The sequence below is a fragment of the Trichosurus vulpecula genome, chromosome 1, assembly GCF_011100635.1.
Source record: "Trichosurus vulpecula isolate mTriVul1 chromosome 1, mTriVul1.pri, whole genome shotgun sequence".
Lineage (NCBI taxonomy): Eukaryota > Metazoa > Chordata > Mammalia > Diprotodontia > Phalangeridae > Trichosurus > Trichosurus vulpecula.
Window position 1 is genome coordinate 514,943,294 of NC_050573.1, and position 72,089 is coordinate 515,015,382.

Genomic DNA, 72,089 nt, shown 5'->3' on the forward strand with positions numbered 1-72,089 from the left:
TTCTGCTACAAACCTTCCATTTAAGTTTAGGTCTGGCCAACAAGCATTGCACAAAGACTGGACTAATGATCCACATGTGCCTAAGAATTCTTTAAACAAAGTCAGATAAATTACTTTCTCAAAGTAAAATTATTCCTCTCTGAAAGAGAAATGAGCACTTACACGTGGCCAGAGGCCCTTGAATTGAATATGGCTGCAATGCATTATTTTGCATTTACAATGCATTTACATTTGCATTTACATTACAATTTGCATTTACAATGATGAATTGTAAAGGGAAACAAAGTGAACATCAACGGCAAAATGGTCTGGTACAGAGAATTTGTAGGTAAGAATCAGGAGGACTGGAATCCTATTCCTGTATTTCCATCAACCAGCTGTGATACCTCAGGCAAATGACTTTGCTATCACTAAACTTCAGTTATCTTACCTGTCAAAAGGGTAATAAATTATGAGTGAGGTAGCAGAGATATATAAAGGATCTTTGATTTTACCAGTGTTGAGAATTCCCTTAAGCAAAATCAGAACATTACCATGCTATGACTTAGTAGTTAAGTCCTGAGGAGTGGTTGAATCACACAGAGGTTTAGTGACATACACACATGGCTAGCAAGTGTCAGAAGCAAGATTTAAAACTAGGTCTTGGGAATTTCCAGGATCTAAGATGGCAGAGGAAGCAGTAAGTCACTCTTACTCTCCCTTACTGATCTTGAAAAACTCAGAAAGTACCACTCCCGGAAAAATTCTGGAACAGTGGAGCCAGAAGAAAGATGGAGTGCAGCAGTTTTTTCGCTCACAAGGCTAGGGAGATTAACAAAAAAGGTCCCTCTTGCTGTGGTTGAAGGGGACCAATACAGAAGGGTAGGTTTCCCAGTAAGCCAGCAGTAAGCCCTACCTCAGTGACCTAGCAGGAGATTCTGAGCCCCAGGGTGGTGGCACGGGTAAGCACCAACACTAGAACCTTGTGTGCCTTCACACAGACAGGGGTACTGACAGACACCAGTGTGAAGGACTATCACTTGCGCAGTGGACAGATGTCCACCAGCAGCTGACTCTACCCATGCCCTAGTGCAGCCCCCAGTGAGGAGCAGACCTCCAATGGCCAGACTACTCCCACCTCCACACTCACCTGTGAGCTTCAGTGTAACGTGGGGGAGATGTAGTAAAACTACACCTGGCATTGGCACACACCTGGCATTGGCACACATCAGCCACTACCACCAGCTCCAGCTCAGCACCAGGTAAGCTACAGCCTTTATAGTCTCCAGCTGCCAGGAGGGAAGAAGTAGGAAAGAAAAAGGAAAGAAAAGGTAGAGAGCTGATAGAAGGGAGGGAAGATAGAGGAAAAGAGAGAAGGGAGAAGTAAAAGCATAAATTTGGAAGGGGGGAAATAGAATGGAGAGAAAGACACAGGTAGTAATCATAACTATAAATGTGAATGGGATGAACTCTCCCATAAAATGGAAGCAGAATGCATTAAAAACCATAATCCTACAATATGTTGTTTACAAGAAACACATTTGAAATGGGGATACACAGGGTAAAGGTAAAAGGCTGGAGTGGCATACTTCAGCTGAAGTAAAAAAAAAAAAGCAGGGGTAGTAATCCTCATCTCAGACAAAGCAAAAGTAAAAATAGATCTTATTAAAAGAGATAAGAAAGGAAACTACATCCTGCTAAATAGCACCATAGACAATGAAGTAATATCATTACTAAACATATATGCACCAGGTGATACCACATTAATCAAAATGATATCCTCATGTCCAGATTCTTTGAGGAGAATTTAAGGGAGTTACAGGAAGAAATACATGGCAAAAGTGTACTAGTAGGAAACCTCAACCTTCCCCTCTCTGAACTAGATAAATCTAACCACAAAATAAACAGGAAAGATGGAGGTGAATAGAATTTTAGAAAAGTTAGATATGGCAGACCTCTGGAAAAAATTGGAGATGGAAAGGAATATGCCTTTTTCTCAGTGGTACATGGCACATAGACAAAAATTGACCATATACTAGGGCACAAAATCCTCAAAATCCAATGCAGAAGGGCAGAAATAGTCAATGCATCCTTTTCAGATCATGATGCAATAAAATTACATGTAATAAAGACTAAAAATTGTAAACTAAATAATATAATTTTGAAGAATGAGTAGGTCAAACAACAAATCACAGCAACAATCAATAACTTCATCCAAGAGAATGAGACAACATACCAAATCTTATGAAAGGCAGCAAAAGCAGTTCTTAGGGGAAGTTTAATATCTCTTGAGTGTTTACATGAATAAAATAGAAAAAGAGGAGATCAATGAATTGAGTATGCAACTAAAAAACAACTAGAAAAAAAACAAAATCCCCCAATTAAATACTACATGAGAAATACTGAAAACCAATGGAGAGATTAATAAAATTGAAATTAAGAAAACAATTGTACTAATAAAACTGAGAACTGGTTTTACAAAAAAACCCAATAAAATAGACAAACCTTTGGTTAATTTGATTTAAAAAAAGAAAGAAGAAAACCGCATTACCTGTATCAAAAATGAAAAGGTTAAATTCACCACCAATGAAGAGAAAATTAAAACAGTAATCAAGAACTATTTTGCCAAACTGTATGCCAGCAAAGTTGATAATCTTAGTGAAATGGATGAATATTTACAAAAATATAAATTGCCCAGATTAACAGAAGAGAAAGAAAAATATTTAAATAACCGCATCTCAGAAAAAGAAATTGAACAAGCCGTCAATGAACTCCCTACAGAAAAAATCTCCAGATTCAGATGGATTTACAAGTGAATCATATCAAACATTTAAGGAACAATTAATTCCAATACTACATAGACTATTTGGGAAAATAGGCAAAGAAGGAGTCCTACCAAATTCTTTGTATTATACAAATATGGTACTGATACCTAAACTGGGAAGAGAAAGAAAACTATGGACCAATTTCCCTAATGTACATAGATGCAAAAATTTTAAATAAAATAGTAGCAAAAAGATTACACCAGCTTATCATGACAATAATACACTATGATCATGTAGGATTTATTCCAGGAACGTAAGGCTGGTTCAATATTAGGAAAACTATCAAAATAAGTGATCATATCAACAATAAAACTAACACAGAAACCATATGATTATATCAATAGATGCAGAAAAAGCATTTGACAAAATACAACACCCATTCCTATTAAACACACTAGAGAGCATAGGAATAAATGATAAATAAATAAAATAAGAAGCATCTACCTAAAACCACCAGCAAGCATTATATATAATGGGGATAAGCTAGAAGCATTTCCAATAACATGTGGGGGGTGGTGAAACAAGGATGTCCATTATCACCACTGTTACTCAATATGGTACTTGAAACGATAGCTTTAGCAATAAGAGAAGAAAAAGAAATTGAAGGAATTAGAATAAGCAAAGAAGAAACTAAGGTATCATTCTTTGAAGATGATATGGTGATATACTTAGAGAATCCTAGAGAATCAAGTAAAAAACTACTTGAAATAATAAACAACTTTAGAAAAATTTTGGGATATAAAAGAAACCCATATAAGTCATCAGTATTTCTATATATTACTAACTAAACCCAAAAGCAACAGATAGAGAAATTCCATTTAAAGTTACTGTAGCTATTATAAAATATTTGGGAATCTACCAATTACAGAACAATTTTTACACAAATAAAGTCAGATCTAAATAACTGGAAAAACATCAGTTTCTTGTCGATAGACCCAGCTAATGTAATAAAAATGACTGTTCTGCATAAATTAATTTACTTAGTGCCATGCTCATCAAACTACCAAAAAATCATTTTATAGAGCTAGAAAAAATCATAACAAAATTCATCTGGAAGGACAAAAGGTCCAGAATGTAAGGGGAATTAATGAAAAGAAATGCTAGGGAGGGTAGTCTAGCCATACCAGATCTTAAATTGTATTATGAAACAGCAATCATCAAAGCTACTGCCTAAGAAATAGAATGATGGATCAGTGGAATAGATTAGGTACAAAAGACACAGTAGTTAATGACAATAATAATCTACTGTTTGATAAACACAAAGACCCCTGCTTCTGGTAAAAGAATTCACTATTTGACAAAAACTGCTGGGCAAACTGGAAAACAGTATGGCAGAAACTGGGCATAGATCAATGTCTTATACTGTATACCAAAACAAAGTTCAAATGGGTACAGGAGTTAGATATAAAGGCTGAAGCAGAATGCTTTATAATAAGGCTTCTATAAGCAAGTTAGGAGGGTGAGGAAAAGTTTACCTGTTAGATTTATGGAGAATGAAGGAATTTATGACCAAATAAAAGAGAAAATTATGAAATGCAAAATGGATAATTTTGATTTTTTTAAATCAAAAAGTTTTTGCAGAAACAAAGCCAATGCAACAAAGATTAGGAGGGAAGCAGAAAATTGGGAAAGAATTTTTACAACCAGTGTTTCTGATAAAGCCTCATTTCTGAAATATATAGAAAACTGAGTCAACTTTATAAGAATATAAGTCATTCCCCAATGGACAAATGGTCAAAGGATATAAACAGGCAATTTTCAGATGAAGAAATTAAAGCTATCTATAGTCATATGAAAAAATGTTCCAAACCACTATTGATTAGGGAAATGCAAATCAAAACAACTCTTAGGTACCACATCACACCTATCAGATTGGCTATCAGGAAAATTATAAGTGCTGGAGAAGATGTGGGAAAATTGGAACACTAATTCATTGTTGGTTGTACTTTGAGTTGTAAACTGACCCAGTCATTCTGGAGAGCAATTTGTAACTATGCCCAAAGGGCTATAAAAATGTGCATAACTGTTGACCCAGCAATACCACTTCTAGGTCTGTATCCCAAAGAGATCATAAAAATTGGAAAAGGACACACAGGTACAAAAATATTTATAGCAGCTTTTTTTTTGTGGTGGCCAAGAACTGAAAATTGAGGGGATGCCCATCAATTGGAGAATGGCTGAACTAGTTGTGGAATATGAATGTACTGAAATACTATTGTGCTATAAGAAATTATAAGCAGGCAGATTTCAGAAAACCCTGGAATGACTTATATGAACTGATGCTGACTGAAGTGAACAGAAACAGGAGAATATTGTACCCAGTAATAGCTACATTGTATGATGACTGACTTTGATAGACTTAGCTCTTCTCAGCAATGCAAGGACCTAAAACAATTCCAAAAGTTTCATGATGGAAAATGCCATCCATATCCAGAGAAAGAAATATGGAGTCTGAATACAGATCAAAGGACACCATTTGCCCTCTTTGTTTTGTTTTTTCTTTCTCATGGTTTCTCCCATTCATTCTAATTCTTCTGTGCAACATGACTAAAGGGGAAATATGCTTAATTAGAATGTATATGTAGAGCCTGTATCAGATTGCACACCATCTTGGGGAGGGGTTAGAGGAGGGAGGTAGAGAAAATTTAAAATTTATGGAAGTGAATGTTGAAAACTAAAAATGAATAAATTTATTAGTTAAATAAATAAAACTAGGTCTTTCTAATCAGGAGACTCATCCATAATGTCATGATGTCTCTGTGTGAGTAAGGATAATAAGATCAGAGATTCTAGCACTCTCTGAAAAGTTAAGCAGGTTTTAGGAAGATTGCTGTGAGACCCTGGGAAAGTCACTTAACTCTGCTTTCCTCAGCTCCCCTTCTGTGAAGTGAGATGGAGAAGCAAATGGCAAAATACTTCAGTATCTTTGCAAAAAAAACAAACCCAAATGGGTTCGTGAAGTATTGGACTTGACTGAAATGACTGAGCAAGAACAACAACAAGGACAAATGAGAACAGTACAGATGGGTATGCTGGGAAATGTTTATAACTGGCTGTTCAAAAATGGGGACTCATATTTAGTTTTCATCTGCATTTTTAACTTTTTGTTCATCAGTTTCCTAAGTCTACTCAGGCAACAAATTAACATGCTTTGTAAGATTTTATGTTTTTTTCAATATAAATTTATTTTCAGTTTTCAACACTCCCAGAAGATTTTGAATTGCAAATTTCCTTCCCATCTGTCCCCTCCCCCCCACCCCAGGCCAGCGTTCATTTTGATTACCCCTTCCTCCAATCGGCCCCCTCTTCTATTATTCCCCTCCCCCTTTTCTTCTTCCTTTCTATTTTCCTGCAGGGCAAGATAAATTTCTCTACCCATTGCCTGTATATCTTATTTCCCAGTTACAAGTATAAACAAGTCTTAACATTAATTTTTAAAGCCCTGAGTTTCACATTCTCTCCCTTCCTCTCTCTCCACCTACCCTCACTGAGAAAGCAAACAATTCAGTATAGGTTAACTATGTATAGTCATGCAAAACACTTCCATAACAGCTATGTTGTGAAAGACCAATTATATTGCCCTCTATCTTGTCCCACACTCCATTTATTCTATTCTCTCCTTTGACCTGTTCTTCCACAAAAGTGTTTGTTTCTGATTGCTCCTTCCCCCAATCTGCAATCCCTTCTGTTAATGTCCCCTCTCTTATCCCCTTCCCCTCTGCTTTCCAGTAAGGTAAGGTAGATTTCCATACCCAATTGAGTGTCTATGTTATTGCCTCCTTAAACCAAGATTTGATGTTTCTTAAAATGTAAACGCACCTGATGAATATTTAACAACTATCTCTCAAGTGGAACAGCCTCTACTATACCCTTGAAAGACATTACTATTAAATACTCTATTCTAGGGCTGAAGAGCAATACTTCTAGTGCATTATCTTTTAATGAGATTTTTTGTGTTCAAATATGGTGGCTTTTTTCTTGGTCTTTGCTATATATAAAGATATTAAAAAACTGGAGAGGGGTCAGAGTAGTTCAGTGGAAATAACATCTATTGACTTTGGAGTCAAGGGAAATGGGTTCACATCCCTACTGAATGCTGACTATTTGTGTGATCTTGTGTGATTTAATCTGAAGGTCTCAGTTTTTCATCTGGAAAGTAAAGGGGTGTTTATGACTTCCGAGGGGCCTTCCAGCTCTAGTTCTATAAGCTTATGCTCCTAACAGTATGATCCAACTATTAACAAGATGAAATAATGTGTGTGTGATGTTGGAAAAATGAGAAGTAAAAGGAATATGCTTGATGTAAAAAAAAGAAGACTAAGGAGTAACTCCAAGGTTGTCATCTTGTGAGAAAAATGTAGCTAGTGTGTTCTCTACATTTCTGTAGCATTCTGTAATCCTTGGAATGCTATTTAAATGTTAACAATTACTATCATCATTATTATTAATAGATGAAATATTAGATGGAATAAGGAAATTAAATGGAAAGGGAAGCAGAAACTCAAATTGGATTGAAAGGAAAAGCTTTTGAAAGTCAGAGTGACAAAAATGTTGTGGAGTCTTCATCTCCAGGAATTGCAACAATAAACCACCAATTTTTTTCTGGATGGCTTAGGTATTCTCAAGCATGAAAGGCAATGCCCTGGATCAGGGGACATCTCTTGGTCTCTTCGAGGTCTATGCTTCTTAAATAGGCTCAATGACTTCAATTATATTTTATAAATTGAAGTCAAGCCAATAATGACTTGCACAAGGGCAAATGTTATGAAGGTTCCCTTTCATTGAAAAGGGAGAAAATACTAACTAATATGGTGCTCTTACGGGTATAATATAGTCTGAAACTGCCATATGATAATTAGTATTTATTGCCAGAGGGTTTGGGAGTGCACAATGTTCCCTAGCCCAGATGAGAACAGCTAAAGTTCTATCAATGAACAAGGTAAGCTGGACAAGCCAATTGAGGTAAAATAAAGGGGGAGATTCACATCTATGGGGAAAATTATTCATCTAGTTGTGTCTTGAAAATGGACTTTGTGTACAAGTGTGTAGCAATAAAGAAAGTAACTGAAGGAACAGAAAGGAACCAAGTCCTTTACCTCTTCTTTGGCAATGAGCATCTCATTAGTAACATTGGAGAATACTGTAGGCATGGTCCTCCTCCACATTCCAATTTGGCTCCTTCCTTCTTCCCACTCTCCATGAGGTCAAGTATTTTATTGTATTGCTCTTTATCAATCTACATGAAAATATGAGGGGCAGGGGAAGGAAGGATAACAGAAAGGAAAGAAAAACTGCACTTTGAGTGACAATGATTCTTTGAACTTGTGATTAAGAAAAAAAGGAAATGGTTGAATGTTGCAATTATATCTAAATAGCTTTCTTAGCCTGAAAGTTGGCTTTTTTTTAAAAAAAATCTATCTTTGTAAAGTATTACACAAAGTGTAAATTAAGATTAATCTAACACAACATGGGAATGGGCAAAAGTCGGGGGAAGAGGGAAGCATGGGCTGTAGGGTGACCCGTGGAATGAAAGAAACTAGGGGGAAGAATAGTTTATGAGGAAGGAGGAAATAGAAAAAGGTGGTGGAGAAAGGTTTTGATCTGAATTCAGGCAAGCGATTTAGTAAATGAATGTTTGAATTGTATATTGAGGTATAAACCTTCACTGTATTCCATCCACTTCTAGGTCTTGTATCTTCTGTGAATTAGTGAAAAAGTATAAAAAATGCCTATTTTGGTTAAAGGAATTAGTCTGACCTCCATTGGAGGGACACTACAGAGCAAGACTCCTCTTTTCTGTACCAGGCAAGAGGGTATTTGAAAATACCTTCATCACAATTTACTCCTTGAATACAGAGGAATAGAACAGGGCTGAGGGATTTGTTTTTATATAAATAATTAACAATAATAGCATTTATATAAGCACTTTTAGGTTTGCCTAATACTATTCATGTTTTCTCATGTGAACCTCTATGAGGTAGGTGCCCATTTCACAGATGAAGAGGCAGTCTGAGAGCCTTGCCTATGGTCACATAGTTAAGTGCCTGCAGGGGTATTTCAAGTCAGGTCTTCCTGATTCCAGTCTGAGGAAGTTCTGTTCCCTGTCCCAAGTTGGGAAATCCTGACTGTGCACATCTTTTCAATCTGTTTCACTCTGACCTGGGAAAACAAACAATCATTCTCATTTCATTCTGGATCCAGAGAAAGGAAATAGAGACAAAGTCCCTTCTCTCTGTTGATCTTGGTTTTCTGTTGTGTGCATTCCTTTAATTACCAACCTGAGGGCCATGCTGTACTCCTGGGTTCAGAAGATTCCCCAGTGTGTATTTCTTGGCATGCTCTGCACTCCTCTGAACAAACTCATCATAAATAGACTCTTCCAGAAAAAGCCTCGATGCAGCGATGCAGCACTGGCCCTGGTGGAAGAACAGACCATGGTGTGCCATTTCCACAGCATTATCCACTGTAAAGGAAATATCACCAAGCCACAGTTTATCCAAATCCAAATTCAAAAAGTTTATCCAAATTCAAAAAGAACACATTTCCAAAAGATGATTAGATGATTTATATGTGTGTGTATAAACTGTGTGTAAATGTGTACACACACACACACACACACACACACACACACACACATTGTTTTTTGCCAAGAGGAGAGGAAGTATCTTTTAGCCCTTAAAATACAGAGTATATATTCTCTGGCTCTTCTTGGACCTCACTGTCACTGAATATTTGTGGATGGAGACTGCATCAAAACTGGATAGTGGGGAAAACTTGAAATGATTGTACAAGTCTCTTGTGCTCAATTGCACCAAAATACCACTTTGAAAAGACTGGAGTAAATACTCTCTGGTTATGGAAAAAGGGACTATGGAATGAAAGCTAAAGTTTCATTTTTTTCTGTCCTTCACCCTTTTAATCTTGTTCTATAGAAAGAATCTTTCAAAATGCCTCCAAAATGAGTCAATATCCTTCAAATAAAAAGAAAGAAAAACAATACCTGCTTATGAATTGTTGAGATAGTTATATGCACATTTAATAGTTATGTGATTATTTTATAGTTATGTCTCTATGAGAAGACAATATAGTCTTTTCAATATACTAATTTCCCAGAAGCTTAGCATTGGAGTTACGTATATTTTTTTTTAATTTTGCATGCTACAAAGATCAACTTATTTCCTGGCTGATAGGAAAATTTAATCTATTTAGTATTCAGTTTAGGAGACCTCCAATACTACCTTTTGATAAGGTAGAGGGCACTAAATTTTACACTGATAGAATCTAGAAACAGAATCTAGATAGAATCAGAAAACCTGAGTTCAGATCTAGCCTCTGACACTCACTAGTTATTAGTGCTGTAATTAGTGCTGTATAAGTAATTAGGCTGATTACTTAAACTCATTTTCCTCAACTGTAAAATGGGGATAATAATGACACCTACTTCCCAGGGTTGTTGTGACAATCAAATGAGATACTATTTGCAAATCACTTTTCCAAGCTACAGACACACACACACACACACATACACACTAACACACGTATACATTCTTATGTGTATATGTGAGGTTTTATTGTTAATTTTTTTATCATCTTTATTATAACAGTCCAAGTATTCAGTTTCCTTTAACTTGATGGAATATTCTCACCTTCTTAAAATCCTTTTGAAATGACTTCTGGGGGAAAAAGGCTTTTAAAAGCTAGCATATGTTACATTGGTACAGAAAATGCAAGGATAGTATCATCTAAAAATTTATGCAGCTAAAATATCAGGAAGAAGATGGTACAGTACCATGTCAGAGGTCTATGTGTCCCTTACACCTGAGCTTAGCCCTCCTGCTGGTATGATAATATCTAAAAGACAGTGAAGCATAATTCAAGGCTTTTTAGTTTGTTGATTATCGTCCAAAAGTAAAGACAGTGGAGCTTTTGTTTGTTTTATTCTAATACAAACTCAAGTAAAATGTAAGCCCCTGAAAGGGAATACCTGCTTTGGTTTTCATCTTTTGTATTTCTAGAACCTAGCAAAGTGCTTTGCAAACAGAAAGGGCTAAGGAATGTAATTGCTGATTTAAAAAGTCTCATCCAAGGAATCTAGTTAGAAATAATTGAGCACATTGCAGAATATTGGTCAAACATTACTCTGAGATATGATAAATGTAAGAGGCAAAAATCATTAATTATACTAACAGTCAGCATCAGCAAATACAATGCAAGGACTCTTTCCTCCCAATTCCAGTGTAACTCTCTTCAGCTTGCTTTTCCCAGTAGCCTGTTTGATTAGCAGGCCAACCTGAAAGAGAACATAAAGAGGAAGTTGGTTTCCAGGGTGGAAACGTGGTTGGCCCTCCTCCATGGCTCTTGGATTTCTAAGTCCTGGATTTCTCATGATGTTCCCTCGTTTATGTTGCTTGTTTGTCTTTGTATTTGCTCAGACGGGAAATTGGATGAAATGATTTCCAATATCCTTTCCAATTTGAAAGTTGTATGAGTCTATGATTTCCTTTATTTTTTTAGGTTCACTATCTCAATCTCTTCTTTTCACTAACATACTAGCAGGAATGAAAACTGGAAAGAAGCATTTGGAGATGCCTTTTGCTTGCATTCAGATATCTCTATATTTTATCTTGCTGTATAAGAATCTCCCAAATCCATTTCTGTTATAATAACTAATATTTAGCAAGTTGTTTTCCAAACTAACTATTGGCATAAGAACACAAAGATCTCTTAAGATGCCAGTTGGTACCATAATACATAATATATAATTTTAGTAACACATTTCAATTCAATTAACTGGAAAAAATGAGTGAAAGCTTATGAAGCAGTAGTTTTTATTTTTGTATGATTATCATCTATAGTACTGGAAAACCAAAGTGGATGAAAAATGTCTGTTGCCCAGGTTATATCACAGTTGTCAAATACATCTGACCACATGTATAACTTTAGCAATGACTGTAGATGGACCATGAGTTAGATGCAGAATTGAACAGTAGGAAAAAAATAAGGCTGGATTGCAATTGGCAAAATGCACAGTACTTTCAGCAATCCCAAATATTGTACTCCTGAAATAATCTGTTGATTGTCAATATTCTCAGAAGAACTGTAATTACAAATAATAAAAAGGGAGTAGAAAGACATGAGGCATATGTAAGTGGGCTGCAGGACGGAAGTATGAAAGATTAAGCTGAGATCATGCATGATCGGAAAAGTAGGTGGTCAGGTAAGAAGAAAAAGAGACGATAGCTTGAATATCCACTTGGTGTATGAGTATCCAGAAGATACTAAAATTATGAAGGAAAGTCCTCCAGTTCTTTTTGTACATCCTCTATGGGTAAAATGGACAAGAATTGTTTAGAATGAGAAGGCATAGAGGGGTTATAAGGTCTACTAATCAAGGAACTACCAATACCAACAGTGGTCTATGAAAGCATGTAACTTGTTGACTGCTGCCATAAATTAAAACATAACATTCAAATCTCCCTGTGGTTTTTTAAGTTACATTAAAACTAGTTTGTTCTTTTAATTCAACTGTGTTCATATTTACCCTGGTGTGGAGCCCATCTGAATGGTTATTTTTACTTAAAAACTATTAAGATGGACACATTATCATAGTGGATGCAGATGGGAAAAGCATATACTTGCAATCTCTTTTTCTTGACATATGTACTTACATATGGATCTCTCTTCTCTCTCCCTCTCATCTCTCCCTCAGCCTTTCCTACCCAACTCACAGACAATTACAATTTTAAGGCACTTTGAAGTTTATTTAGTCCAACCTTTTTAGTATATGGAGGAGGAAACTGAGACACAGAAGGATTGTGATTTGCTGAAGATGTATAGTTACTTAATGTCAAAGCCTGAACTTGAATCCAAAATTTCTGACTTCAAGGCCTGTGTGATTCTTCACAGGGCTGCTGTAAGAAAAGAGCTTTGTAATCTCTAAATTACCACAGACATGTAAGACCTTATTAACCCTGGCATATGATTCAGCATTGATCCTATGAAATCATGCCCCAAATATATAGTGGTCATTCAGAACTGCCAAGGCTTGATTTGTATTTCCAACACAATATCCAGCATTACATCATAACCCTATATGTAAACACCTAGTTCATGACCATGACCTTGTCTTGCTTGCAATCACAGTCAGTTCTTCTACCTCTGCTTGTGACTCATCAGGGTGAGTGATCTTGGCCATCCTCACCCCGTCAGTTGATGTGTGCTCCTAGAAATCAAGCTTAGTTTGATGCTTATCTATCTATAACAAACACAATAAGGAAGGACAGTCTGATGGGTGTTGGGGCAGAAATAACAGTGCCTCCATCAATGAATGAAGCAGCAGTTATTAAATGCCTACTCTGTGCTAATGTTTCTTCTATATACTATTCAAAAGGAAAGGAGAGAGAGCTCTTGCCTTCAAGGGGGCTTAGATTCTCTCCCTCATTCCAATCAAAGTCAACTGCAAGTCATGTCATCATTTCCCTGATATCAGGGTCCTCTTTGAGAATGAAGGACAAACACAACCTGTGAGTAGCCTCTCCCTCTCCCTCTTCTTTTCCTCTCCCTATCTGTGCTCTGCCAGAAGGAAGGTATATGTCAATGGCTGAAGACTTCCTCCTTAACTTTGGGTTTACTGGCTAGATTTCTTTCTCAAAAATCAAGCCTTAAGCCTAATTCGCTTTGGAGCTCCTAGACTGGACAATAAGTCCCAGCCTTCCTAGCAAAGAGTGAATGTAAATAATAAATAGTAACTGTTTCTCTTTTGGCCAGGAACTCTGAGGGTCTTCTCCTCCTAGTTTGATTTGTTTTTGAGTTTTGATTAAAGGGGCCATCACTTGTTTAACTTCTAAAAGAGGCCTATTCACTGAAGGGGTGTTACCTCACTCAAAGTGAGAATGTGAAAAGTTGTGTTTGTCCTTAGTTCTCAAAGAGGACCATGACATTAGGGAAATGATATGACTCGCAGTTGATTTTGATTTGAGTGAGGGAGGGCTGTGCAAGGTCACCAGCCTCACTTTCTCCTCCAGAGCCATATGGATCCAGTGGCCTGATTTTCACCAAGATGACAGGAGATTGCCCAGGATGCATTGGGAGACCCGGGCCCTTTCAGGCTAAGGTCTTTTCAGGTTCTCAATTTGAGTGAGGTAATGCCCATTCAGAGAACAGGCCTCATTTAGTTAATTAAGGGACCTTAATATCATGGTCCTCTTTGAGAACAAAGGGCAAACACAACACAGAGCATTCTCTCACACCTAGAACAGTGCCCAGCAAATAGAAAGTACTTAATGAATACCGATTGAATTAAACTGAAGACTGTTCTCTCTCTAAATTCCTTCCCTCTTAACCAAGTTTGAAGACATTCGATAAGAAAGTAATTTACATGGAACTCTATCCCAAATGGTTACATAAATTACCCACTGGGAATGCCTTTATATCTAACTTGTCTTACCTCTGTGGACCCTGTGAAGGACACTTTATCTGCATCCATGTGAGAAGAAATGGCTGCTCTAACCATGGATCCATAACCAGGCACAATATTTACTACTCCGGGAGGAAATCCTGGCTAAAGGAGTGAGAACCACAAATTAATTCCAGTGAAAAAGGACCTAAAACTACCTGAATAGAAGAACACCTTGCTTATTATCATCATTATCAAGAAGTTCAGAATCTAATTGCAGAAGATACCAAATAGGAAATCCTCATCTATTAGTTCATTTTCATCATTTGTTTTATCCTTGAAGACTGAAAAATCGTTGAAAAAGAACATTCACATTGACCTCTGGATGGTAGTGGTTTCTGGGGATTTTTGTTTCATGAGGTAAAAGAAGAGGAAGAGAAGGAAAAAAATCACTGTTTCTCCAAGCATTAATTAATTAATTAATTAATTAATTCATTCATTCATCATGACAGAAATCTTTGGTGTATTCTGAAGATATTCCTGATAAAATATTTTGTGTTTCTTCATTTTCCTTTTTCAGGAAGTGATAGATTGGAGATAGTAGTAACCATGCTAGAAAGAAAAGGAAGTCATGAATGACATGTACATATTTCTTCTGTTTATTGATCTATCTATTGCTCCCCTTGATTCCAAGGCCTCATCATGATGTAACATTTAATTCCTATAATCCTTTTAGGTTACAATAGTAAGAATGACCATTGAAGAGTCAGATTAAACTCTTAGAGTTCTTGTGAGAACTGAGAAAAGAATATTCCAATCTTTAAATATGTCACACTATGATGAGGTATTAGAGTAAGACTTTAGAGGAGACTTGAGTTTTGCTATCTGGCTCAAAGTACAAGCTCCAGAAGATCCTACTAAGCTAGAAAAACTTTGAAACCAGACCGGTGATAAAATCTGTACCAACTGTCCAATAATCAGTCTGTTTGGGCCTTGTTGGTTGCAGAGTATCATGTTTTTCAGCTGAAGCAACTCTCAAGACTTTCAAGTAATTTCTGTTGCGGACATGATCTGTGTCAGTGGAGAGAACTAGTACACTGAGAACATAACTTTCTTGAAATATTGAAGAATAAAAAGATGAGGTCACTGTGTGTGGAGGATGGTAACCATCAGAGGTTATTCAAAACCACGTGCAATTTAAATGAACAGAAAGAGTGTATTGGTAACCTAAATATGATGCTCCCTAAATTTTTTAAACAGAAAAATAAGCAACATAAGGAATTAAGATGTATTCCTGAGACACTTAGGTATAGAGAACTTTGTTTCTGACTCCTCTTTATTCTAGGATACACACACACACACACACACACATACACAAACGTATATATATATATTATACTTATACACACATGTATGTGTCTATATTTGTATAACAAATTTGTTTTATTTTCAATTCATGGAAGAAAACCTGCATTTCAATAACACAGTACAATATTGAAGATGATGGTACATGAAAATGCAATTCTATCATGTACGACTTGCTATTCCCTCCAGACATACAACAAAATTATCAGGTAATTTTTTTTCCTTTTTCCTCTCTTCCTCCCATCCTATTGATGGCCACCATTAAGCACGATAGGTGTGTATATATAAAATTATTCTATACATACTTCTATTTATCAGTTCTTTCTCTGAATATAGATAGTGTCTTTTTTCATATATCCCTTATTTTTCATTTGTGTTTTTATAATAGTCAAAATGACTTAGTCACTCAATATTGTTCTTAAAACAATATTGCAGTTACTGCACACGATATTCTCTTGGTTCTGCTCACCTGCTATATCATTTAGTGCAAGTATTTCCATGCTGATATATATTTGTCAAGGATTTTAATGTTTACTCACAAAAGGCAGGGCCGATTGGCCAATTTACAGTTAGGTGAAGTGAAGTAGTGGTGTCATGCAATGCAAAGCAAGGAATTTGGATCACAGGGGCAACCAGCTGGTGCAGTGAGTAGAGTAATGGCCCTGCAGTCAGGAGGACCTGAGTTCAAATGTGGCCTCAGACACTTGACACACTTACTAGCTGTATGACCTTGGGCAAGTCACTTAACCCCAATTGCCCTGACTTCCCCCTCCAAAAAAAGAGAACAATTCCAACACCAATATGTGTAAGGGACTCAAAAGGTGGTATAATCTCCAATATTCTGAAACATATTTGCAAAGATTTCCAGAAAATCAATGGGAAATAACAGAGAATGGCATGTATGTGGAGGTTTTGGCTAGGCAAGGAGCAAGGCAAAATGCCACCCTGGAGTTACAGTATACTGATGATTTAACAGCAAAAGAGTATTCAGGATTCCCAAAATATTCATGCTTTATTTCCTTTACTTTTGGTACAGCCTCCATGTCCTAAATGATTTAAATAATAAAAACAGAAAGCCACAAACATCTTCTTTTCTCTCTTTTCCACCCCCAAAGCCTTTTGGTTTAAATCAGAATTTGACTTCTTTTTACCTTCTTACTATTCAATTTTGCCTCTCGCTAATTTTTTTGACTTTCCTGATTATATTTCCCAAGAACCTAGCAAAGTAATGAACTTATACATAGTTGGTGCTTAATAAATGTTTGTTGCTTTTCAATACTCATTCATTTCACTCCTTTTGTATACTCTATTCCTTCTTGCACTGTGTCAGAATAGAAGCTAGATCCCCTAAAAGCCCCATGTCTGTATAGCACTATTTCCTTACTCTCTCATCATTCCCAGTCTATGTTTCACTGCTGCTGACCTGCCCAATCCCTATCTCATATCTGTGGTTCACCTTGGCTGGGCTTCTTTATTAGTTTTTAGGTAGTTTAAGTGTTGCTAGGGCTATTTTAAATCCTTGGGGAAACTTAAAGATAATTTCTATCAAATCTTCGACTATCAGGCTCATTAAACTGGAGAGTGAAGTCAGTCTGCATGCTGGAAGTAGAGCATGTCTTGAGGACAAGTTTCCTTCATTTGCTCTTTAGAAACAGATTTTACACTAATACTCAGCTGATCTCCCAACCTTTGTGCTCAAACTCTGCCTCTCCTTCAACTAGTAAGTAATTTTAGACAAGTATGTCATTTCAATTTCTTCTTTTCTAAATTCTAGCTGAGCTGAATTACACTGACAATTCTTGTTTTCAGATATCTATTTATCATTCCATAACATCACCTGTATTGCCCATTAAAAAAAAAACAAATTAATTCTTTCCCATCTTCAATCTAAGATTTAAGGCTACAGACTCATTTTTATCCTTTTCTGAGTCAACAACTTTTAGCAAAAGTTTAAATTAATAGTACAAAGCAAGGCTGGAGCAGATGGTTTACTTATATGTTCCTGGAATGTGGAAAGTATAGCAACTAACTACTACTTGATACATGAGCATAGCATCTCATTACAGATTAATAATAAATAATAATGAAAATAATTAATAATAAATAATAATAACCCCCCCAAATGAGACATAACATTAAAAGTAAGCATTGAATGTCTGACCTATGCAAAGGTGTATGTGTGTGTATTAAATTTTACTTTTTAAATAATTCTTGTACTTTAGTGTATTTCATATTGTAGTTTTAAAAAATATTCCTATACCTCTTAATAACATAATTTTGCTGTTTTAAAAGGCATATAATAAATATTAACAAACTTCTGCCATAGAAATTCTTCATTATTAATCACCATTTTACCACAAGTTCTTGTTCAGCATCATTTTATGTCAAGCATTATACAAAGAAGGAAACAATCTCTACTTGTGATAAGCTTACATTCAGGTTAGGGAGACAACAAGTACATATAAAAAAGTATTTGATATAAATGTAAAGTTAATAAACAGAGGAATATAGAATTATAATATGATATATAATGATAAAGATGTATATGAAGGGGACAGCTGGGTGATGCAGTGAGTAGGGCACCAGCCCTGGAGTCAGCAGGACCCGAGTTCAAATCTCAGACACTTGACATACTAGCTGTGTGACCTTGGGTGAGTCACTTAACCCCCATTGCCCTGCCTTTCCCCCCTCCAAAATAAAAAAAAATTGAAAAAAAGATGTTTATAGAGTAATAAAATACAAGATAACTTGGAAGAGAGGGCACAAAATTAGGTAGCCTAGGAAAGGCTTCCTGCAGAAGCTTGAATTGCATTTTAAAAGAAGAAAAGCACTCTGTGAGGAAAAGGTAAGGTGGGAATGCATTACAGAAGAAAGCCATTACCAAAGCATGGAGAGGGGTATGGAGTGTCATGTGTGAGCAATAGAGAAGGCCAGTTTATTTTCAACACTGAGTGTAGAAAGGGGAGTAATGTTCAATGAAATTAGAGATAGGTTGGACCCAGGACTTGAAATGTTTAAGAGATGAGTTTATATTCGATCCTTAATGAACTAGGAAACCATCAGAAGTGGTTGAATAGAAGAATCATATGGTTAGATTTGTACTTAAAGAAAATTGTTTTGGCAGCAGTGGACAGTATGGATTGGAGTGAGAAAATATTTGAGAAAGGTAGACCAATTAGGAGGCTGTTTTCATAATCTTGCCAAGTCAGGGGTCGGGAACCTGTGGCCTCAAGGCCACATGTGGCCCTCTAGATCCTCAAGTTTGGTCCTTTGATTGAATCCAAACTTCAGAGAACAAATCTCCTTAACAAAAGGATTTGTTCTATAAAATGTAGTCTCAATCCAAAGGCCTCACCTTAACCACCATGTAGGCTCAAGGCTGCAATTTCCCCACTCCTGGTCTAAATGAAATCAGCATTCACGTGAGTGGAGAAAAAAATATTGCATATGAAGGTTTTTATAAAAATTGAAATGGCATGATTTGAAAACAGATTGAGTATGTGGGGTGAGGAGTCCAAGACAATGAATATGATGCTGTGGAAGGAGGAAGGTGCATTGAAGTCTGGAAAGGAATAGAGTTTAGTGGTAAAGATGCTAAGTTTAATTTTAAACATTTTAACCATAAGATATCTCTACAATATCCAGTTTGAAATGTCCAATAGATAATTGAGGACATGAAACTGAAGTTCAGGGGATAGATTGTGGCTAGATATGTAAAAAGGAGAATTATCTGTTTAGAGACAGGGGTTTAGCTCATAGAAAATGAAGAAGTTACTAAAAGGAAATATGAAAGGAGAAGAGAAGAAGTATCAGAAAAAAACCCTTAAGGGCCAACCATAGTTAGAAGATGGGCTATGGATAAGTCAGCACAGAGACTGAGAAGAAACAGTCACTAATATGGAAATGTTTTGCATGATTGCACATGAATAAACTATACCAGATTTCTTGCTATCTTGGGGATGGGGGAGGGAAGGGAGGGAAGAAGGGAAATTTGGAACTCGAAATCCAAATGTTTAAAATTGTCTCTACATGTATTGGGAAAAATAAAATGCTATTTACATTTTAAGAAAAGAAGATGGGTAAGAGTCAAAGCAGGAGAGAGTAGTGTCAGAAAAACTTAGAGGGGAGAGAGTATCCAGGAGGAAAGGATGATTAACAATGTGAAACTCAGCAAATGGGTTGAGAAGGATTAGGGCTGAGAAAAGACTATCACATTTGGCAATTAAGAACACTAGCAGTTGAGTGACAAGGGTGGAAAGAAGATTGCAAATGGTTGAGGAGTAAAAGGAGAGGACATGGAGGAAACTAATATAAGTTTTTTTGTTTTGTTTTCAAGAAGTGTGGCTGAGAAAGCCTGAGAAATAAAGGATGATAACTTGAGGGGATGGTAGGGTGTGGTGAAAGGGTATTAAGGATAAGGAAAACCGGAGCCTGTTTAAAGACAAAAATTCCATATTCAAGAAAGAGGGGAGATGACTGTGGAATGCAATGTCCTAAAGATGATGGCAGAGGGAACAGGATCTCATATGCAAGTAGAAGGGTTGGCCTTGGTAAGGAGACTCCCACGTCTATCTGAGAATAAAGCAAAGGAAGAGAGAGTAGCAGAAAGGAGGACGGAGTGGTGGAGAATAATAAAAATAATTCCAGCACCAAGGGCTAATATACATTTTAAAAAAGTGCATCTCAAATTTACTTACCTATTGGGATTGTACGACCTTGAATCTTATCAGCCCAGTTTGCATTGTAGTTTATAACTTTCACAGACAAACCTAAATCTAGCATATAGGCATTGGCAAAAACTTTTCCACCATTCAGTGCTTCCATTGTCTGAAAAAAAGATCAGACCTCAAATTGAGTTTTATACACTATTAAAAGGAATTATTAGATTGATTCTATTTCTTTTTTTAGATTAATTAATTTATTTTTAGTTTTCAACATTCATTTCCACAATATTTTGAGTTGCAAATTTTCTCCCCATCTCTCTTCTTCCCCCCACCCAAAGATGGAATGCACTCTGATTACCCCTTTCCCCAGTCTGCCCTCCTTTCCATCACCCCATCCCTCCTATACTTTTACCCCTTACTTTCTTGTAGGGCAAGATAAATTTCTATACCCCATTGCCTGTGTATCTTATTTGCATCTCAGTTGCAGGTAAAACAATTTTTAACATTTGTTTTTAAAACTTTGAGTTCCAAATTCTCTCCCTTCTTCCCTCCCCACCCAACCTCATTGAGAAGGCAAGCAATTCAATAAAGGTTACACATGTGTCATTATGAAAAACACTTCCATAATAGTCATGTTGTGAAAGACTAACTATATTTCCCTCCATCCTATCCTGCCCCTTATTTATTCAATTTTCTCTTTTGAATTTGTTCCTTTACTAAAGTGGTTGCTTCTGACTTCTCCCTCTCCCAATCTGCCCTCCTTCTATCATCTCCCCCCTTCCCCCCCACCACTTTCCTGTAGGGTAAAATACCCAATAGAGTGTGTGTGTTATTCCCTCCTTAAGCGAAATCTAACGAGAGTAAGGTTCACTCACTCCTTTCACCTGCCCATCTTTTCCCTTCCATTATAAGTTTTTTCTTGCCTCCTTTATTTGAGTTAATTTACCCCATTCTATCTCTCCATTTCTCCTCCCAATATATTCCTCTCTCACCCCTTAATTATATTTTTTAGATATATTCAACTCACCCTGTGCCCTCTGTCTTTATACTTCAACTTCTCTAATACTGAGAAAGTTCTCATGATTTACGAATATCATCTTTCCATGTAGGAATGTAAACAGTTCAGTTTTAATAAGTTCCTAATGATTTCTCTTTCCTGTTTACCTATTCATGCATTTCTTAATTCCTATATTTGAAAGTCAAATTTTCTATTCAGCTCAGGTCTTTTCATCAAGAATGATTGAATGTCCTGTATTTCATTGAATATCCATTTTTCCCCTGAAGTATTATACTCAGTTTTTCTGAGTAGGTGATTCTTGGTTTTAATCCTAGCTCTTTCAACCTCTGGAATATCATATCCCAAGCCCTTCAGTCCCTTAATGTAGAAACTGCTAGATCTTGTGTTATCCTGATTGTGTCTCCGAAGTACTTGAATTGTTTCCTTCTTGCTTGCAATATTTTCTCCTTGACCTGGGAACTCTGGAATTTAGCTACAATATTCCCAGGAGTATTCCTTTTGGGATCTTCTTCAAGAGGTAATTAATAGATTCTTTCAATTTATCTTTTACCCTTAGGGTTCTGGAATATCAGGACAGTTTTGATAATTTCTTGAAAGATGATGTCTAGGCTCTTTTTTTGATCATGGTTTTCAGGTAGTCCAATAATTTTTAAATTATCTCTTCTGGATTTATTTTTCAAGTCAGTGGTTTTTCCAATGAGATATTTCACTTTGTCTTCTATTTTTTTACTCTTTTGGTTCTATTTTATACTTTCTTGATTTCTCATAAAGTATTTAGCTTCCATATGCTCCATTCTACTTTTTAAGGAATTATTTTCTTCAGTGAGTTTTTGGACCTCCTTTCCATTTGGCCAATCCTGCTTTTTAAGGCATTCTTCTCCTCATTAGCTTTTAGGACCTCTTTTGCCACTTGAGTTAGTCTATTTTTTTTTTATTTGTCATCTGTTACTTTATTTTTTAAAATTTATTTAACATATTTAGTTTTCAGCATTGATTTTCACAAGAGTTTGGATTACAAATTTTCTCTTCATTTCTACCCTCCCCCCCCACTCCAAGATGGCATATATTCTGGTTGCCCTGTTCCCCAGTCAGCGCTCCCCTCTGTCACCCCACTCCCCTCCCATCCCCTTTTCCCTTCCTTTCTTGTAGGGCAAGATAAATTTTTACACCCCATTGCCTGTGTATCTTATTTTCTTGTTGCATGCAAAAACATTTTTGTTTGTTTTTGAACATCTGTTTTTAAAACTTTGAGTTCCAAATTCTCTCCCCTCTTCCCTTCCCACCCACCCTCCCTAAGAAGTCAAGCAATTCAACATAGGCCACATGCGTATCATTATGTATAACCCTTTCACAATACTCATGTTGTGAAAGACTAACTATATTTTGCTCCTTCCCAACCCATCCCCCTTTATTGAATTTTCTCCCTTGACCCTGTCCCCTTTCGAAAGTGTTTGTTTTTGACTACCTCCACCCCCATCTGCTCTCCCCTCCATCATCCCCCCCATTTTTTTTATCTTCTTCCCTCCTCTTTCCTGTGGGGTAAGATTCCCAATTGGGTATGTATGGTATTCCCTCCTTAGACCAAATCTGATGAGACCAATGTTCACTCATTCCCCTCTCATCCACCCTCTCCCCTCCTCCCACAGAACTGCTTCCTCTTGCCACCTTTATGGGAGATAATCCATCCCATTCTATCTCTCCTTATCTCCCTCTCTCAGTATGTTCCTCTCTCATCCCTTAATTTGATTTTATTTCTTTTAGATATCTTCCCTTCAACTCAGCCTGTGTCTGCTCTTTCCCTCTCTCTCTCTCTCTCTCTCTCTCTCTCTCTCTCTCTCTCTGTATATATATATATATATATATATACACACACATATATATATATATACATACATACACACATAGATATATACATACATACACATTCACCCATATATATATACATAAGCATATATGTATGCGTATTCCCTTCAGCTACCCTAATACTGAGGTCTCATGAATCATACACATCATCTTTCCATGTAGGAATGTCAACAAAACAGTTCACCTTTAGTAAGTCCCTAGCAGTTTCTTTTTCTTGTTCTTTTTCTTGATTACCTTTTCATGCTTCTCTTGATTCTTGTGTTTGAAAGTCAGATTTTCTATTCAGTTCTGGTCTTTTCACTGAGAAAGCTTGAAAGGCCTCTATTTTATTGAAAATCCATTTGCCTTGGAGCATGATACTCAGTTTTGCTGGGTAGGTGATTCTAGGTTTTAATCCTAGCTCCATTGACCTCCGGAATATCGTATTCCAAGCCCTTCGATCTCTTAATGCAGAGGCTGCCAGATCTTGGGTTATTCTGATTGGGTATCCACAATACTCAAATTGTTTCTTTCTGGCTGCTTGCAGTATTTTCTCCTTGATCTGGGAGCTCTGGAATTTGGCGACAATATTCCTGGGAGATTTCTTTTTGGGATCTATTTGAGGAGGCGATCGATGGATTCTTTCAATTTCTATTTTGCCCTGTGGCTCTAGAATATCAGGGCAGTTCTCCTTGATAATGTCTTGAAAGATGATATGTAGGCTCTTTTTTTTCCAATTGAGAAATTTATTTAAACGGGTCAAATAAAACAGGTGCCTCCTTGTCTCTGTACTTAGAAGAAGCTGTTGGGTCTCTTGGTAGTAAAGTGTGATTTGTGCTGGCTCTGTAGCACTCTGTGGGGCAGAGGGAACTTGATTTTGGAATCATGAAACTGCTTGACTGTGGGCCGGTGGCACTTGCTGGCAGGAATTTCTTCCACTTTCATGATCTGGATAGAGTGAGCCCGGGCACGGTGACGGGCTCCCTTATCTCGGTAGCACTGAGTGACAGCACCAGCGGTGGTCAGGTCCCTGTACTCCCTGTACATGTTGTGGGTCCCACTCCTGGAATCGTAGCGCAGCCAGATGCCAAAATTTTTCACTCTAAGAGGGGACTTTTCAAAGACCTGTCCACAGTATACACTTTCTCCAGAAGACTTCTTCATCTTTTTCAGCTGAGAAACGAAGTACCAGAATCGGGACTTTGCTACAACATGGTTAGGAGCAAAGATCTGCATCCGATAAAGAGGCGGCACTGGACTCTTGGGAGTAGGCAGGCAGCGTCCAACTACCTTATACTCTCTCAGGGTGCCCGAGGCCTTCATGGTGCTGCCGCCTCACTCCCCGCCAACCCGCAAAAAAAAAGCTAGGCTCTTTTTTTGATCATGGCTTTCAGGTAGTCCAATAATTTTTAAATTATCTCTCCTGGATCTATTTTCCAGGTCAGTGGTTTTTCCAATGAGATATTTCACATTATCTTCCATTTTTTCATTCCTTTGGTTCTGTTTTATAATATCTTGATTTCTCATAAAATCACTAGCTTCCACTTGCTCCAATCTAATTTTTAAAGTAGTATTTTCTTCAGTGGTGTTTTGGACCTCCTTTTCCATTTGGCTCATTCTGCCTTTCAAGGCATTGTTCTCCTCATTGGCTTTTTGGAGCTCTTTTGCCATTTGAGTTAGTCTTTTTTTTTAAGGTGTTGTTTTCTTCAGTGTATTTTTCGGTATTTTTTTTGGGTCTCCTTTAGCAAGTCATTGACTTCTTTTTCATGGTTTGTTCGCATCCTTCTCATTTCTCTTCCCAATTTTTCCTCTACTTTTCTAACTTGCTTTTCCAAATCCTTTTTGAGCTCTTCCATGGCCTGGGACCAGTTCATGTTTTTCTTGGAGGCTGTTGGTGTAGGCTCTTGCACTTTATTGACTTATTTAGGCTGTATGTTTCGCTCTTCTATGTCAGCAAAGAAAGAATGCAAAGTCTGAGAGTGAATCTCGGTGCGTTTTCGCTGCCTGGCCATATTCCCAGCCAACTAACTTGACCTTTGAGTTTTTCAGTGGGGTATGACTGCTTGTAGCCTAGAGAGTTCTATGTTCCACATTTGGGGGGGAGGTGCCAGCTCTGCCACACCAGCACTGCTCCTTCCCCAACCCCCAACCCGGACTGGGCTTAGATCTTCAGCAGGCCGTGCACTCCTGCTCTGATCCGCCACTTAATTCCTCCCACCAGGTGGGCCTGGAGCCGGAAGTAACAACAGCTGTAGCTGCTCCACCTCTGCTGCCCCCGGGGCTGGAAGCCGAACCTCGAACTCCTTCTACTCCCGCAGCTTTTCCCACTAACCTTCTCCGCAGTCTTTGGTGTTTGTGGGTTAAGGAGTCTGGTAACTGCTGCAGCTCACTGATTCAGGGCGCTAGGGCCCCCTCCGCCCGGCTTCTGGTCTGGATGGTCCACGCCGTTCAGGCTGGGTTCTGCTCCACTCCGTTCCCAGCTCCCAGGTCCGTGTGGGATAGACCTCACCCAGAGACCATCCAGGCTGTTCTAGGCTGGAGCCCTGCTTCCCTCTGCTGTTTTGTGGGTTCTGCCGTTCTAGAATTGGTTCAGAGCCATTTTTTATAGGTTTTTGGAGGGACTCGGTATGGAGCTCACACTAGTTCCTGCTTACCAGCCACCATCTTGGAGTTAGTCTATTTTTAAGGTGGTTTTTTCTTCAGTATTTTTGGGTCTCCTTTAGCAAGTTGTTGACTCACTTTTCATGATTTTCTTGCATCCCTCTCATTTCTTTTCCCAATTTTCCTCTACTTCTCTTACTTGATTTTCAATATCCCTTTTGAGTGCTTCCATGGCCTGAAACCAATTCATATTTTTCTTGGAGGCTTTTGATGTAGGATCTTTGACTTTGTTGTCTTCTTCTGGTTGTATGTTTTCATCGTCATTGTTATCAAGGTATGATTCTATAGTCTGAGTTTTTTTACACTGTCTGCTCATTTTCCCAGCCAATTACTTGACTTTTGAGCTCTTCATCAATGTATGACTCTACTTCCAGTGTGGAGAGTGCTTTGTCCCAAGCCTCAGGGGTTTTGCACGCTGTTTTCGGAGCTACTTCTAGGCATCTGTAGATTTTCAGTTCTTCTGAGGTGGTATGATCCAAGGAGAGGTGTTACTGCTCTCCTGGCCTGTGAGTGACCTCAAGCACTCCTCTCTGACCTGTAACAGAGAGAAGGATTCCCTCTCCACAGCCACTGCAAGCTCTGCCACACCAGCACTTTTCCTCAGCCCCAAGTGCCATCCAGGACTGTGAACCAGATCCCAGCAGGCCAGAGCAAGAGAATACTGCCTCAGTGCCAGTAAAGAGATTCCTACACTCTCACTCTGATCAAATGCTTGATCCCTCCACTGTCTTTAGGCCTGGATCTCCAGAAACATCTGCTGCTGTTGCTACTGCTACCAACTGTGCTGCCCCAGGGCTGGGCCTGGACCATGCTGTTCTCTCATACAGGTCTGACAGAGTTTTCCCACTGACCTTTTATGATATCTTTGGTGTTTGTGGATTTAGAAGTCTGGAAACACCACAGCTGCCAGTGATTCAGTGCCCTGAGGCCTGCTCTGCCTGGTCTGCTCCAGCCAGGTCTATGCTGGCACAGCCCAGGCTGAGCTGTGCCTTGCTCACAGCATGGCATGAAAGACCTTCCCTTGGACCCTCCAGGCTGTCATGGGCTGGAGAGTTGTCTCACTCCATCATTTTATGAGTTCTGTAGCTCTAGAATTTTTTAGAGTCATTTTTACATGTATTTGGAGGGATTTGGGGGATAGCTCAATCAAGTTCTTGCTTTTACTCCACCATCTTGGCTCTTTACCCCCCACCCCTATTAATTCTATTTCTGGTATAATGAAGGAGTGAGGAGTAGTAGAGAGGCTTGGAATCAGGAAGACCTGGGCTTCACTGTTTCTTCTAATATCTACCAATAGGGTGACTCTGGGAATGCCTCTTAAGCTCTATGTGCTTATGGCAGCACCCCAAGCTCTCTCTCCAAAATAAGCTGTCTTATGTAGGCTATTAGGAGTTGGCAGACCAGGAGCTCCTCCCACTGAAGAAATCACATATATTTGCTGTGATTATTCATGAAAATACATCTTTAGGGGCTTACCTCATGTTCTGAGAGATATACCATTGCTAAAGTATTAATCAGACAATATTTTACCCTTCACAGACTAAAAGGAGAATACATAGAATGGAGCAATATTAGGCAAGGCAGTGGTGGGGGTTGGGCTAGGACCATGTTGTGGGATTGCCCTTAAGGGCAATTGGGGAGCAATAGGAATCATTAAGGAATTATAACGGAAAATGACATGAACAGATCTACCGGTAAGCAAGGTTAATGCATATGTCATATTCTCTCCCCTTCCCACTCAATTCCCAGAAGATTATAAATATAGTAATAAATATAAATAATAAAAAATAAAATAAAAATATAAAATTATACTATAGAAAGGGTCCATGTCTTAATTACAGTATTATTGTGTCTTTTCCCCTACTAAGCACAATGCTTTGAATATCACAAACCTTTGATAGTCAGTGATGCATTAACAAGACCACTTGATAGAATGAATAATTTATATTCTGAAGGCTCAGAATTTTCAAAATGATGGTGTCGGATCCTAGTTAGGCTTGCTTTTTTATATAAAATGTAGTGCTCAGTTCTTTGTTGCAACCCTCTTTTGGAAGGGGTGAATAATACTGATCATATTTATATAACAGTCCTCAGTAAACTAGCTTCTTTCCCATGAATTATTTCCATTGGATAAATGTGAGTCAGGTGGTGGTGCAGTTGTAATAGCAAGTAAAGTGGTACTCTTTGTTGTCTTTTGTTTTAGAGTGTTTCTCAGCACTAAGGCAAAAAAGTACCTTTGAGTCATCCCTTTGTTTCAATCAAGAGTCTTTGAATTGGGAGTCTTTGATTGAATCGGGAGTTTTTGATGACCTGCTTCAGTCACAGGAAGGCTCAGGTCACAATGGGTTTGAGTTACATGGTTGTGACACCCTCTGACCCTGAAGAATTGTATACATACTTTGAGGTTAGCATTTTGCTTGGGGCTCACCCACTGGAAGTGTTGCGTGATTTGACCAGAAGAGACTCTGGGTAGCCATTGGAGCCACCTGGCTTTGAAAAACCGAGATGTTGGTGCTTCTCTCTCTGGTGACTATGTATGTAATGTCTTGGACAGAAATTTAAAAGCCTGTCTGCTGTTTTGTGTTGTTTTGCTCTGTTTACATAATTTCTGCTTGTAATTTCTGTTTGTGATTTCTCTGAAGTTGAGGGTACTGACTTTTCCCCCTGAACTAAGTGAATAATATATATATATATGTTTAATTAAAGTGAGATTGTAAACCCCTTAAAGTTGCTTTCCTTAGAAAAAGAAGATCAAAGAACCTGTGCTGGCAGCCCTCCTGTGCACTGGTGTTATTGGTCTTACACAGCCACAGTAGCGGCAAGTAGCATTGTTGTTACAGTAGTACTTTGATTGCTAGGCCTGAGTTCAAACCTAGAGTCACAAATTTGCTAGCTAAGTGACCCTGGGCAAGTCACGTCACCTCTGACTGCCTTGGTTTCTTCAACTGTAAAATGGGGATAATGATAACACCTGCTTCATAGAGTTGTTGTGAAAGTCAAATGAGACAATATTTGTAACAAATCACTTAGCATAGTACCTGGTATATAGTAGACACTACACAAATGAACATTCTTTTCTTTCCCTTTGATTTAACGTCATTTGATCCTCACAACACTGTTTGGTAGATAAGGGAGATAGTGTTTCTGATACCTATTCTTTTGGTGCAATGTCTTACTTTATATTTGTAATGTCAACACCTTGCATAGCAACATAAAGGTTAAATGCATTATTGTTGGACTGAATAAATTAAAGTCTCATTTTGTCCTGAGGGGAAGAGGGAAGGTTCAGTGAGAATGCTCTCCAAGCAAAATTTATGCATAGCAAAATTTTCTTCATATTTAAACGAGTATCAAGGGACATGTCTTTGAAGATGATTTTCAGTTCCAAATTTCTAGGACTTCCATAAATTTGATATTTGGGGGTCATATTCCCTGAGTAACTGCTAACCTATAAATCACTAAAATATTAAGTGTATCCCAAGAGATGCAATGTGCATATGAATGATATGAGTGTCAAAACAGATACATTATGAATTCCAATATATATGTATGTATATATATATTATGCATATATACATGTATATATATATATATATATATATATATATATATATGTATATATTCACTTATTGTGTTTCCTGATCACCTGTAGGAACAAAAGAATTTCCCAGAGACTTGATAATTACCTGGTGCTGCTTTGGTTAAATAAATATGATAACATACAATTTTTATTATCTCTGAGTAGAAAGAATCCTGGGTTTAGTTAGGACACCAGCACTGAATCCTGCCTTTAATAATTTCTATTGAGGTAGATTTGGACAAATCATTTTTCAGTTATCTTGTCTATAAAGTAAGGAAGCTCAGGACTAGACAATTGCTGACATTATTCCTAGTATTAAAATCTGGTGAAGTTATAAACTTTAGATAGGTAACAATCTCTTTGAGTATCTTTATCCATAACATGTAGATAATTTTTATTAATGTCAACCTCACAAATTTATTGAAAGGAAAGGTAACAATTTGTTAAGATTTTTTCTGAAAACTGGATTAAATGTATATATATATAGATATATATCTGTACCTATGTGTGTATATGTGTATACACATATCCATATATCCACACAATGCATATACACATATACTCACACATATATGTATATGCATTGTATGTATACATATATACATACATACATATTTATATGTAAATTTAATCAAATATTTTATGACTGAAAAGAAAGGAGGGACAAAACTTCTTACCAAGCTAATTCTACCATGCTGTGTAGCTACACTGTAGCTAAGGGGAGTAGTAGTGGTTACCCCAAAATTCAAATACACAAAACCTAACAAAAAGTAGAACCCATAGCCTCAAGCTTCTATACATAATTGTGCAATGCATGGGGAACAATGAAGTTGAACAGAAGAGTTTAATGTGAGGAGGCAGATTTGACTTCATAGATATCAATGAGCCTGAGCTCAAAATGAGGTACACAGCTAAAATATGGTTGTAGAATGGAAACTTTTTCCAAAGAGGAGATGCAAAAGAGGGATAAAGGAATGTTAGTTTAAGAAGAAATGCCTATGTGAGCAAATTCTTGAATGAGAGGAGGAGAGCATATGGAGAACATTTTGATGATGAACAATGGAGGCAGAAACAGAAACAGTACTGTTACAGACAAGGGCTCAAAGAATCAGTTTCACAGAGAAAAGGTATGAAGGATATAGAAGAGCTAGACATTGGTTCTTCTGAACAAGATCTGTGACCTTTCAGTAGGATGAAAGGTCAGTATGTGCCAGCTCCTTAATACGGCAGCCAAAAAGATTTAAAATATTTGAAGGAAAGACACAGAGAAAAGGTACTTAACTTGTTCTTCTGCTTGGTCATAGATCATGAAGCTAGGCATAAATAGCAGAAGTTTCAAAAAAGCAGTTTTAGACTTCATATAAAGTTGTAATCTTCCTTAGAAGATTAAAGATATCCAAGCAGGGAATGGGCTGCCTTGGGAATAGTGGTTTCTCCTTAATGGAGGTCTTCAAGCAAAGGCTAGATGATATTTTTTGGTAAATTGTAGAAGAGTTAAACTATTTGCTCTCCAGATCTACTCCACTTCTATGATTAAGAGATTTATAATCCTTTAAGGGTGCCACATAAATATTGAGTTATTATTTATTTCTCCTACTACTTCTACTACCACCACAACCACTACTACTGCTACTATTGCTACTGTTACTATTACTACCTATAAAAGAAACTGTCAATAAGATTTCTTTCAACAGAGGGAGAGAGGAGAGATACATTCTCAAACAGTATTCCTTATAATCTCTCTCTCTCTTTCCATACATACATACATACATACAAAAAAAAATGTGTGTATAATGTTTATATATGCAAGATATCATCATTGCAAACAAAACCAACTCACAATAAAGAGAACTATTGAGGCCTCTACCAATCCCTGGCTTCATCTGGTGTGTACTTACTGCCAAGAGCAGATGGTCCCTTTCGATTAAATCAGCCAATTTGTTCAGGAGCCATCCTCTCTCTGAAGCATCCATTGTCCGCCATGGGGAACCGATCTGGAAAGCTTCCCTTGTTGCTTTCACTGCCTTGTTCACATCCTCCTAAAAAGTCAAAGAAAGCTAAGATTAGATAACTTGAGTTATCTAACTGTGTCTAATCTAATCAATAAGTTGAGTTATCTCCCAATATAAGTTGGCCATGGAACAACATACAGTGGTAGAATTCATATGATGGTGAAGTATGAACACCATTTAAACAAGAGAGCATTAGAGGAAACTTCTTAGAAAAAGAGCAAACATTATGTCAATTTTCACATTTTCTAGATGTTGATTTACATAATTTCAAATCATAGGATCTCAGAATTTGGTTTGGGAGGGAACTTTTAACATCCTGATTCTATATTTACATGAAAAATTTACTACGGTTCTAAGGTTAATATTGTTGCAAATCTAGATTAGAACTTAAAGTGTATGTAGCCCAACTTCCTTCTTTTACAAGAAAGGAATGTGGGAGTCCAGAAAATTGAAAAGACTTGCCAATATCACACAATGCAACAGCTGGGATTTGAATCCAAGTCTACTGATTTCAAACACGGGTCTCATTTCAAGACATATGCTGTTTATCTCTTACTCAAAACCTTTTTCTTTTTTGATAACTACATGATTTTTAAAAAAATATTTTAGGGGAAAGGATTTTTAGCATTGACTTTTTTTCCCCTACAGACCTATTATTTACATAGAATGGATCATCAGGATTCCCTAAAACACTGGGGCATGGCTCACCATGGCTGCATTCTACAAATTTTGGTATGTGATCTCAATGCTGTCATTATCTTTAATGAAATTATCGATGGTTTCTATGATGTATTCTTTGACCCCCTATTTCTTTAGGATTAGATTATTTTGTTTCCAATTGGTCTATGATTTTGAGGTCATTTATTAAATATAATTTTAATGTATTATCATCTGAAAAGAGTGTATTTAATATTTTTTTTCTTCACTTGTTTGTGAAGTTTTTATAACCTTATACATGGTAGATTTTTGTGAAAGTACAGGTAGGTATAAATGTACAGCTGGGAAAAAAGGGATTCTCCTTTCTATTCCCAGTCAATTTTCTCTAGCTTTTTATCATATCTAATTTTTTTTCTAAAATTAGATTCATCTGCTTAACTTCTTTCTTATTTACTTCATGGTCAAATTATATACTTCTGAAAGGGGAAATTTGAGGTCTTCTATTAGTACAGTTTTGCTGTCTATGTCCTCCTGTAGCTCATTCAAATTTTCTGTAAAGAATTTGGGTGCTATGCCATTGGGTGCATACATATTTAGTAGTGATATGACTTCACCGTCTATGGCATTTTTAATTTTTTTTTTAGAAAAATGTAGTTTCCCCAATTTTCTCTTTTAATTATACCTTCTTTTTTTGCTTTTGAATTGTCTGAGATTGAAATTGCTACTCCTGCCTTTTTTTCCAACCTCAACTGAAATGCAATGGATTCTGCTCCAGCCTTTATTTTAATTGTGTTTATCTTTCTGTTTCAAGTGTGTTTCTTATAACCACCATAGTGTTGGATTCTGGTTTCTAATCCATTCTGCTATCCACTTCAGTTATGTGGGTGAGTTCATCCCATTTGCATTCGTAGGTATAATTATGAACTGTGTATTTCCTTCCATTCAATTTTCTTCTGTTTATCCTTCTCTCCTTTTTTCTTTTCTTTTTTTTGGAGGGGGGAGGGCAGAGCAATTGGGGTTAAGTGATTTGCCCAAGGTCACACAGCTAGTAAGTGTGTCAAGTGTCTGAGGCCGCATTTGAACTCAGGTCCTCCTGACTCGAGGGCCAGTGCTCTACCCACTGCGCCAACTAGGTGCCCCCCCCATCTTTTTTATTACCCTGTTCCTTCTCAAATGTCTGTTTTACTTCTGACCACTGCTTCCTTTAATCTACTTTCCCTCTCTATCTTTTCCCAAACCCTTCTTATTTACCTATTGGTTAAAATAGACTTCTATACCCAACTAAGTTTGTGTGTTCATACAAATATATGTCTATATATTGATATACACATGCATATATATACCATATATAGTGTGTATATACCAAATATAATACCGTATATAGTAGTATATCATCTATATCATGTAGTATAGTAAGATAGCACTATATCCTATATGTATACTATATATAGTACTATAGTTCATATTATACATATCATCTAAATATACATTACATATACTATACTAAATATATGAGGTGTGTATATATGCATGCATATATAGTACTACTCTATCTTATATACTATATCTATATACTATATATCTTATACCTATATACTATATTTATATGTGCTAGAAATACATATATACTAGTGTATGGTTTGTGTGTGTGTGTGTATGTGTGTGTATTCTTCCCTCTTTAAACTGGTTCAGTTGAGAGTGAGGTTTGAGTGTTGCACACTCACTTTCTCTCCATTGTAGAAGTTCTTCCTTGCACAGCTCTTTTATCTGAGAGAATTTTTCTCATTCTTCTCCCTTCCCCCTTCTCCCAGTGAAACCCTCTTTCCCACTCCTTCAATTATTTTTGAGAATCAACTCACACTTGTGCCTTCTGTCTATGTAGATTCCTTCTAATTCCTCTAATAATGCCAACTTCTTAGGATTTACATGAACCACCTTCCCATATGGCAATGTAAATACTTCAGTCTTATTGAATCTTTTATGATTTCTCTGTTAAGTCTTCCTTTTTTAAAAACTCCTTTTGATTCTTGTATTTGAATGTCAGATTTTCCATCCATCTCTGTTTTTTTATGCCAGAAATGTTTGAATGTCCTCTAATTCATTATATGTCCACTTTTTCCCCTGAAGGATGCAATTCAGTTTTGCTAAGGTGGTTATTCAACTTTTAGAGAACTGATGAACTCTGAATACAAACTGGAGTATTATTTTCACAAGTAATTTTTTTTTGCCACATGTCTAGCATGGAAATGTGTTTCACATGATTTCACGTGTGTAAATGATATATTGTTTGCCTTCTCAATTGATGGGTGTAGAGCTGGAGAGGGGGAGATAAATTAATTTAAAAATGTTAAAAGTAAATAAATAACATTTTTTAAACAAGATAATTAGAGAAAGTAAGGTTTCCTAATAACTCTGATGTGAGAAAACTCATCTTATCTCCTTCTTCCACATGACAAATTTTTTCTTCAGTAGCAGGGTTAATGACTGGTAATTTCTTGCCACTCACTGAATTATGCTATTCATTGTTTATAAATATCTATTGGGAAATACATAAGGAAATCAAGGTTAAATACATAGTGAAATAGCCTTGGAAAATTTCCTATAGTGATTAAGCCAAAACACTCAAAACATCTTATTCACATATGTCAGTGGTACCACTTTACCACCCTTCTAAGTCAAATATGCCACAATTCTGCAATTCTCACTTCCCCCTTTAGTTTATTTTGAGCAATAAAAATGTAAACCATAGCATAATCTTTCAAAAGTCATTAAAAATGTAGGCAAGACTTTTAAGTGAATTGAAGTTCCCCAAAATGAATTCACTCAATTCTCATATGTTTTTATAAGATTAGGTTGTGTAGTGTTTAAGTCACATGGATAATTGCATATTATTTTACTTTATTTCATGTTCTTAATAATCATGGGATGCATGGTTCAGTGTTAGAATACTGGGAAGAGGAACGCAAGATAGATATCACCATGCAAACATATACACAAACACATGTAAGCAGGTAGTGGTGGTGGGTAGGGGAGCTGCTCACTCAAAAATAAATTGAAGGATATGTTAGACAAGGGAGAACCATGTGTACTCAATGAGATAATAAGAAAGAAGATCTATACAGTACATATGATAATATATGCCTCTGTTCCTGCGTTCTTGGATTTCCAACTTATTCTGCTGTGTTTAGAAACTTTTGATTCACTTTAGGTTATTAATTTCACTCTACTAAAAATCTTTCCTGCTTATTAATTTATGCTGCTAGAGGCATCCTACCTTAAAGTGCCTCCAAAATGTTTTTAATCTCCACTGAGAGTCAGTCCTTCTATTGATTCTCTGGGCCTCATACTGGCGCTATAAATTTCATCTCTACTCTTGAAACAAGATACTGAGGGAGAGTCTCACCAGTAAAAATTGGTTCCATACTAGATTCCAGGTCCTTTCTTGACCCACATATTCGAAGTCATCATGTAAAGCTTTCATGGATAGGTGGGTAGAGCCAAGATGGCGGCTTGAAAGCAGGGACTTGCGTGAGCTCCCTGCCACGTCCCTCCAAAAACCTATAAAAATGGCTCTGAACAAATTCTAGAACTGCAGAAACCACAAAATAGCAGAGGGAAGCAGGGCTCCAGCCCAGGACAGCCTGGATGGTCACTGGGTGAGGTCTATCATTCACGGAGCTGGGAGAGGAAGGGAGCCCAGCATGGGCTGTGTGAACCAACCAGACCAGGAGCCAGGTAGAACAGGCCCCAGCACCCTGAATCAGTGAGCTGTGGCAGTTACCAGACTTCTCAACCCACAAACACCAAAAACAACAGAGAAGGTTAGTGGGAAAAGCTGCTGGGGACAGAGTGAAAGGAGTTCACAGTTCAGCCATCGCCCCGGGGGCAGTGGAGGAGGTGCACCTACAGAACTACAGCTGCCGTTGCTTCTGGCACCAGGCCCACCTGGTGGGAGGTATTAAGTGGCGAATCAGAGCAGGAGTGCAGAGCCTGCTTAAGATTTGCATCAGGTCCAGGTTGGCCGTTCTTGGGGAAGGAGGAGTGCTGGTGTGGCAGAGCTGGATGTATAGAAATAGCTCTGAAAACAATGGTGCATCCCCTCAAGCTTGGAACAAAGTACTCTTTACAAGCAGTCATACCCTGCTGAAAAACTTGAGGGTCAAGTAAGTTGGCTGGGAACATGGCCAGGCAACGAAAACTCACTCAGATTCAGTCTCAGACTTTGGAATCTTTCTTTGGTGACAAGGAAGACCAAAACATACAGCCAGAAGAAGTCAACAAAATCAAAGAGCCTCCAAGAAAAGCACGAACTAGTCTCAGGCCATGGAAGAGCTCAAAAAGGATTTGGAAAAGCAAGTTAGAGAAGAAGAGGAAAAATTGGGAAGAGAAATGAGAATGATGCAAGAAAACCATGAAAAACAAGTCAAGGACTTGCTAAAGGAGACACAAGAAAATACTGAAAAAAATACTGAAGAAAACAACACCTTAAAAACTAGACTAACTCAAATGGCAAAAGAGCTCCAAAAAGCCAATGAGGAGAAGAATGTCTTGAAAGGCAGAATTAGCCAAATGGAAAAGGAGGTCCAAAAGACCACTGAAGAAAATACTACCTTAAAAATTAGATTGGAGCAAGTGGAAGCTAGTGACTGTATGAGAAATCAAGATATTATAAAACAGAACCAAAGGGATGAAAACGTGGAAGACAATGTGAAATATCTCATTGGAAAAACCACTCACGTGGAAAATAGATCCAGGAGAGATAATTTTAAAATTATTGGACTACCTGAAAGGCATGATCAAAAAAAGAGGCTAGGTATCATCTTTCAAGAAATTATCAAGGAGAACTGCCCTGATATTCTAGAGCCACGGGGTAAAATAGAAATTGAAAGAATCCATCGATCGCCTCCTCAAATAGATCCCAAAAAGAAAACTCCTAGGAATATTGTGGCCCAATTCCAGAGCTCCCAGATCAAGGAGAAAATACTGCAAGCTGCCAGACAGAAACAATTTGAGTATTGTGGAAACACAATCAGACCAACACAAGATATAGCAGCTCTACATTAAGGGATCGAAGGGCCTGGAATATGATATTCTAGAGGTCAGTGGAGCTAGGATTAAAACCAAGAATCACCTACCCAGCCAAACTGAGTATCTTGCTCCAAGGCAAAATATGGACTTTCAAGAAAATAGAGGACTTTCAAGCTTTCTCAGTGAAAAGACTAGAGCTGAATAGAAAATTTGACTTTCAAACACAAGAATCAAGAGAAACATGAAAAGGTAAAGAAGAAAGAGAAATCACAAGGGACTTACTAAATTTGAACTGTTTTGTTTACATTCCTAAATGAAAAGATGATGTGTATGATTCATGACACCTCAGTATTAGGGTAGCTGAAGGGAATATGCATATATAATATATATATATATATAAAAATCTGTGTGTGTACATATATATATATATATGTATATATAGACAGAGGGCACAGGGTTAGTTAAATATGAAGGGATGATATCTAAAAAAAATCAAATTAAGGGATGAGAGATGAATATATTGAGAAAGGGAGAGATTGAATGGGGTTAATTATCTCGCATAAAAGTGGCAAGAAAAAGTAGGAAGGGAAGAGGGAGCAGGTGAGGGGGAATGAGTGAATCTTGCTCTCATCTGATATGACCTGAGGAGGGAATACCATACACACTCAATTGGGTATCTTATCCCACAGGAAAGAAGGAGGGGACAATAGAAGAGAGGACAGATAGGGGGAGGAGGTAATAAAAAATACTTTCAAGAAGGGAGAGGGTCATGGGAGAAAATTCAATAAAGGGGGATAGGTTAGGAAGGAGCAATATAGAGTTAGTCTTTTACAACATGAGTATTGTGTAAGGGTTTTACATAATGATACGCATGTGGCCTATGTTGAATTGCTTGCCTTCTTAGGGAGGGTGGGTGGGGAGGGAAGAGGGGAGTGAATTTGGAACTCAAAGTTTTAAAAACAGATTTTCAAAAGCAAAAACAAAAAAGTTCTTTGCATGCAACTAGGAAATAAGATACACAGGCAATGGGGCATAGAAATTTATCTTGCCCTACAAGAAAGGAAGGGAAAAGGGGATGGGAGAGGAGAGGGGTGACAGAAGGGAGGGCTGCCTAGGGAACGGGGCAACCAGAATGTACACCATCTCGGAGTGGGTGGCAGGGTAGAAATGGGTAGAAAATATGTAATTCAAACTCTTGTGAAAATCAATGCTGAAAACTAAATATATTAAATTAAAAAATAAATTAAAAAAAAAGCTTTCATGGATATAGAGTGATATGCTCTAGGTAGAATCAACTGTTTCTTGGTACCATTAGGGGAATAAGTCATAGTCCAGTCCAATATTCCATTGTACAGCTCCTATATCTGCCTTTGTTTGACCAGAATGGTGCTTTTAAGTGACTGTATTTTGATACCTTTAGCACAGCTTCCTTGCTTTTGGGGTATATCATTTCCTCAGTCCTTCATCAAGCATCTCATGTTGCCTCTAGTCATCCACTTGCAACTGAGGCCAGGAAGGTTGGTTCAATGTAATTTTCATATATATGGTTCATATACCCTCTGGCTTCAATACCTTCTTACTTCCTCATAGTAAATCTCCCTGGGTACCATAGAGTTCACAATTTCTTTAAGAATCAGCACAATTTCTTTTTTATATTGCATTTAGGATAGTGTATATGCATAAACACTAGTCTTTTCTGTTTTGTAATGTATGCTGAAATCATTGTTGTCTAGTACAGACAGTGCAGCTACTGTGCAGCATCCAAGTTGGCACTGGTCAAAATTTAAATCAATTGATTATGAATAGGCAATGCTTAGAATTTTGCTTCATTGATACGGTCTTTGAACTTCTCAGTGACAGTCCACTTCAAAGCAAAGAACTCCCAATTTTGGATGGGGTTCTGAATCTCATTTTCTATGAAACTTCTGCTTTTCAAAGCAATTGGTCTTTTGAACATCACTCTCTTAGTATAGGATAACTCTCACATCTTCCAGGCTGGAATATGTATGGAGAACAGGGCAGTCCTGGTGCATGTAGAATACAAAGGATTTGTTTTTTTTCACATTTGTCTATTCATTAATTTTCCAAAAGCTCTGAATTTCTTATTCTTCTGTTTCTATGTGTCCTAAATTATATATGCACAAAGGAGGTTTAGTGATAGCAGTATAGTTCTTAATGTATGATATTGTTAACTGCCAAATTCTTTAAAAATTGTCTTTTTCCCTCAAAGATTCTGTGAATGTGGCTGAAAGCATTTCTATCTTCCTTGTATCAGTGCTTACACCTAATTGGAATGCTATATGAAGCATGAGCTTGAGAGAAGAGCTAAATGCTGGCATTTATCTATCGACAGTGGTAGATGATCCAAAACTTTAACCAGTCTGTCCTTATGTTCTGTTATTGGCAGAAATTATATGTGTGTGTATACATGTACACATATAAATATATACACACATATGTACATATGCATATTATATACACATATACATGCATACATAAATATATGTATGTAAGAAGTCCTGCCTCTGAGACTTAAACTCATGGTGGTTGATTGTAAGAGTGACGCTCTTTCTACTTCTCCCGGTTTGGGCTGGCAAGGCAATCCCTCAGACAAGTGGAAAACAATCTAGACCTAGAGTCAGGAAGGGCCAACTTGGAATCTGATGACTTTCATTGTTAGCCGTGAAACAGAGGCAAGTCTGTTACCCTCTTCAAGCCTCCGTTTCCTTATTTGTAATGTAATCTATTATAATACCTGTAGTATCTATCATGGAAGTATCTCATGAAAGGTTGTTGTAGGGATTGAAAGAGACAATGCAGGTAACATGGTTTTCAAAGCTTAGAAGGATCTATAAATACTAGCTGTGATTATCATTATGGTTTAACACACCATGGAAGAGAAGAAAAACTTTTAGTAGACCTTTTAGATGCACCAATTTTTTTCAGCAAATCTCACCTTCCATCAGACAGGGCTATTTGTTTTGTCTTCAGTTTGTTTATATTTGTTATGGAGAAGGTTCAAAGTCTGGAGACATAAATTCAGACAGGGGAAAGTACAATTTTCAGACTTTGCAAAGGGAGCACAGTTACTTTATCTCACATCTGATGTTCACCTCTCATCATATCAGCATGCACATATAGAGGTTTTTAATTCAGCTTAATGCATATATCATGGTATTATAGACAGAGCTAGAAGAGACCCTTAGGGGCCATCATGTCCAATGCCCCATGAGGACTATAGTGAAGAAAACACTCTGTAAATTAGTAAGCACTATATTTAATGTGTTATTGTTGTAAATAGGGCTCATTATGATCATTATCACTTCATAGATCATGGATTTAGAGCTAGAAGGAGCTTAAGGGCCATTTGGTACAATGCCTTGTTGTAAGGGGAAGCAGGGTGGGACATTTTGCTGTTTTTTTTTGGAGTGCTTCTCAGCACTAAGTCAATCAGGTGCCTTTGAGTCTTGCCTTTGTTTCAATCAAAAATCTTTGATTGAATTGGGAGTCTTTGATGACCTGCTTAAGTCATGGGAAGGCCTAGATCACATGGGTGTGAGTTGTATGGTTGTGATACCCTCTGACCCTGAAGAAGTCTATATATACTCTGAGGTTAGCATTTTGCTTTGGGGCTCACTCATTGAAAGAGTGGTGGTGTGGAGACTCTGGGTAGCCATTAAGGAGCCCCCAGTTTTGAAAACCCAGATGTTGGGGGGCAGATCCAAGATGGCTGCTTGAAAACAGGGATTTGCTTAAGCTCTACCCCAAACATTTCCAAACACCTGTAAAAATGGCTCTAAACAAATTCTAGAGCTATAGAACCTATGAAATAATAGAAGAAAACAAGTCTCCAGCCCAAGATGGCCTGGACGGTCACTGGGAAGGGTCTATCACACCATACTGAGAGCAGAGTGCAGCCCAGCTTGGGCTGGCCTGAAGAGACCAGACCAAAGTAGACCAGGTGGTGCAGGCCTCAGGGCTTTGAATCACTGAGCTGTGGTAGTTGCCAGACTTCTCAAACCACAAATGCCGAAAACAATGCAGTAGGTCAGTGACAAACTGCTGGATCTGGATGAGAGAAGTGCACAGTCTGGCCCCAGCCTGGGAGTGGCCAGCAGCTGCAGCATCAGGAAACTCAGGCGGCTGCTTCCAGAGCTTCAGAGGCAGCTGCTTCTGGAGCCCCTGGCCCACAAGTTGGGAGGAATCAAGTGGTGGATCAGAGCGGGAGAGGAGAGAGTGCTTTGCTGTGGCAGAGGCAGGGTTTTCTTGCTTTGCCCTGCTTGGATCTGGGTTTTGGTCCCAGTTGGAAGTTCTTGGGGGAGGAAGAGTGCTGGTGTGGCAGAGCTTGCAGTGACTGTGGAGAGGGAGTCTTCCTGGTAGTTACACAGCAGAAAGGAGTGGTTGCTATCACAGACCAGAGTACAGGCCATGAGAGGAGCATCATACCTCCTCAGAATAGAAGAAGCTCTGAAAACAGCAGCACAAAACCCCTGAAGCTTGGGACAAAGAACTCTCCTTACCAAAGCTCAAAAGTCGAGTAATTGGCTGGGAAAATAAGCAAGAATCACAAAAGGACTCAGACTCAGATTACAGAATGTTTTTTGGTGACAAAGAAGATAAAAAAATACAGCTAGAAGAAGTAAAAATGTCAAAGATCCTACATCCACAGCCTCCAAGAAAAATATGAATTGGCCTCAGGCCATGGAAGAGCTCCAAAAGGATTTGAAAAAGCAAATAAGAGAAGTAGAGGAAAAATTGGGAAGAGAAATGAGAGTGATGCAAGAAAATCATGAAAAAAAGTCAATGACTTGATAAAGAAGACCCCCCAAAAATACTGAAAAAAAAACCCAGATGTTGGCGCTTCTCTCTCTGGTAAATGTATGCATTGCTACAGTCAGATAGAATTCTGTCTGTTGACTTGTGTTATTTACTTTGTTTATGCAATTTCTGCTTGTTATTTCTGTTTGTATTTTCTCTGAAGTTCAGGGTGCTGACTTTCCCCCCTGAACTAAATGAATGATGTATGTATGTGTAATTAAAGTGAGATTATAAACCCCTTAAAGTTACTTTCCTTAGAAAAGCAGATCAAAGAACCTTGTGGTAGGAGCCCTTTTGTGTGCTGATGTTGTTGGTTTTGTTGTTGGCTTTATACAACCACAATAGCTGCAAGTAACATTGTTCTTACATTTCCACAGGGCTATTGTGACAAAAACACTTTGTAAACTATTAAGCATAAGTACAAGTGTTGTTAGTGTTTACTGTGTCATTTGACCTTTACAACAATCCAGGAAAGCAAATTTTGTCAATTGGCAGCATTCCTACTTTGGATTACATGGCACTTTAGAGGTCATGCAGTCTAACTCCTTTATTATAGAGATGAAGCAACTGAGACCCAGAGAGGCAAATTTACTTGCTTGAGGCCATACATGTATTAAAAGACAAAATCAATATTTGAACCCAAGTCTCTTGACTCCAAATCCCACTCATTTTCTGCTGTACCTCACTGAGAAAAATAAAATTCAGAGGGATTAAATGTCTTACCCTATGTCTTGTATTTTGTCAGTGAAGAATCCCAGCTCAACATAGTACATTAGGAAGTATCAAAAGACTTCTGTTCAAATCTTGCTTCTGATATTTTTTTGCTTGTGTAACCCTGATTAGCCAGCTCTAGGATTCCATTTCTTCATCTGTAAAATGAAAGAATTGGATCCAATCACTTCTAAAGGCCCTTTGAACTTTAAATCTATATTCATATGACCTGTGATGTCATGGCCTTTGTTTTTTGCCAATATAATTCATTACCTCTCATTCAGGGCAAGTCTACAACAAAAATCCAGAGAAGGAAGCAGCAATGAGTCAGAAAAAAATATATGAAACAGAGGAGGAAATAACAAGGAATGAAAAAAAAACCCACAGAAAATTTTAAAAAATGAAAACAAAGCAGAAAAATAAGTGGCAAAGCACAAATTAGGCAAATGGAAAACTGCACCTTAGTTTTGATTTTGTATGATAGTCAAACCTGAAGAGCAGTTTTCAAGAATGAGTTTTTGGAAAAACTAAATATTAGTGTTGACAATCACTTATGCTTTTTAAAAACACATCAGGGAAAATGAGAGGGTAGCCACATGTATTCATCCTATATCTTACCAGAAATAAAATTAACCAAAAAAACTACAAAAAAACTTGATACCTATATCCAAATGCTTTAAAGTCTTAAAGTCTTCCTTCTAAGTTTTATTTTGAGGAGTTTATGAAGCATTCCCACTAAGAGTTCACCATCAAAATACAAGTAAAATTATCATAATAGCACCAAAATAAGTATAAACAATTTTCTATACCTCCATATGACAAAGAATACTTACATGAAGCCTTGAGACTTCATGACTCAGAGAAGGAAGTTAAAGCAATGGGACTTTAAGTTTGGACAAATATTTGAATTTCATTCGTTTGTTTTCAAGGCATGTTTTAATTACAATGCACAACGACTAAGCCAATTTTGCAATTTACACAGCCAAGACTGCCTCACATATCTTTTTAAGTATAGTCTAGTCTAGTCCTTTTGTTCCTCATGCAGTCACAGTGGCAGCCTAATGCTCTGGCTTTTGGGGTTCTCAGGAATTAGAAATTACTAAAAAAAATGAATAACCACCTTTGAAATAGGCATACCTCAATTTACACAATAATTGTGTTCCTGGGAAGTTTCATGTAGACTGAGTTGCAAATATTAAGGATTATGCATTAACTTGCATTTTAACATTTCAGATATACTTTCAGATATACAATTTCTGATTAGTCTTTCACTAAAAATGTTTTTTAATACTTCTTTGTAATACTTAAAAATACTTCACTTACAAGTTTCTAATTCCTATCACCCTCTCCAGCATGGTAAGTAGCTACTTAAATTCTTTAGGGACCTTGATATTTAAAGGACTACTGGAAATTCTTCAAAGCTAAGATTGGTCATTAATTGGTTACGCCTAGTACTAATTAATCCATGTCGCACATTTATACTTTTGATCATTGGGTTTTCTTGAGCTGAGAAGCACACCTGTCATCAAGAGAGCCTCTAAGATGACAACTTACCACGTGCTATGAGTTGTTACAGAATGTTATGTGAGTTTTGGCCTCAACGCATAAACTTGGCAAGACTTAGGTGAATTGTTGCAAAGTGAAGTGAGCAGAGCCAGGGGAAAAATTTGTACAATAACAACAATATGATACAGAGGCTTCAACTTTAAAAGATACAGTGACTAACCATAATGCCAAACGCTCATGATAAAACACGCTATCTTGGTCTCAGTGGAGGGCTTGTGGAATCAGAGTGCAGATTGAAACATGTTTCTTTTTTCCCTTATTCTTTTTATTCTGGGACAAGACTAATGCGAGACTTTGTTTTGTATAACAATTTATATTTGTAACACTTTTGTTTTCCTTGCATTCTCAATGGGTGTGGGAGAAGGTGGAGGAAAGGAAAGAATTTGGAACTGAAAATAAAATAAAACTCAATTAAAAAAGTGCAATACACCCATGTAATGTTTGATATAGGGCTAGCAGTATTTAGGAATGCCAGAGAATTTTAGCACTCACTACCAAATATGTTTTGATTATGGACTCAACTTTCAATTATTCACATTAATAGAGGGGAAGGATCCTAATGAATCATAAGCAGTGGCTAATAGGGTCTTCTGATTTTTGTTGTAGTTCTCAACCTTTCCCTAAGTAATGCTATTATCTTTAGAGAGAAGTGATCCTGACAAATCTGGGATATCAGGCATCCTCCTTTACTCCTTAGTGAGGGCTGCATGAGCATCCCTAAGTTGCCTTAGAAAGGGCTGCTGTTCAGGTGTACAGTAACTTAAGTTCCTCTCCCACTCTGGGATTCAGTGATCCCATTTCCCCGGTGCCTTATCTCAGTTAGCTTTAACTGGAAGAAAGTAGCATGATACACTCATGGTAAACACTAAGGCACATATGTAAAAGGACAGTTTGATGTGTTACTCTTGAAGAAACCTTGCAATTTGAAAGGAGATGCCATATAATTCAATGGAGTGACTGTGATTTTAGCATTTTAGGTATCATAGTTGGTAGATATTTTAAGGGTTCTGGTTCATTTCCAATATAATCACATAGGGCACTCTTTATTCTGCTTTTGAATAAAAATTTCTCATAGAGACAGAGACAGTAAAATCAATTTTTATAGCAAGTTAGATGCATGCCTAGGAGTAGGCAGAGGTTAGAATGGACATTTGCGTAGAAAATAAAAACATTCTTCTTCCCGTTTTGCAGGATTAAAACAGAACCTGAAACTTATGAAAGGGGCCACAAATTTTTCTTTATTGGAAGATAAGATGCCACTGGCCCAGGAAAATTCCCAAAGCCTCATCAGCTACCTTCCCAGCCCAAACTGCACCTTTCTGTTAAAGAAAGACTGAGAAACAGCACCACTGAGCCACAAGCCTTTCTATTCTGCCCCTCCTCCTTCAGTAATTAATTTTACTTATCAGCTCTTTAGAATTTTTTTCAGTTTTGATTAAATATAATTCTCCTTTAACATTCAAGATTTCATCTTTTGTGTTTATTAAGTTTTGCTTTTTTCTGGTTTCAATTTTTTAAAATCCATATTCAGTTCATTAATCCCCCTTTTCTATTTTGTTCATTTATGTTTTTTTAAAGCATACAACTACTTAGGAAAGAACAACCTATTTAATAAGACCTTCTGGGAAACCTGGAAAGCATTCTGGCAAAAATTAGGGTAAACAAAAATCTTAAACTATATTCCATGACAAATTCAAAATGAATAAACCACCTGCACATTAAAGACCAGGGGAAATTGTGGCCAAAGGTTGAATCTAGCCTGTCATCTGTCTTTGTACAGCCAATGACATAAAAGTGGATTTTACATTTTAAGATATAATAAAACTTTATTTAAAAATGTAAAAACCATTCCTAGCTCACAGGCAATACAACAGCAGGATGTGGGGGCAGATTTGGCCTTTAAGCCATAGTTTCCAAACCCCATTAAAGGTCATACAATAAAAAATCAGAAGTGAAGAAAATCATATATCTTTCATGGCTGTGTAGAGAAGTTTAACCATTAACCAAATAAAGAATGGTGCCAATTAAAAATATGAAATAAACAAATGCTGTCTAAGAAATTGAAAAAGAGCATTTGAATAAATAAGAGCATGGACTTGAGAATTATTGACTGGGAATAATGTATCACACTTTTTGGTTAAGATTAATATCTTAATTGTTAGTCTTTTTGAAGAATGGGGATTTAATTTATCTTTTTCTGTCTTCTTGAATTCCAATTTACATATTTTTCTTCTAATTTTTAAGATTTCTGCATTTATTTTTGGTTTATTGACTCACTGGTTTCATTATATGATTTCCCATTACAATCCTTTTTATTTTATTAATATATGCAACAGATCCTCTGAGGATTGCTTCAACAACATTTCAGAAATTAGGGTAAATTGACTTGTAGTTATTATTGTTGTTCATCTAGTTCTGATTTTTAAAATTACGATTTGTTCTTTGACCAATAATCATTTAGAATTTCTATCTTAAATTTACATTTAGGTTTTCACACTTTTCTTGTACTACCTTAACTGAGTTATCTTTTTTTTTTTTTGGAAGGGGGAAGGCAGGGCAATTGGGGTTAAGTGAATTACCCAAGGTCACACAGCTAGTATGTGTATCAAGTGTCTGAGGCTAGATTTGAATTCAGGTCCTCCTGACTCCAGGGCCAGTGCTCTGCTCATTGCTCCACCTAGATGCCCCTTAACTGAGTTATCTTAATAGTATTTATGTTGTTATGGTCTCTAAAAGACATGTTTAATATTTCTGCTTTTTTACACTTATTTGCAAATTTTACGCATCTCAATACATGCTCTAGTTATGTAAAAACATCATGTGTTTCTGATGTGTGTATGTGTGTGTGTGTGCATGTGTAATATTTTATCTAGTGGTTTCATTCAGAAAGCATCATTAATCATTCAGTGCTAAATTCTCTGACAACTTGTTCAATTCTATGTTTCCCCTTTGGCTTATTTTCCTTTTAGATTTGTCAGATTCAGAGAAAGGAACATTAAATTTCCAGTTATTATTGTGTTAACATATTCTCATTCTTCATTTTAGTAAACATTTTGCATTATGGCTCTAGATGCCATCCTGCTGAGAGAATGTAATTTAAATAATGATGTTGCTTTGTTGTTTATGGTTCCTTTAAATATAATGTAATTTTCTCAGTTATCTGCATCTTTTCCTCCATTTGTGTCAATGCTGTTGATTAATTTTTTTATAGTTCTCATTCCTTTTTTGGGCTAGCACTTTGTTGCAGTGGTTGATTTTTCTTAATCTTATTTGATAAAACCCATTTTCCATGTGTTCTCCTTGTCCACTTCACTACTCCTGCTGTTTGTCAACCTTTTCCTAGTTTTCTAATTTATCGATTTCTGTTTCCTAATTTCTTTAACTTATCAATTTTTCTTCTCCTTCTTTCACCCCTATTATTTAAGTGATTAATTGCTCTACTTTGTTCTTTCATAATTTTCCCCCTTTCTATATATTTTCAATTTTTATCCTGTGATTTTTGCTGTAGGAACATTTCTTTAGTGTCTTTGTGTTTCTCAAAAATGAACTTTTGTGAGTTTGAGCTCCACCTTATAACCAATTTCTCTACTTCTGGGCAATTTTCTTGTATTATTTCTTGCATTATAACATGCACACACATACATGGCATGTATGTATATATACACATATACATATATATATTATAGCAAGTTTAAGCTCCATCTTCTATCTAATTTCTATATTAAGAAGTTCTGGGGTGTGTTCTGTTATTTCTTGAAATCTTTACTATTTCAGCCTGCCTGTTTTCCTTATATTCTCACATTACTTAATTTCTGATTCTTCTCACTTGAAGAGGGGAGTATAATTGGATCGTAAATCTGCTTCATTTTTTCCTTTGTAGCAGGATTTATATTTTACTAGCTAAGGTTCTTGTTCTAAGTAGCCTCCCCCTCCCCACCCCTCCCACACCTCTTGCCAAAGCTGGGTTTAATTTTCCTTTCTTTCAGGCAAACTTGCTGGCTTACTACCCCACTTTTTCCCTCAGCTGTCATCCTTTTCTTCTCTGACTGGACTGAATCAAGGCTTGTGCCTAGGGTAAAGGGTATGCAAAAACAGTGCGCTGGACAAAATTTCTGTAGACATGGGTCTCTAACCAAGTTGCTCCCCATCAGGTGTAAATTAATTACTCCTTTTTCGATCCTGTTAATATGCCTTGGCATAATCAGTGCAGGGTGGCACATGGGCAGGGCATGGTGTGTGCTACCAGTATCTGGAGCAAAAGACAATCCAATCGTGGATCTGAAGCAGAAGCCCACAGGTTGGTCTCTGCATCCTTGAGAATAGTGTGGAGTCTGATGGGAGAAGGGGCTTGAGTGAGTTCTCTAAGAATTGTTATTCTTCAGTGCTAATCCAGAATACTTTTACCTAGTTAAATTTCTCTTTAATAAATCTAGATCTGACACAGAAGTCCTTTTTTATTCATAGGAAAAAGATTTGAAAGTTTGTCTGGATTGGGGTAAATATTCAGTCTACTGTCTTGTTAGTCACATGATCTGAAGTCTCTTGTATTGTTATTTTTTGGCAAGATGGAAACAGCTAACATTAAACTTTCCTTGAGATACACTAGGAAGGTGAAAACTTTTGTAAAAATGTTTTCAACCAGCAAAATATTTCTTTTTTGACAGATTTTTATTTTATTTTACCAGAACACAAATACAAAACAGAAAAAAGAAACAAAAACATATCATAAACTTAAATATAAAGTAAGAAAGAAAAAGAACATGTCATGTGCAGAGCAGAACATAGGAGAGGATTCAAAATATGTAACAATAAATTTTCATTTCAAGAAAGCTTATATGATAAATGATACACCTTGTGTTGAGAATTGTCCATCTTTTCTTTGCTTCCTTGTGTTTTCTTTTGTTCTCTGTTGTGCATTTTTTAACTTTGTTCTTTTTCCCCTCCCTTCTCCCCCAGAAGGCTTCAATATAATTTACATATGTTTCTTGATATATATATACACATACAGATGTATACATAAACTTATACATATACACATACATATATAGACATATACTTTTCCAAACATACTCTACTGCTCTGTTTCTTATATTTGTACATATCTTTTGTTTCCTATCCCTCCTGCCTCCTCTACTTTACTTCTACCCACTATATTGCCTTCCTATTACTTGCCTACCCTCACTCCTCCACCAACTGCCCTGCCCTCCTGTTTACTTGCCTTCCCCCCTCTAAAGATCCTTCCCCTCTCCTCCCATTCCCATCTTCCACCAATTACTCTGTCCTCCTAATACTAACCTTCTCCAATCCAAGGATCCCTTCCCTATCCTCCCATTCCTATTGATCTGAACTCCCTTTACCTATTCCCTCATTCACTCCTCTAGAAATCCCTCCCTTGTCCTAATCCCTCCCTTGTCCTCACCCCCCTCACTATATCCCTACCATTTTATTTCTTCTAAATTCAGAAGACTTTTACACTCTTCTAAATATATATGTATTGTTCCTTCTTAAACCCATTCCCAATGAAAGTAGGTTACCAGAACTACCAGCCCTCCTCCCCCCCATCTAAATCCTCTGTATCCTTTCTTCTTCTTGCACCTCTTTTGTATAAAATAGCTACTGTTTTTAGCTGTTTCTAAATGGTTTTACTTCTTGAATTCCTATCATAGTCAGGTTTATCCCCTCTTTCTTATGAGCTCGACAATTATTAATAGAATGTTAGACATACATTTTACATTTTATGTTATATAAAAGGTAAGCAATCTGTTGTTATGAATCCCTTATCATCAGTCTTTCGTATGTACCTTATGTTTCTCTTGGTTCTTGTATGTCGAATCTTCTATTAAGTTGGGGATTCAAAATGTTTCTTAATGACCCCAAATCAGTTTCATCATCTCCCCTGCCCATCATTTAGAAAGGCTGGGTCTTATGCTTATTTATTTGAATTGGGGAGATATGCTTTTACTTCAACATAACATGACAGTAAAAAAGTAGATCAGGCATTGTCAGAATTTTGGAGTTAAAGGAAGCAAATAACATTTATTTGAAATCAGCCTGTAGAAACAGAAAGAGAATTGAGGACCAAAGAGGTTATGTCACCTACCTGATTTCACACATTTATTTATGGCAAAAAAACTCTGTATTAGTCAACCTGAATCAAGCCAGCTACTATGTGGAATATTACACTTTAAAAATATTAAGATGCCTATTTTTTTTGGGGGGGGAAAGAAAGTTGCCTGTAATGTACAATGGTAACTGCTAGGAATATAGAAGTTATTTTGGTTACTATACACCTTTATGGAATTCATTGACTCCTTAAACTTGATAAAAACTTTTTTTGCAATAAGATTAAAAGAAAATTTATACCCCCCAATAAAGCATTTTTGAAAGGAATGATGTGCAGAATTTGACACTTTCCCAAAAAAAGCTCATGACCCTCAGTTTTATGAAAAGAGAAATGTGCTAAATTTTAAAATGTTTAAGATCTCCAAGGCTGCAAATAAGAGGTATTTCTCCTCTCCCAATTTCTCTGTTATTAGAATTGATTTGTTCAGAAAGCAAAATTGGCCATCTATAGAGTTCAGACACAAGCACTCTTATCTTCTGCTGGGAATTACAGCTAAACTTGGTTTCCAATTACATAACAAATCACCACTTCTTTAGTGAGTTGGGTGAGAAAAACACCTGTCTTCATAGGTCCTGTGATTTGACTTGCAGGCTTTTATGTAACAGTTTGGAATGAGCACACCTCTTAGGAACAATTTCGGACTTAACAGGTTGGAACCATGCTTTAGTTTCACTTTAGCCATGATTCCCTAAGTGGGAAGGCTGGAGACCTGCTTTGGCTCTATGTTCCTATTAACGTCGACTAGTCTGCTGCTAGGCATCTGTTTCAATAGCAGTAAGCATATCTAGTGACATAAATTAATTTATTCATAATACACAATACAGTATGCTGGGTTTCCTTCAGCTTTTATCTTAAATATGCTTATTGAAATAATGATCTTTAACTATTCCCTGCTCCCTCCCCCAATCCATCCATACAAAACTATGCAATGGTTAACCTTAAGAAGACATGTGAATACAGTTGAGCATCAGAATCCAGACTAAATTATATAAGGTTATTTTTCCTACTAAATATCTTGTATTTAGTAAGATTATTTAACCAGATTACCATTATGTTTAGCTACAGTTAATTCTTATAATGTACTTTAAATAAGGCTGCATTAACCTTCCCCCATTTTCAATAAATGTATTTTTCACCTACTTAAGGTAAGGAAACAGATGTGCAGTTTGAATCTACTAACCTTAGTATATTGAATTTTGAGGTTGGTGAGTGGGGCAGGTACAGTCCCCCTCTGCTGGATTCGCTGAGGTCTTTTCCTTAGAAGACATTTCTGGGCTGTTTCTAGAGGAACAAGTGAAGTCAAATAGCTGACCAAGCTCAGTAATTTCGTGCAGACTGAATCTTCGGCTTTATTTGTTCCTTTTAATCTGAACTGACTGAGGATCATTTGCACACTGGACTGTGACAGGATGAACCAATTCAGAGCAAAAAAAAAGAAAATGAAAGTCCTTTTTTTTTTGGTAAGAAAACATCCAGACTTTAAACTTAAATCTTTAAGAAACTCATTTTGTCAAACCTCTAACTAGTCTGGAACATAGTTTATTATTTGCATATAATTCATAATTTTAAAACTTTCAATATCTGACAAAAGTAACAGCTGCTTTGATTATTGAGGTCGAAATGATACCCCTACCTCCATTCCCTCAACCCCTTTAATATGCGAACTAATTTCTCTGAGAACAAGGCAGTAGTCTTTGGGTATCTGGAAGATATGAGGGGGGAGAGATCCTTGTTGTTTTTTTTCAATTAAAGACTCCTTAAAAGCATACTCTACATGTTACCTCATCTGAGTCTTACAATTCTGAGGTATATGCTACTACTACCCCTATTTTAAAGATGAGAAAACTAAGGCTCAGTGATTTGCCTGGTCACACAGTGAGCAAGTGTCCAAAGTGTTAAGCCCAAGGGCTTCTTCATTCTTATTGCAGCTCTCTGGCCACCAAGGGGCTCTCATCATCTCTGCTGAGTTAGTTCCTTTGAGTGAGGGAAAAAATTGGACAGCTTATCACTATTTTCTACCTAACTCATCAAGAATGAGCATTTTGGAGGAAGATAAGAGTGAGTTTACTGTGGCCATAAATGAGAACAGGGTAAATTTTTAGCTTTAATAGCTCAAGCTGAACTAAGCCTTTTGAGATACCTTGTATGGATAACAGAGATAACCAATAGAGGGAAATCAGTAGTATTAAGCAATGAGCAAAAGTTTTTTGTAGTATATGGAATTTTTGCTGGTACTTGAAGGAATCCAGGGAAGCCAAGAGACAGAGATGAAGAAGGAGAGAATATGAAATGTGAAGGGCAGTCAGTTACAATTCATGGAGTTGGAGCATGCAGTGTCCTGTGTGAGCGATAGCACGCAGGACAGTGTTATTGAATCTCAGGATATTTGTGGGTGATTAAGATAAAAGAAGACTGGCAAACCAGTTAATTGAGAAGCATTTATCAAGTCCTTCCTATGTGCTAGGCACTGTGCTATGTGCCAGAGTCATGAAGGGCTTTTAGCACCAGAGGATGTTCTCTTTGATCCTGGAGAAGACATGGAACTACTGGAAATTATTGAATAGGGAGGTGACACTATCAGACTGGATCTTTAGGAGGGTCAATTTGACATCTGATTTAAAAGGGAGGGACTTGTGTCATGGAGATGAACCAGAAAGCTATTGCAGTAATCCAGGCATGAGGTATTTAGAGCTGTGTTGGCCTCAGTTTTTCTTTCTGACTTGTTGGAATTCAGTGACAAGAAAAAGTCAAAACCACTGGCAATGGTTTGGAATACAGTGAACAACCTTGGCATCTTTGATGTCTAACCAAGCTCTAAGCTCGCCATAGTGCTGGCTTCTGTTTCCATCATGGCCCATTAGAAAAATTGATCACATTTGCCTGTTATAACAACTAAGTCTTCACATGCTTGGGGGAGATATAGTTGTGTCTTCCCTTAATACCCCAAATACTGAGGTGCAACTCTGTCTCTTTTAATCCAATTTATGTGTGAGTCATAAGACTTATCCTTCACCTGGAAAATGGCTTCAGAAAGAGCAGAAGAATGGTTGATAAACAATTTGCTGCCCCAAAACTCTAGGAGATGCTCCAGGAGCAGAACAGTTTTCTGTATACAACGTCCATCGAATGAGGGGGAAACAGCAGTTCAGAAAATCTAACTTGTGTCAAGAAGGGTATGAAATCCAGTTTCACACTGTGTCACTTCTTTGGAGCCAAGCTTGCTCAGTATAATGACACATCATTCAGCTTTTAATATTGTTGTTGTAATTGTTTCCATTCATCTAGGCATAATTTTTGTGCATATTCTCTTCCTGGCTTTGCTTACAGGATCTTGCATCAGTCCATGCTTTTCTATTAATCATGTACACCATTTCTTGCAGCACAGTAATATTTCATTGTATTCATGTGCCATAATTTATGAAGCTGTTCCCCAATCAATAGGCCTATATTTTCTGAGTACTTTTTTGTAACAAAAAATGTTGCTATAATTATTTTTTGTGTCCATGGGACCTTTCAATCTTTGTCCTCCATGTCAACTATCTCTGAGAAAAAGGTTCTCTGGGTGAAAAGTCATGGACATTGTGCTCACTTTCTTAGCATAAATACAATGGCTTTCAATAATTGTGGGACCAATTTACAACTATATCAATTATCCATTACTGTGCATTTTTCTATGATGCTTGCAAGAGTGACTATTCTCATTTTATTTTTGTCATCCTTATGAATTTTCTACAAGTGACATGAAACCTCAGAGTAGTCTTATTTTCCACTCCTTATTATTAGTAATATATCTTAAAGGGTTATTTTATGTTATTAGGGTTACCATTAATCTAAATAAAAGAGATAAAATTAGAGGAGGCAGTGTGATTAAGTGGAAAAGAATTCTGAATTTGGAGAGAGAGAACTTGAATTAAAATCCCATTTTTATCCCTTATTATCTGTGAGGAACCCTTGGATAACTCACTTAAACTCTTTGAAACTCTGTTTTACCATATGCATAATGAGGTGGTTGGGCAGTAGGACCTGGAAGGTCCCTTCCAGTAATAAATCTTTTATCCTAACATCTTATTTATTACAATATGGGCAGTGAGAAGAAGAAATATAGGTGGATTTGCAATATCATAAGATATTTTTTCAAAAATTTTCTCTGAAGTTGGAAAATAAAGCATATGGAGTGCTAAATTCTAACTATAAGAATTGATAATAGTTGAAAAATTTGTCACCCAATAACAAGTGTACAGGTTTAATAGAAGTAAATGTAAAAGAGAGATTTTCTGTGTTATCAGTTAATGTCATTCATACAAAGAGATCTTTATTTTAAATGTTTAAATTTTGTGGCTATGTATGTGTGTACATAGTGATACGTACACACATATACATATGCAGTTGGTAATAGAAAATTGGTAACTGAAATCCATCTTACTCAACAGGGAAATAGGAGGGAAAGGGGAAAAGAGAAGGAGGAAGACAGTGATAAAAGGGAACACAGAAGAAGGCAGTGATCAGAAGTAAAAGAGTCTTTACAAGAAAGACAACATAAAAAGAAAGAGCATAAACAGAAGAAAACAAGATGGAGCAAAATGTACAGTTAGTAATCATAACTGTGAATGTAAATGGGATGAATTCACCTGTAAAAAGGAAGTGGATAGCAGAATGTATTAGAAACCAGAATCCAACACATTGGTTACAAGAAACACACTTGAAATAGAGAGACACACAGAGAGTTAAGATAAGGGTCTGTAGCAGAATCTACTATGCACCAGCTGAAGTAAAATAAGCAGGAATAGCAATCATGATCTCAGACAAAACAAAACAAAACAAAAGACCTAACTGAAAGGGAAACTACATCTTGCTAAAAGGAATCATACACAATGAAGTCATAGCAATACTAAACCTATATACATCAGATATCATAGCATCTAAATTCTTAAAGGAAATGTTAAATGAATTACAAGCAGAAAAATTGGGACAATAATGCACTCTTGGTGGAGTTGTGAACTAGTCCAACCATTCTGGAGAACAATTTAGAACTAAGTCCAAAGGGCTATGAGACTGTGCATACCCTTTGATCCAGTAATACTACTATTAGGTCTGTATTCCAAAGAAATGAAAGAAATGAGGAAAAGGATCTATATTTACAAAAATATTTCTAGCAGTTTTTTTGGTGTGGCAAAAAAAAATTGGAAATGGAGGGAATGCCCCTGAACAAGTCGTGGTATATGATTGTGATGGCATATTATTGGGCTGCAAGAAATGATAATCAAAATGGTTTCAGAAAACCTAGGAAGAGCTGTAAGAATTTATTCAAAGTGAAATGAGTAGAACCAGGAGAAAATTGTATACAGTAACGGGAATATTGTAAAGATGATCGACAGTGGAAGACTTAGCTACCCTGATAAAGACAATGACCAAGACAATTCTAAAGGACCTATGATGGAAAATGTTATACACATCCAGAGAGAGAGAACTGGTGAACTTTGAATATAGATTGAGGCATATGTTTTTTTACCCTTTTTAATTTTTATTGCTTAATTTTGTTTGTGTTTTTACATTTTTTTGCAACATGGCTAATATGGGAATATCTTTTGCATTATTTCACATGTATAACCAAAATTAAATTGTTTCCCTTCTCAAAGAGGGATGAGGAGTGGGAGAGAGGAAGAGAATTTGGATCTCAAAATTTTAAAAAATGTAGTTAGCTATGTCATTCACAGTTCTTCATCATATAATATTGTGTTACTGTGTCTGGTTCTGCTCACTTCACTTTGAATAAGTTTATGTAAGTCTTTCAAGGTTTTTCTGAAATCATCCTGCTTGTCATTTCTTATAGCACAATAATATTCCGTTACAATCGTAAACCACAGCTTATTTAGCCATTCTGCACTTGATGGGCATCCTCTTGATTTCCAGTACAGTGAGCTTTTTCAAAGCCCGTTTTTTTCAGAGCTATATTTCAAGAAACCAAAAATGAAAAGCCTGCAGAAAAAACCAGCAAATTGCCCCAGATTTTTGAAAAAAAAACATAAAATAATGAAAAATCTAGCTCCCAAGCACCAAAGTATCTTATAAAATATATGATCAAAATTATATTCCTATGCACAGAGCACCCTCATGTAATGATATTGTGCCCCAAGGGGGGAGAGGGACCACATATGGTGAGGGGAGAAGAAGAAGGAGAAGTAATAATATTTCTAAATAAACAAATCGTATAAAAATATTAAAGGGGAATTAAAAGCTTAAACATTTATTACTAACCAACGATATCACACAATTTGTTTGTCCTGTTATCTGAGATGAAATGAAAGAACTTTTGCTTAGTTCTAAAGTTTTGGGGTATGCATACACATACACAACATGTTTTGAGATCAAACGAAGCTTAAATATCACTTTACTACATGTTCTGTCATATGCAAAACAGCAAAAAAATGAACAAACTAAACTCCAGACTTTTCTCTGAGCCTGAATTTAGTCTCCCTTCTCTACCTCCCTCCAAAACACAATTAAAAATACTTTGTATAGATACACTCTTAGCTCCCCACAAAATCATCAGAGTTGGTCTAAATTTATGCTCTCTAATGCCTCACTTCTAAGACCAAAAGATTTTGTAATTGTCTTGGATACTTATTTGCCCCGTTCAGATTAATGAAAGAATAGGAATAATTTTGGGTATTATCTTTTGGGTATTATTCCCTATTCTTTACTCTAGCCCAACAGGCCTTCTCACTGTTCCTCACACCCAGTTCTCTATCTGATTAAAGGATAATCCTTGTAGGCATAAGTATTTCTCCAGTTGTTTGGATCTGTCTTTATTTGTGTGAAAAGTGTTATATAATTATATTCATATAATCCTTGAGTTTATCTTGGCAGTTACACTCCCATGTACTTTACATTGTCTGCAGTAATTTTAAATGGTATTTCTCTTTCTATTGTTTCCTGTTGGGTTTTATTAGTAGAATGTAGAAATACTGATGATTTATATGAGTGTATGTTATATCTGGCAATTTTGCTAATGTTAATTGTTTCAAATAGTTATAGTTGATTCTCTAGGGTTCTCTAAGTATAGCATTATATCACCTACCAAAAATGATACCTTTGTTTCCTCAAAACCTATTTCAATTTCTTCGATTTTTTCCTTTTTTTTTATTACTTTAGCTTGCATTTCTAGTATAATATTGCATAATAGTGGTAATACTAGACATTCTTGCTTCATCCCTGATTTTACTGTGAAGGTTTCAAATTTATCCCCAAAACATATAATGCCATCTCTTGGTTTTAAATACATGCTATTTATTATTTAAGACTGGCTCCATTGATTCCTATGCTTTCCATTGTTTTTCATAAGAATGGGTGTTGTATTTTGTAAAAATCTTTTTCTGCATCTGTTGAGATAATCATATGATTATTGTTATTAATATTATTGATATGTTTAATCATGCTAATAGTTTTCCTAATATTTAATCAGCCCTGCATTCATGGTATAAATCACATCTGGTCAGAGGGTATTATTTTTGTGTTTTATCACTACACTCTCATTGTGAGAATTTTATTTAAAATTATTCATTTATCTTCATTATAGAAATTGAGCATTAACTCTCTTTCTGTGTTTTACTTTCCCTAGTCTCAGATTTGTGTCAAAAAAGGAATTTGATAGGACTCCTTCTTTACCTATTTTATATGGCATAGGGGTTAAAGTTTCCTTAGATGGTTGCTAGAATTCACATGTAGATCAATCTGGTTGGGGGGATTTTTTCTTAGAGAGCTCATTAATGGACAACCTAAATCTGGAGCATAATTAAAAGGTGGCCTTTGAAACCAACAGGAATCTTTAAAAATAAATAAAGGCAGCAAGTGTTGATGTGGCAGTAGGGGGTCATAGTTTCTCCAATTGAATTTCCATCAGTTTTACTGCCCATGCAGTACCTTAGGTCTCATCAACTTATGGAGATGGCAGCACTAACATTAATTTATCAAACAATCTATTTTACCCACAAGTTTATTAACAACCTACTATATACCAGGTACTGTTCTTGGTCCTTGGAGTACAAAGAGAAAACTGTGACAGTTGTGCTGTATGTACATGGGCAAATCATGAATGATGGAACCAAGGGAAAAAGAGGTGAACTTGGATTTATGAACCATCTGCCACCTATGTCTTTTGTGATCATGGAAGTTTTGTTTACATCACTGGGCCTTGCATTTCTCATCAATAAAATGAGAGAGCTGGACTTAGAGAGCTCAAAGGTTCCTTCGAGCTCTAGATGTGACATCTTTCAGCCTTAGCATTCTCATCTGAGAAATGGGAAAACAACATTATACTACCTTCCCCACAGGTTTGTTGTGAAATCCAAAAGAACTAATGTATACAAAGTACTATGAAAATTTTTAAACTTTTAAAAAAATGATTAGCTATTATTAGATAAATGTTAGCAATTTTTCTTAGAATTGTTGGGAAATATTTTATTATTTTTTTCAGAAAATCTTATTAATTTTTTTTTTGTTTTTTGACTGCCCTTTGCAAATGAGGCAGAATAAGGCATAGTTGTGGCATTCCAGTCCCAAGAAATTGAGGTGAAACTGTCCATTATATGTTCTCTAGGGAAACACTCAGTATGGAAGTCTCCAGGGGAGCCCCACAAAGCACCCAACTAAATCCCAGATACTGACCAGGGTGAGGACACTCCTCCCAAGGAAAATGAGAAGCCTCAACTACTGATTAGCAGCTAATTTTCTACTATTTATGGGAAAAAATCTTTTCTTCTTCTTTCCTAAATCATATAATCATACCATTTCAGAGTCCAAAGAGACCTCAAAGGCCATCTTATACATGATATACATAAACAAATATCTTGTCTACAAAGTACCAAGCAAGTTCTCATCCAGCCTTTGTTTGAAGGCTTCCAATGAAGGGAACCCACTACTTCCTGAGAATTACAATTTCCTTTCTGGATTACTTTAATCTTCAGGAATTTTCCACTTTCATCATCCAGGTAGTAGAAAATGAACTCGATTTATTAAAAGGAGAGCTAATTAAATTGAGATTATCTGGGAAGCTTTCCAAACCTTATTTGTATCTTGATCTCTAAAGTCCCAAAGTTCTTCTTTATGGATGTGTTGTTGGAAAGTTAAACTCATTGTATCCTTTGATAGTCAAATAAGTTCAAAAAGCAATAATTAACCTTAGCTTGTTTTTCTAGCAAAATCTATAAAACTTGTGGTAACCTTGGATAGTCAGCTAAGTTCATAAAACAATAATTAACCTTAGTTAGTTTGTCTAGCTAAACCTATAAAATTTGTGGTAACCTTTGGTCATCAGTTAAGTTCAGAAAACAGTAATTAAACAGCCAATTTTAAATAGATAATAATACAAAGATATCGAATCCTTATCAGAAATGATGACAAAGTCAGAGCAGAGTTAAAGTTTAATTAAAAACTAAAGTACAAACCAAACATGTGTAGAGCAAGCCCCAGCATCCAGGGAAGCTCAACGAGGCGAGCTGAGTCATTCAAAGAAAACAAAGTCCATTCTGGCTACAACATTCAACCGGTATTTTATTAACTGACCACTGTCTTCTAGGTACTGCACTAGCACTTGAAATACAAAAATCCTGATTCTTACAAGATACTGTACTAGGTGCTTGAAATACAAAAATTGTGACAATAGACACACCTCTATGATCATGGGCAAGACATGAGTCATAGTACAATGAAAAAAGAGATAAATGTAGATCCATTAAACCCAAGTTTAGATCCTGGCTCTGCAACTTACAATCTATATAACTTTGGGAAAATTATATAACATCTCTGTGTCTGACTTTTCCCCATCAAAAAAGAGAGAGAGAGGATTAGATTCAGAGAGCCCTGAGGTCCTTTCCAGCTCTAGCTGCATCATCTTTCAACCTCAGCATTCTCATCTGTGATTTGGGAGGAATAACTATTTTAAGAACCTGCCTGAAAGAGTTGCTGTCAAATGCAAAAAATTAAAGCATTCAGAGTGCTTTGCAAACTTTTAATTATGCACAAATGTTAACTTTCATTGAGAGTTAACACTAAGAGTTGCCACAAATGAGGCAAAAGCAGATATAACTATAGCATTCAAGACACCAGAGTTGTAATAAGGAGGAAGTGCTCAGTATATGTTCACTAGGCTTCCTTAATGAAAACATATCTAGTAGGAAGTCTCCACAGAAGCCACACCACACAACCAAAATCCAGATACTGACCAGAGTCAGAGCCATATTTCCAAGGCAATTGAGTACCCTCGGTGATCAATTAATTACTAATTTCGAACTATCAATAGGAAAAAATCTCATCATCTCAGTAATCTTCATAATCACATCTTCATAATCAATCTTCTTTCCTAAATCATATAATCATATGAGTTCAGAGTTGAAAGGGACCTCAAAGCCATCTTACTACAGCACATACATGAACTTGTTGTCTGCAGCATACCAAGCAAGTGTTCATCCACCCTTTGTCTGAATACCTCCAAAGAAGGGGGATCCACTAATCTGAAAAAGCACAATTCCACTTATGGATAACTCTAATCCTTAAAAATTGTCACCTCTCATCAAACCAACATCTATCTCTCTTTAACTTTCATGGTTTGGTCTTAGTTCTTCTCTCTGTTGCCACATAAGGCAAATCTAATCCCTCTTCAATGTGAGAACCACTTCAACAGTTGAAGACAGGTGACATGCCCTCACCAATCTCTTCCCTAATCAAAATATCCTCACTTCATTCAAAGGAACTTCACATAGCATGACTTAAAACCTCCTGAAAATCTTGATTGTCCTTACATCCTGCATGCCTATGATGTCCAAACACATGATTTCATTCCTCCTTCATTTTTCTAGTGAGGAATTTCTTTTTGTCCAAATATCCTTTCCTTTGTATTTGGATGTTTTCCCCCTGATAGCTTGCAGAACTTGTTTCTGAATTAAAGTTATAAAATTGAATCATAATTTGTCTTGGAGTTTGCAGGTGTGGGTTTTTTTTCCCTGGAGGTGATCCATGAATTCTTTCAATTGGAATTGCATTTTCAATGTTCAAAAGTTCTGAGAAGCTCGTTTTCATTATTTTCTTCATTATAGTATTAAGGCTTTTTTCTCCTGAAATGGTATCTGGGAAACCTATGGGCCTTAGGTTGTCTCTATCCATCCTACCTTCAAGATTTGCAGATTTTGCTTGCCTAGTGGGCATATTTTCTTTTAGTGTTATTTTTCTTTTGCTTCTCATCTTCTAGATTAGGCTTTATTTCTGTGTATTTTTATTCCCACTCTATTCTTTTTTGTTTGTTTGTTTCTTTGGTGAGGCATTGTAGATTCAAGTTTTTCTATCCTGCTTGTAAGTTTTGCTCTGCAGGGAAGAAATTCTGCTCTCTTCGTTCTCATTTTTCTTTTAAGCCATTCAGGAACAATGTGCTGTGGTTCCAGGTTCTCCTCAAACTCCACAGGATCCTCTGACTCTTCAAGCATTGAATCATTTTTTCCTTCAATTTGTACTTTTTATTTGTAGACGCTTTCGGTCATTTGCTAGATTTAGAAGCCATATTTCCTATTGTTGTTAATGTTTTTTCTGTTAATTTATCTGTTTACCTTTATGGTTTTTGAGATTTCTTCTTCCTGAAATCTTTGGTACTTTCAGGTTTTTTCTGCCTTATTTTCCTTATCACTTATTTCCTGAGTCTCTCCCCTCTTATTGGTATTTTCTTGCTAGCTAGATCTCAAAGCTTCTCAGCTTTCTCCCACACCAGCGAACTCATAGTTGACCATCATAGGTTTCTGTCCCAAGTGACTTTTGGGTGGTTCCAATAGCAAGCCATTCTTATTTCTTGAGACTTGGTAGAGAGCCACATATCCCCACATATGGACAGTTTCCTGTCCTGGTGATCTGTCCCAGCCCTTCTGTTCTTTAGTTCTATGACTTGACATCATTGATTCAGGTTTGAGAGATCTTGGGGATCAGAGAAAATGTCTACCTTACCATCTTGCTACTCGTGTGGCCTCAAAATAATTGAGTTTTTAAAATTTGTTTATCGGCTTTATTATCTCTGTATGAAATGGAAGACAACCAGAAAGGTAAGGAAACTTGGTTTGTCTCTTTACAAACTTAAGTATGAATGCTTTTATTTTATAGTTTTGTCAGCTGAATTAAAGCTTATTTCTTATTAGACAAATTATTGGCATACCTCTTTGAGAGGGCAGGGAGCCAAGAGCCTACTATTTTTAGAGAGAATAATAATGGAGAGGAATGCTGATGCTCTTGGAACAAACCCTTAATGGGGCAAAAGATTGTGATTTGTGAGGAGTCTTCAAGAATGAATTTGATCCATGTATGTCTAAGGCTTTGAAAAGAATTTGGACTCAAAAGCTTGTGGAAGGAAAGGAAAGTGAAAAAATTAACAAGATTGTCAGTCCACTTAAGTTTATCAATGATCCAACTGGACTTCTCCATGATCATTCTGATCAGTTAACTAGCAACAATAATTAAGATAATAAAAACCAGTTATCATTGATAACTGAGTTAAATGACATTAATATGACTTTAAGGTATACTACACATCAAGCAATCAGTTTCCAGAAATATCTTTATTGGTTTGTAGAAGCATAGTTTTCAATTACAGAATATTAGAAATCAGAAAAATGTCTCACACAATATTATTATATTCGCTATAATCATAATCCTCAATGACCACTGTTGACAAAAATAATGAGCAGCCACTCAGTTCATGGTTTTCTCTATGTTCTTCCACTTAATTACTATAACCTAGTAATATGAAGTAGTATTCAGCTGTTGGGGTTTATTTCTTTTGAAACATGATTAACTGGATCAGTGTATGTGACACAATACCAGCGAACATTATGCAATAGTCCTCAGACATGGAGATCTACCAAAAAAGCAACCCCATCTGCAACATTTGCAACTCATCCACTGCAATTAATAAGGTAAATTAAATTGCTTCTAAATTCATAGGATGTAGTGTCTATGGCTATAGTAGAGAAATCTGGGTGAGGGTTCTCATTGATGGAAAGTAGAGTTAGATGGAGAACTTTTAGTGTTGATTTGGCTTCTTGGTCCTTCTAATGTATTCAGGAAAACAGGTATGATTGCTGTAAGGAGTGACTGATAGCTCAGCTTCAGGGGAATCTGCAACAGTAAAGAACATTTAGAGCTCAATAATAATCAGCACAAAATAAAGGAAACAGAAGTGATTATAAAGATTTATGATATATTAAGGAAACCAAGACTATATAAATTTCAACTAGCTTTGTCATTTTCCATATTTTTTTATCATTTGTATGTTAGAATGTAATAGGTAAAAATCTATTTTTTCTCAACTTCCAAAATACTGAATTTTATAAGTTTAACTTAGTCTGGATTTTTTTGATAAATTATATGTTAAAACACAGAATTATCATCATAAATATATTTTAATTAGAAAGTATTTAAAATAACTGATTTTTGAAAATTTAACAAAATGTTTTCCAGTATACTTGCATAATTTTCCACAAAACAAAACAAATTTTGCAAAAGGCTTTGAGGCAGGATGGACATCTAAGAATCTATTCAGGACAATTCACAGAGTTTAATGTGTTCCTGAATTTTTGAGGGGGTGCAAAGTGAAAGCTGATGTAGGGGCAATTTCCTAACATGACAGAGATCATTTCTCCCAGGCATAGGTAAGACTACTAGTAGTCACACTTATGTTAGGGTGAGCAACATGGAGATAAGCTGGTACTTGTGGAGAGTGGAGCAAAATGAACTCTGTCTAACTGCAGTGATGAGATAGTAATGCAGCCAGCAGGAGAAGAGTTGTACTGAGAAGCCTGATGATGCTATGAAAGTATAGGATCAGCTGTCTCATCCTCAATCAGTCGGTAAACATTTAGTAAGCACCTCCTATGTACCAGGCACTATGCCAAGTGCTAGGAATAAAAAGAGGCAAAAGACAATTGCTGTCCTCAAACAGCTCACAATCTGAAGAAACAGCAACACCTGTAATTTGGCATTGCTTTGAAACTGTCATACACCAAGATTGGGAGGGGCCCAATTTACCAAATCGATATGCTCCAACTCAACATTTTATATATCAGTTCATGTTAAAGTCCAAAATCAATCTTTCAAAAGTTCAATTCATTTAGAATGATTTCTATACTTTCTTATCTTAATGGAAATTTTTTTTTAAAAGAAAAAGGCAAAGGGGAACAAAAATAAATGGCAGTGCAAGAGGATGCCATATATTCCTTAAAGATTTTTAGAAAAGATAAATATCCAAAAAAGATGCAATATATCTCAAGAGATAATATTAATATTATTTTTATAATGTTTTATTTTCCCCCAATAATGTTAATACAATTTTTAAAAGTTTAAAAAGTTTTGAGTTTCAAATTCTATCCCTTCTTTCCTCCCTCCCCCTTGAGACAGCAAGAAATCCTATACAGATTACACATGTACAATCATGTAAAACATTTTGGTATCAGCCATTTTGTACCAGAAGGAAGTATTAATTTGTTTTAGAAATCTAAGTTCCACCAAGGTAGACAGTGTTTTTCTCTTTGTCTATGCATTTCCAGCACCTAGGACCTAGAAATTACTCAACAAATGCTTCCTGAATTTATTTGAATTAGAGTAGTCTGCCTTAACCAGAAATTTGATATGCACAAGGGAGTATAATACGCTTGGCTTTTGTTAAGTCATTTCAATTAAATATTAAATATTTATTGGGAAATTCAGGAAGTCTTATTGATAATATATGAGACTAAACTATTGCCTGGATAAAAATACCAAAGTCCAGAATCTCATGTGACGTATAAGGTCTCAAAGATTGTAAACAGAGCTTGAAGTAGAGCCTAAGTCATTGTCTCTCTATTTTTATGAGCATATAGACTTTATCTGGACTGTTATTTTGGAAGTTAGCTGTGCTATTCCTAGAGAGACTTTAAGATCTGGTGAATAGAAGACCAGGTAGGCCTGAGTTCAAGTTCTGCCTCTGACACATATTGGTTGTATGACTAAGATTAAGTCATTTAAGCTCTCAGTTACAAAGGAATAGCTAATCTGTGGCAGTGAAGAGAGTTTCAATTTCAGGAGTTCCCTCCATTGATGATGGCCCAACCTTTCCCACATCTCTAGATTAATGTTATAGACTTTAAAACTTCATTCCCTGGCTTATGAAGATATTAAGGATATAGGGAAGTTCATTTTAATATTCTGTTCTTAAAATAGGCAGTTGCATGAAGCTTGATCACAAATAATTTGCATGATATAATGTGCCATTTTTACCAGGACAATTTCCTTTATATTTTTGAAATAGTAAAATTATTTCTGAAAATTAAAAACAGCCTAAAATTAGATCTGAGATTACAAAATCATATTGTAATTGCTTTATTTTAAAAAGTCGTCTATCATGGTTTCAGAAGGAACTCAAAGTTTTGCTGCTCATGGTTCAAGAAAAGTTCTATTGAAGCAAGTTATAACAGCAACATAGATCATTTTCAGGAATCAAATTTCCTTCTGGATGATTAGATTGTAAAGTTTCACCGACATGATTTGAAAATCTGGTCTCAAATATAATCAAAATTCCTCCAGTGAATCAATCCTACATGACCTGGGAGTATGTTTCTGTATAAAAGTATTCTGTCTGGAGTTAGAGGTTCCAATTTTGGCTTTTCCAATTATTATAGGTCTGACCTTTGGCAAGTCTTTAACTTCTCTGGGTCTGTTTCCTCACATATAAATTGGGGATATTTAAGTAGACGGCATTTAACATCTCTTTTGTTTCTAAATCTATGATTCCATACACTGATGCAGCAGAATCAAATTTTAGGATAGCGGGGAATCACTTTAGCATTATAGATTTGGGGTTCAAAGGGATATTAGAGATTATCCAGTGGTGGGGAACCTGTGGCCTCAAGACCTTATGTGGCCTTCTAGGTCCTTAGGTATGTCCTTTTGACTGAGTTCTAGTTGTACAGAACAAAGGTTTTTTTAAAGGGATATGTTCTGTGAAGATTAGGTTTAAAGGGCTACACTTGAAGACTTAGAGGACTACATGTGGCCTCCAGGCTACAAGTTCCCCACCCCTAATCTAGTCCAATCAATTCATTTTTTTTGAAGTTTTAAATTATTTTCTTTTTTTATTTTACTTTTTTTTTGATTGATTTATTTTTAGTTTACCACGCACGGTTCTACATAATTTTGAGTTCCAGATTTTCTCCCCTCCCTCCCCCCTCCCTCCCCAAGATGGCATGGAATATCATATAACTACCTTGTATAACTTTGCATTGAATTAATTTATACACTAGTCAAGTTGTGGAGAAGAATTATGACCAATGGAATGAGTCATGAGAAAGAAGAAACAGAACCAAAAAAAAAAAAAACCCAAAAACAAAAGAGAAGCAAAAAAAGGTGAGCATGTAGTGCGCCTCAATCTGTATTCAAACTTCACAATTCTTTCTCTGGATGAAGATAGCATTCTCCGTCGTGAGTCCCCTGGAGTTGTCCTTGCACCTTACGTTGCTGAGAAGAGCAAAGTATGTCAGGGTTGGTCCTCACGGAATCCATATATCTGTGGCTGTGCACAACGTTCTCCTGGCTCTGCTCCGCTCACTCAGCATTATGTCGTGTAGGTCTTTCCAGGTTGTTAGGAAGTCTGCATCATCCCCATTTCTTATGGCACAATAGTATTCCATCACCTTCATATACCACAGCTTGTTCAGCCATTCCCCAATTGATGGGCATCCCTTTGATTTCCAATTCTTGGCTACCACAAAGAGAGCTGCTATAAATATTCTTGTACATATGGGTCCTTTTCTCGCTTGCGTGATTTCTTTGGGATACAACCCTAGAAGTGGTATTACTGGGTCAAAGGGTATGAACATTTCTATAGCCCTTTGGGCATAGTTCCACACTGCCCTCCAAAATGGCTGGATCAGCTCGCAACTCCACCAGCAATGCAACAATGTTCCAATTTCCCCACATCCTTTCCAGCATTTATCATTCTCCTGATTTGTTATTTTAGCCAATCTGACAGGAGAGATGTGGTATCTAAGAGTTGTTTTGATTTGCATTTCTCTAATCAGCAGCGATCCAGAGCATTTTTCCATATGCCTGTAGATAGCTTTAATTTCTTCCTCTGAAAACTGCCTGTTCATATCCTTTGACCATTTCTCAATTGGGGAATGGCTTGTATTCCTATATATTTGGCTTAGCTCCCTGTCTATTTTAGAGATGAGGCCTTTATCAGAGATACTAGTTGCAAAGATTTTCTCCCAATTTTCTGCTTCCCTCCTAATTCTTGTTGCATTGGCTTTTTTTGTTGTGTTGGCAACCAAAAATGGGCTCCTTAGCACTTAGTCAACAAGTGGCCTTGACTAGTTTGGCTTTTTCCCCTGAACTGAATGCTGTTTGTATGTTGGACTGGAGTAAGCTTGTCGGCCCCTTCACCTTGCTTCCCTTGCTTAAGCTGATGGAAAGAACCTGTGCTTTCCCGGTCAACCCCTTCACCTTGCTTAGGCAGATTGAAAGAACCTGTGCTTTCCCCGGCGTACCTTACACCCCCGCAGAAGCTGGATGGTTAAAAGCAGCTCCCGTTGGAGCCAGAGGCTGCTGCTACAGCTACAGCCACAGCCACAGCCACAGCTGAAGCAGGAGCTGCCAGTAGCAGAGCTGACCTACGGGAGGAAGCTGAACAAAGACTTCAGGCCAGTGGGTAATCTTTTTACCATAGAGGGGGAAGCATGATTTTGCTTTACGCAATCATGCTTCTCTGTAGCCTCCTGGTTACTCTTTCAAGGCGTACTTATTGGGCCTGGAAGCTTTTGATCAATATATCAAAATGGGGTTGCTGGTTCATGGGTTGGTTACTGTGGAGCCTAAATATATGTTTTGATTCTTCTACCTTCTACTTTGAGAGTTTCTTATATCCGGCGGTTCCGAACCTTTCAGACATGTTTATGATCCTCTTTGAGATTATAAACTCTGCCCTCCTAATACATTTGTACAAAAACATTTCAATTTGACATAATCAAAATTATCCATTTTGCATTTTGTAATGCTCTGTATCTCTTGTTGGGTCATGAATTCTTTACTTTTCCACAAATCTGATAAGTAAACCATTCCTTGCTTTCCCAAATTACTTAGAGGATCAACTTTTACTCCTAAATCATGAACTCATTTTGACTTTATTTTGGTATATGGTGTAAGATATTGGTCTATGCCCAGTTTTTGCCCTACCATTTTCCAATTTTCCCAACAGTTTTTGTGAAATAGTGAATTATTAGCCCAGAAACTGGCTTCTTTGGGTTTATCAAAGAGTAGATTGCTAAACTTGTTGATTTCACCTACTTGTGTACCTATCCTATTCCACTGATCCACACCCCTGTTTCTTAACCAGTACCAGGCAGTTTTGATGACTGCTGCTGTGTAGTACAGTTTAATATCTGGTATGGCTAAACCACCATCTCTAGCATGTCTTTTCATTAATATCCTAAATACTCTAGACCTCTTGTTTTTCCAAATGAATTTTGTTATTATTTTGTCCAGCTCAGTAAAAAAATTTTTTGGTAGTTCGATTGGTATGGCACTGAATAGATAGATTAATTTAGGTAGAATTGTCATTTTTATTATATTAGCTCGGCCTAACCATGAGCAACTGATATTTCTCCATTTTTTTAGATCTGATTTTATTCGCGTGAAAAGTGTTTCATAGTTATGTTCATATAGGCCCTGGGTTTGTCTTGGCAAATAGACTCCCAAATATTTTATAGTGCCTTCAGTAACTTTGAATGGAATTTCTCTTTCTATCTCTTGCTGTTGGGCTTTGTCAGTAATGTATAGGAATGCTGAGGATTTATGTGGGTTTATTTTATATCCTGCAACTTTGCTAAAGTTGTTTATTATTTCAAGTAGTTTTTTACTTGATTCTCTAGGATTCTCTAGATAAATCATCATATCATCTGCAAAAAGTGATAATTTAGTTTCTTCTTTTCCTATTCTAATTCCTTCAATTTCTTTTTCTTCTCTTATTGCTACAGCTAATGTTTCTAGAACCAAATTGAATAATAGGGGTGATAATGGACATCCTTGTTTCACCCCTGATCTTATTGGGAATGCATCTAGTTTATCCCCATTACAAATAATGCTTGTTGATGGTTTTAGGTAGATGATATTTATAATTTTGAGGAAGGTTCCCCTTATTCCTATGCTTTCTAGTGTTTTTAATAGGAATGGGTGTTGTACTTTGTCAAAGGCTTTTTCTGCGTCTATTGAGATGATCATATGGTTTTTGCTAGTTTTGTTGTTGATATGGTCAATTATACTAATAGTTTGCCTAATATTGAACCAGCCTTGCATTCCTGGAATAAATCCTACCTGGTCATAGTGTATTATTCTCGTGATGAGTTGCTGCAATCTTTTTGCTAATATTTTATTTAAAATTTTTGCATCAATATTCATTAGAGAAATTGGTCTATAATTTTCTTTCTCTGTTTTGACTCTACCTGGTTTGGGTATTAGTACCATATTTGTGTCATAAAAAGAATTTGGTAGGACTCCTTCTTCACCTATTTTCCCAAATAGTCTACAAAGTATTGGAATTAGTTGTTCTTTAAATGTTTGATAGAATTCACATGTAAAACCATCTGGCCCTGGAGATTTTTTTCTAGGGAGTTCATTGATGGCATGCTCAATTTCTTTTTCTCATATGGGGTTATTAAGAAATTTCACTTCCTTCTCTGTTAGCCTGGGCAGTTTATGTTTTTGTAGATATTCATCCATATCTCTAAGGTTGTCAAATTTATGGGCATACAGTTGGGCAAAATAATTCCTAATTATTGTTTTGATTTCCTCTTCATTAGAGGTGACCTCACCCTTTTCATTTTTGATACTGGTAATTTGATTTTCTTCTTTTTTTAAATCAAATTGGCTAAAGGTTTATCAATTTTGTTGGTTTTTTCATAAAACCAGCTCTTTGTTTTATTTAATTCAATAGTTTTCTTGGTTTCAATTTTATTAATCTCTCCTTTAGCTTTTATTTCTCCCTTTCCCCTTCTCCTCCTCAACAAAGTTTTGCTTTTGACTGCCGCCTTCCTCAGTTAACCCTCCCTCTTTCTTCCCCTCCCTTATCTTACCATTTCCCACTTGCTACTTCTCCTCTCCCTTCTGACCACCCCCCTCCCTTTTCTACCCCCCTTCCCCTCCTACTTCCCGTAGGACAAATTAGATTTCTAAACTTATCAGGGTATGTTATTCCCTTCTTGAACTAGATCAGATGACAGTAAAGCTCAAATACTGCTCTTCTCCCTCCCTTCTTTCCCTCTACTATAATATGTTTTTGTGCCACTTCATTTGGTGTAATTTACCCTTTTCTACTACCTCCTTACCGCTTCTCTCATAGCCCTCCCTTTATATCTCTTACTTATATTTTATATCTTTACATCGGTTAATTTATACAGGCATTCACAACCCATGTATATCCCTTTCAATTGTGATAATAGCTGTACCATTTTCAAGACTGACTTATATATGTGTATGTGTATATATATATATATATATATATATATATATATATATATATATATAAAACATACATAAGATGATATAATCCCACATAAAGATGTAAACAACCTGCCCTTATTGGTTAAAAAGGTTTGTGGGGTTTTTCCCCCTGGTTACCTTTTTATGTCTCTCTTGAGTTTTGTATTTGGAGATCAAATTTTCCATTGAGTTCTGGCCTTTTCATCAGGAAGGTCTGGAATTCCCTTATTTCATTGAATGTCCATCGCCTTGCCTGGAAAATTATGTTTAGTTTTGCTGGGTAGTTGATCCTTGGTTGTAGTCCCAGCTCCTTTGCCCTTCAGAATATCATATTCCAATTTCTCCTGTCTTTTAATGTGGAAGCTGAGAGATCCTGCGTGATCCTGACTGTAGTTCCACGATATTTGAATTGCTTCTTTTTGGCTGCTTGCAGTATTTTCTCCTTGAGTTTATAGCTCTGAAATTTGGCTATAATATTTCTTGATGTTTTCAGTTTGGGATCTCTTTCAGGGGGTGATCGGTGAATTCTTTCAATGACTATTTTTGCCCTCTGGTTCTAGGACCTCTGGGCAGTTGTCTTTGATAATTTCTTTGAAGATACTGTCAAGGTTCTTTTTTTCATCGTGGATTTCTGGTAGACCAATAACTCTCAAATTGTCTCTCCTGGATCTATTTTCCAGGTCAGTTGTTTTGCCAATCAGATATTTCACATTTTTTTTTCTATTTTTTCATTCTTTACATTTTGTTTTACTACTTCTTGGTGCCTCATAGATTCATTAGCTTCCACTTGCTCAATCTAATTTTTAATGAGTTAGTGTTTTCATTTTGCTTTTGAGTCTCCTTTTCCAATTGGTTGATTTTGCCTCTCAGGGTGTCATTTTCTCTCTCTAGATTCTGAATCTCTGTAGCCATTTCGCCAATCTTATTCTTTAGGGACTTGATTTCATCAGTGGATTTTTTTTTCCATTTTTTCCATATTTTCTTTTAGCTCCCTAATTTGGTTTTTAAAATCCTCCATTAGCTCTTCCAGCAGTGCTTTTTGGGCTGGAGACCAGTTCAAATTACCTTTTAAGGTATCTGATGTATCTGCAGTGTCGGTATGGTCCTCTTCCATATTGGTATTTTGATTCTGCCTGTCTCCATAAAAAGAATCTATTGTCCTCGGTTTTTTTGTAGTCTTCTTCATGTTTGTTGTTTTGCCTTTTCCTGGTGTTACAACAAATTTCTTCCTTTGGGCCTCAGGGCTCTCTGTCTCAGCTTTCTTATTCTGGGGGGTTGTGAGTCTAGAATTATAGCTTTCAGTTTCCTG

The 72,089-nt window shown here is 36.7% G+C and overlaps 1 protein-coding gene and 1 pseudogene across 1 annotated transcript; both read right to left on the bottom strand.

Moving 5' to 3' along the window:
- Positions 1–896: 896 nt before the first annotated feature.
- LOC118840944 lies at positions 897–51,513 on the bottom strand (annotated as a pseudogene).
- On the bottom strand, positions 23,881–24,433 carry LOC118833611 (60S ribosomal protein L18a-like). Its single transcript, XM_036740988.1, has one exon. The coding sequence runs from the start codon at positions 24,409–24,411 to the stop codon at positions 23,881–23,883; it is 531 nt and encodes a 176-aa protein (XP_036596883.1). The 5' UTR covers positions 24,412–24,433.
- Positions 51,514–72,089: the final 20,576 nt, after the last annotated feature.

Excerpts from the sequence above, each read along its gene's own strand:
- LOC118833611 (XM_036740988.1), bottom strand. The coding sequence starts at position 24,411 with ATGAAGGCCTCGGGCACCCTGAGAGAGTATAAGGTAGTTGGACGCTGC.